The sequence below is a fragment of the Oreochromis niloticus genome, linkage group LG14 (assembly GCF_001858045.2).
Source record: "Oreochromis niloticus isolate F11D_XX linkage group LG14, O_niloticus_UMD_NMBU, whole genome shotgun sequence".
NCBI lineage: Eukaryota > Metazoa > Chordata > Actinopteri > Cichliformes > Cichlidae > Oreochromis > Oreochromis niloticus.
The window spans coordinates 39009272-39081360 of record NC_031979.2 but is presented as its reverse complement, the minus strand read 5'-3'; the positions used below and the strand labels follow the sequence as shown (position 1 = coordinate 39081360).

The 72089-nt window shown below is 42.3% G+C and overlaps 6 protein-coding genes and 1 long non-coding RNA gene across 7 annotated transcripts in view; 2 read left to right on the top strand and 5 right to left on the bottom strand.

The window, feature by feature from the left end:
- LOC100709847 (olfactory receptor 11A1-like) overlaps window positions 1-5861 on the bottom strand; it is a 6408-nt gene extending 547 nt beyond the window's left edge. The window contains exon 1 of the mRNA XM_019367197.1: window positions 4682-5861. Within this exon, the coding sequence (XP_019222742.1) occupies window positions 4682-5587 (906 nt within the window). The 5' untranslated portion in view covers window positions 5588-5861. The remainder of the gene's footprint in view (window positions 1-4681) is intronic.
- A 13667-nt stretch (window positions 5862-19528) lies between these two features.
- Window positions 19529-20455, bottom strand: LOC100710542 (olfactory receptor 52Z1-like). Its single transcript, XM_003457806.4, has one exon. It carries the CDS (start codon window positions 20453-20455, stop codon window positions 19529-19531), a length of 927 nt encoding a protein of 308 aa, XP_003457854.2.
- A 9251-nt stretch (window positions 20456-29706) lies between these two features.
- LOC100709575 (olfactory receptor 140-like) lies at window positions 29707-30884 on the top strand. Its single transcript, XM_003459999.4, has one exon. It carries the CDS (start codon window positions 29946-29948, stop codon window positions 30882-30884), a length of 939 nt encoding a protein of 312 aa, XP_003460047.3. The 5' UTR covers window positions 29707-29945.
- A 6136-nt stretch (window positions 30885-37020) lies between these two features.
- LOC100709309 (olfactory receptor 142-like) lies at window positions 37021-37950 on the bottom strand. Its single transcript, XM_003459998.2, has one exon. It carries the CDS (start codon window positions 37948-37950, stop codon window positions 37021-37023), a length of 930 nt encoding a protein of 309 aa, XP_003460046.2.
- Window positions 37951-44938: 6988 nt separating this feature from the next.
- LOC100709036 (olfactory receptor 142-like) lies at window positions 44939-45865 on the top strand. The gene has a single exon (XM_003459997.2). The coding sequence runs from the start codon at window positions 44939-44941 to the stop codon at window positions 45863-45865; it is 927 nt and encodes a 308-aa protein (XP_003460045.2).
- Window positions 45866-49412: 3547 nt separating this feature from the next.
- Window positions 49413-50342, bottom strand: LOC100708768 (olfactory receptor 10A3-like). Its single transcript, XM_003459996.3, has one exon. It carries the CDS (start codon window positions 50340-50342, stop codon window positions 49413-49415), a length of 930 nt encoding a protein of 309 aa, XP_003460044.3.
- Window positions 50343-61823: 11481 nt separating this feature from the next.
- LOC109204903 (uncharacterized) lies at window positions 61824-64417 on the bottom strand. The gene is made up of 3 exons (XR_002064411.2): window positions 63602-64417; window positions 62207-62448; window positions 61824-62078 (listed from the first exon to the last, which is right to left on the bottom strand). It is a non-coding gene; the product is annotated as an uncharacterized LOC109204903 (long non-coding RNA).
- Window positions 64418-72089: the final 7672 nt, after the last annotated feature.

Here is a 72089-nt window from a genome sequence, read left to right as displayed (position 1 = left end):
TTTATATAGCACTTTTTAAGACAAGAATGGGAATGAAGGGCATGTCAAACAAACAATATAACAATATAAAGGAAGTATAAAAGCATATCAAACAAAGCAATAGGACAGTATAAATATCAAATAAAACAACATATTACACACGAACATTACTCAAAGCTTAAAAAGCACGATCCCCCTTCATTTCCAAACGGGTCCGTGGAATAAACAGAAGACCACTATCAGTGGATCTAAGAATCCGCTTTGGAGAGTAGGCTTGGAGAAGCTCAGTGATATAGGTGGGGGCCTCACCTTGTAAAGACATAAACGTAAAGGTGAGGATTTTAAACTTATATCTGTACCCAACCGGAAGCCAGTGCAAGGATTTTAACATAGGAGTGATATGGGAAAATTTATTACTGTGGGTTAAAAGGCTTGCTGCAGCATTTTGGACTGCTTGGAGGCAATTTAATGAAGCCTTAGACAGACAGGAAAAGAGTGCATTGCAATAGGCTAACCGGGAGGAGATGAAGGCGTGGACAAGCATCTTCAGTTCAGCTTTGGAGACAGTAGTCCGAAGTATGGCAATATTTCTTGGAGGAAAAAGCGGGAGCGGGTCACAGTCAAAAGACAGAGATTGATCAAAAATTATTCCAAGATTCCGAGCAGTAACTTTTATCGAGGATGAAAAGGCACCCCGATGTTGACTAATTTGGGGCTTGATATTCTCTGGAGCTAGAATTAAGCATTCAGTCTTGTCTGTGTTCAGCTGGAAAAAATTTTTGTCATCCAAACATTAATTTCCTTAAGACAGTCAATTAGAGTGGATAACTCGTCCAATACCTAGGGTTTAAAAGAGACTGGATAATTGGATATCGTCTGCATACAGATGGTAGGAAATAATTTTGAAACTGCTAATGATATGGCCTAAAGGAAGAATATATAGTGAAAATAACAGGGGGCTTAAAACCGAACCTTGTGGGACTCCACATGAAAATTTAGCTACAGCTGATCGGAAGTTTCCCATTGAAACTAAAAGTGTTCTATCCGCCAGAAATTAGGTGAACCACTGTAGGAAAGATCCAGATATCCCTACCATATGATTTAAGCGATGTATTAAGATCTGATGATCAATTCTACAGAGGAACCATTGAAAGCATCCTTTCCAGCTGCATCACTGTGTGGGGCGGTAGCTGCACTGACTATAACAGGAAAGCTCTACAACGCATTGTGAGAACAGCTGAGAGGATAGTTGGTGTACCACTCCCCTCCCTGCAAGACATCTACACCACCCGCCTTACCCGCAAAGCCATCACAATTATCAACGATGCAACCCACCCCGCGCACTGTCTGTTCAGCCTCCTGCCCTCCGGAAAAAGATACAGAAGTCTCCGCTCCCGCACTACCAGGCTCACCAACAGCTTCATCCACCAGGCTGTGAGATTGCTGAACTCTCTCCCCTCACGGCTCCCAGCTAGCAGAACCACCAGATTGGCAGAACCATAGGAAGACAGACTGGACTCTACCCCCCCCCACACACACACACACACGCACACACACACTCCACTACCTCTGCATTGAAATTGCACACACCTGCTGCTATATATTTTTAGTATTTTTTTAGCACTATTTATACTATTTATATTACTATTACTGCTGCTACAGTCCTATGCTGCATTTAAATCACTTACCAACCACAACCTGGAACTACCTCAAGTAGACTAGCACACAACTTTGCACACTGTTGGAACACTTTATTATATGTCAGGTCCTGTCTTGTTATATGTTACCTAAATGTTGTGCATCTGCACTTTATTGTTGTCAATGTCTACGCATGGGAAAGCGTGAAACGTAATTTCAATTCCTTTGTATGGCAAGTACATCTGAAGAAATTGACAAATAAAACTGACTTTGACTTTGACTTTGAATGGTATCAAAGGCTGATCTAAGGTCCAGAAGAACAATGACCGAGTAATCACCCCAGTCTGCGGCCATCAAAAGGTCATTTGTGACTTTCAGGAGAGCTGTTTCTGTGGAGTGTAACTTTCTAAAACCTGATTGAAAGTTATCAAGAATGTTATGCTTCTCCAGTGCTTTCTTTACTTGTAACCAAATGACCTTTTCTAAAATTTTAGAGATGAAAGGAAGTTTTTAGGTAGGACTGTAGCTTGACTGAAGTGTCGGATCCAGGTTAGGTTTTTTCAGCAGAGGTTGAATAACCCGCTGTTTAAAGCACCTGGGGACAGAGCCAGACATCAGGGAACAGTTTATCAGCATGACCACAGAGGGCCCGATGGTGTCAAAAACTTTGCAAAATAAAGAAGTAGGTAGGACATCAACTGAACTCGTTGAGGGTTTCATTTGGGTCAGTATTTCCGATAGATCTTTTAAAGAAACTGGGTGGAAAGATTCCATAAATATGGACTGTGGAAGATCATGGTTGAAGGGGTTATCTAAGGGAGTTATGTTACCTCTTAGACCACTAATTGTATCTTGAAAAAAATCTTAAAAAGTCACTACAGTCCTTATCTGAAAAGACAGGTGTAAACGGCGTTTGGGGGGAGATGATGCTACTCACTCTATCGAAGACAACTTTAGGATTTCTTTTTCCTGCTGCAAGTAGTTTAGAGAAAAAAGTGGCTCTCGAGTCTTTCACCATGTCATTAAAGGTAGATAATAGTTCTTTTAACCCTTGTATGGTGTTCGGGTCTGTGAGACCCATGCCATTTAGAGGCCGTTGCCCCTTTAGGCAGTATATACCATCAAAACCTGCAAAATATGGTATAAGGATATGTACACTTGATTAGAACTGATTTTATTTTTTTTATAACATTTTATTGACAAAAAACGAGAAGCACATTAATTCATAAATGTGATCGAACAAAGGTAAAAGGAAAAAATTAACCATGTTTGCTGTTGACATGGCTCGTAATTGGGATAAAGTAAACATCTGTTGAGTAATTTAACATAAAATTGTTTGATAGTGTTAATTGGAAAGCCAAAACTCTAGCGGGTCCACCAGACCCATGAACACTGGCTGAGTAACAAAAATACGAACACCATACAAGGGTTAAGGGGGGTGAAGATGAATTTCATGCTGCACAACTGATCCCTTTACAGCACTCGTGCAATAGAGGCTATGAAGCCAGGTGAAAGGAATTAGAATTTAGAATGTTACCAAAACCACAATTGCTGATAGGGAACAGTTTTTTTTAATTTTTTTTAAAAAAACTCTTGGAGAAACCACACACTAAAAAAGATGATGGGGAGTGGTCAAACTGAGTGGGATGTGGTATGTTGCATTTTTTCAGATGTGTGCTTATGATGCAAAATTTCCCTCTAACAGAACAAATAAAAGACTTGAATCCTGGATTTAAATAGGGCTTAAAACTTACCTCTGTTTCACCCACAAAAGAGTAATACATAGTTTCCACACACTGAGAGAAAATTATGATCTTGAACAGAAGGATTTTTTTAAGGTATCAACAAGTATGGGACTACAATAAATGTAAGGCCCTGTCAACACCAGAATCCAATTTTGAAAATGGCGAAAAGAAGCAGGAATAAGGCTATCATCTGATGATTGTAAGCAAATATGCAATTTTCCGTGGTCTGCAACTAGTTCTATGGAGTGGAAAGCCCAACTTATCCCAGAATTCATTGTGCAGCCCAGCCAATTCCAGTTTCCAACTATGGCAGCAGCTGCTTAGTTTAATATCAGAATCAGAATCGTGTTTATTGGCCAAATATATGTGCAGACACATACAAGGAATTTGGTTCCGGTAGATGGTGGCTCTCAAGCACAGCAATGTAAATCACACACACACACACACACACACACACACACACACACACACACACACACACACGTACATATTTTTCCATATCCAGGATAAATGCTGTGTCCTTTGGGTCTGACAACATAGTAGCACCCCACACCCTATGGCAGCTGTGACAGGTTCCAGCGACCTTCATAAGGATAACCAGAACAGAGCAGATGGATATGTTCTCACTTCCATTTCTGCTGGTTACTGGAAGAAAGTAAATGACTCTTTAATCTGTTGGTTTGCAGAAATTTCAGGCACAAGTAGGCTTTTATAAAATGGAAGAAATCACCTCTGTAAAGGGATAAAGAGAAAAACCTGTTTACTAACTTACATTTATTAAATCTAAAAGGCAAAGAAACTGGCATTAAAACTTTATCTGTGCACCAAATCAGCTGTACCATTAGCCCTAACTAACACCTGACTGCAAAAAATGATCTTGTACCCTTCAGGCTGACCTAAAGCTTTTAAATACAATTATATTAAACAATGAACTAAGTGATGGCACAATGACTTCTCATTTCAGACACATTAAGACCAAAAACAATACCAGTTCAGACAATTCTTTATTATATCATTTCTCATAAGATTTCATTATAATAAGATGCTGCAGCAGTCCTTGTAAACCTGTCAGCTTGAGGCTAAATTCAAATCAGAAAAGAGATGGATCGGGAAAACAAAAAAGAAGGAACGAAAAAGACAAAAAGGATGAATCTTGATTCTGACATGAAGACATATTTAATCTTCTCCAGAATTGAATCTGGAGAAATTCAACTGCCAAATATTTGGTCAATAAAGCACAAACACATAGTTTTAACTGAATACTATATTTTAAAGTTTAATTTGTGACAAAGTGTAAAAACCTTCATTCTACCAATTACATTTTTACATGAGACTCGGATTTTGGTCAGATTTAGCCCATAGATTACAGGACTGAAGAGTGGTTGGCACGTCAGCCAATATATTGATAAAAAAATACGCAACATATTTGGGAGCTGTCTCATATCAAATCTGTTTTGTATAATTTCAAAAAAAGCACCACATGAAAAGTTGAGCAGTGAGGCGAGGTGAGGCGTGCAGGTGCTGATGGCTTTGTGTCTCGTCTGTTTGGATCCAGAAAAACAGACTTTAAGGATCCTCATGTAGGTGTAAAAAATTAAAGTTACCAGAACAACTAAAGTGAGCGTGTAAAGTATTCCATAGATGTTATTGACTTTAGTGTCAGAACAGGCCAGTTTAACAATGGAGTAGTTGTCACAGTACACTTTGTTAATGATGTTCCCACACAATTGCAGAGGAGCACTCAGAGAAATTAAAACACCTACTGCAAGAAAAGTCAACAGCCATGTTAGTGCAATGAGCACGGATACCTTACTAGAACTCATACATGTGTGATATCGCAGAGGACAGCAGATGGCAAGATATCTGTCATAAGAAATAACAGCCAAGTTACTAAACTCGATACTTCCATAAGCATAAAAACAGAAGATCTGCAAGAAACAAAATGAAGCAGAAACAGTGTGAACATCAGAGAGGATCTGAAGCAGGAGGAACGGAAACAGCCCTGTACTACCATACAGCTCATTCACAAACAGGCTGCACAGAAACAGGTACATAGGTTCATGTAAGCTTCTGTTCACACAGATAACCACAATCAGCAGGACGTTGGAACCTACAATGAAAATATACAAAGCAAGAATAACAATGAAGCACAAGTAAGTTACACGTCCTGTGTCAAAATATCCAGCAAGGGTGAAATATGAGACCTGTGTGGTGTTTATCGTCATTGTTCTTTGGATTCACGATAACTGAATGGTTCACCTAAAAATATGTTTGTTTTTTTTATCTTTCAAACATCTCACAGATCTGCTGCCTGTACAATTGGCTCATCAAACCTAATGATGATAAATAAGTTCAGAAGAAACAAGCTCCAAACTTATTTTATATACATTTTCAATGAGAAGCTGGACCTAGATGAAACATAAATCTGTTACACGAGCACAGTTTGGTTTAAAGTGTCATCACTGAGCACATGCGTAGAATGAAGAAAGACAATAAAAGTTAAACATAAGCCAAACTTATCGTTCCCTTATCAAAAGTATTTCTAATGATTACAACAAAGTCTTGGATGAAATCATTACATGAGCTGATCTTCTGCTGTCATTGACCTGAAAATTTGATGCTGCATCTTCTAACCTCGGCTGACACCCACAGCAGGAGGCAGAGCTCATTATCTAACACTCATGTTTAAGACTGCATACTATTACTGTTTTTAAAAGGACAAAGGGGATTCAGGAAATCCCAGGAAGGAGGCCAAGAAAATCTCCCACCAATGTTATGTTCTTGTGTTTACAAAGATGATCCTATTTTTCTAACAACTCCCTGTAAATCCCATTATCTGGTTGTGAGCACTTGCACTGTTCTGAATCCTCCATACTCTTCCTGTTTACTGCTGCTCTTTGCTATCTACACAGTAAATCAGGCACTCCACCAGCCACTCACTGCATAGTGAGACACAAGGGGAAATCTACTAAACAATACTGGAAGAACAACTCAGATATTATAGAATAATCCTTAACATAACCAAGTAGCCTTAAAATATTACAAAAAATGACAAAAAAAAAACAGGAAACTCCCACCACTACCATCACTCAGGTCATCAGCTCAGTCTCTTGTTCAGTCGCCAGCTCAGGGTTCTTTTCAGTTGCTAGTTCTGCCTTTAGCGCAGACTGAAGCTCAGTTACCTGCTCTGTTTTTTGTTGGTTTTTTGCCTGTCCCGTTTGGTTCTTTGGCCATTAAAATCGTTGTCTGAAGGCCAAGAAAGATAACCAACGGATTTACTTTACCAAGTGGATCATCACGGCCTTGCCATATTGGTCCATTTGATCAACCTTTGTTGTTATGATTGTTTTATTTTATTTTATTTTATTTTATTTTATTTTATTTTTAGTTGTTAGAGATGGGACAGACGTGGCTGGGGGACAGGAAAGGGAGAAAAAAGAGAGGAAGGAAAAATGTCAATGGAAAATTGTACTTAGTAGTCAGTATAAGCTTTTAATGATATGAGTCTACATATGATAGAAAACTGCAGCGTCTGTGTGTGTTTCTACCCTTAGACTCTTAGCTGAAGAAGTGTCTTTCAGAATAAATCTCTTGACAAAAAGAAAAAGAGAGGGGAAAAGGGACAGTGAGAAAGGCCACTTAAAAAGAAAAAATCTCCTGGATCACCTGTTGAGAGAGGAATAAAAGAGAAAACAAGCAAAAAAGAGAGCACCATAATAACCACAACACCATCGCGTTTATCTAGCTAAGTGTTGTGGGATGAAAGGAATTATTTTATATAACCATCATCTTTATCATTGCATTAAGTATCATTTCATCAAAGCATTTATTGAAGCTGCTGGCATTATGTTATAATTTGTATTACAGGGGTTATCATAATCACAATCACATATTAACATGTTTATTACAGGTGCAGGTATAACCACTTTAAATCGTTGAGTTAAATCTATAATCTCAAAAGCTTATATGCTGAGTGTATTCAGCAACATGTTGCACTAGAGTTTACTTGACAACAGGTGACAGAAGGAGGACAAGTCCATGGGGACCTCATCACCATATTTGGAAAAGGATGCCAGAAAGGGGAACTTCTGTGTCTGCATTCATCTCTTAAGATTGATCATTGTCTGTAAAGAGGCAAATAATGTTCTTAAGATGCAAATTATGTGCTTGTAAACGCAAGAGGGGGCGTTATAATACCCTGATGTATAAAAGCAGTCTGAAGTGTATTTTTGGGCGGAGATTTACAACTGATGTTCTGCAGTTTACATCTCCCCACGCTGCGTGTATTCATTAAAATCAATAGTTTGAACAAGCTCTTCTGGACCATTGTTGTTTTACTCTCGTCCTCAATTTTGGACCCTTAACAGTGTAAATAACAGTAAATATTAAATATTGAATGTTGTTGTGCAGCATGCAGGACCGACAGCGCACAATGTGCTTTGAGGTAGCAGCCAAGAAAGGTGCAGTTTGTGTCTATGAACAATGAATCAATCAATTTATTTCTAAGCATATTTTAAAACAACACAGGTTGACCAAATATGCTATACATATTAAAAAAAAGTATAAAGTAGAACAAACACAAAGAAGACAACAAAAATACTTGCAATTAAAAGCTAGAGAGTAAAAATATGTTTTCAGATGGGTTTTAAAAATGTCAAGTGTTGGAGAGATCCTATTTCAAGAAGTAGACTGTTCCAAAGTTTGGGTGCAGCAATCGCAAAGGCCCAGTCGCCTCTGTTTTCTATCCTGCGCCTAGGGACAACTAGAAGCAACTTATCTGCTGACCTGAGAGATCGATTTGGAGTATTTCTCCATATAACTATCTGCTAGGGAGTGTGGGGAGCCATAGCCCTGCACCCCAGGGCATGAAGCAGGCACAAAAGAGATCCAGGCCCCAGACATCCAGAGGCCCCAGAGTACGAGAGCCCAAGGAGGACCATTGGAGGGGCATCCATGCCACCCTCCTGGGAAGAGCTGAGGAGAGCCCCAGACAAGGGGTCAACCAGCAGCCACGGAGCAGAAGCCAAAGGGGGTTGCAGTGACGTGCCTGTGGGCTCTGCCGGCAGCTTCCCCCTCGCCCTCAGAGGAGGAAACCGCACCTAGACCCAGGAGATGTTACCTTTTCCCCCGGGGTGGAGACAAGCAGACTGACTCCGACTCGACGGCCAACACCTCCTCCCAGTGTGCTCTATACAGAAAGTTAATGATGCATTCTTCACATGAAACCGTCTGTTCAGCCAGATTTCTATTTTACAGATAGTTTGCATAATTACCTTTTATGCTTAATTATGCAAACTATTTGTAAAATAGAAATCTGGCTGAACAGACGGTTTCATGTGAAGAATGCATCATTAACTTTCTGTATAGAGCACACTGAAGCTGCTGTCTGTGTCAGCCCCTTCGCCTCACCCACCTGCAGAGTGAACTCCTGGAGAGCAGAGAACTCCTGAAGGATGAAACAACCCCCCTGCCAGTTGAAGAGCCCCCAGTTTGGCCGATGCACCAGAGGCCACCAGGCACCAGGGCTGTGGCCCCATGCATCCACCCGCCCACAACCTTGGCGACACACCAACCAGGACACAAGCCCCCAAGGCCCAGCCAGAGCCCCAGCCACAAGGCGGAGCGCCCGCAGAACCCCAAGCCCCCACGCCCGCCCCGGACCCACCCAGGGCAGCCAGGCCAACAGGCCAATAACCTACGTCCGCCACCACAGACCCTCCCCCAGCCCTGCTGCATGCAGCCACGAGGAAAACACCATCTAAGAGCCACCAGTGCCCCTAATCAGGTCATGACCACAACCCCCGGGTTAAGCCCTCCAGGGCCATAGCGAAGGTGGGAACAAACTACCACCCCCCACCCCCACTAGGTGATGGAGCTGATCAAAGGAGCCCAGAGGGATTGATCTAATGTGGTGGCAGAGGCTGTATCAAGACTAATGTGATCTATTAGATGGTTTCTATATTGAATTATAGAATTAAGAATATAGAATTAATCATTTAAGTCTTCAAGCAACTCAAAGAAGTCCAGACGCTTTTCTTTGCAAATTCCTTTGACTACGATGACCTGGATGACTGAGAACCTTCACAGACAAATATAGAATTAAGATTATTTTTATTTTTCCAGTTCATGAGGACCATTTTCTTGGCTATGCATAGGGCAGTGAAAACCACATGGGCTATATTCTTTTCTGTAGTGACATAATCTAAGCTGCCCAGCAAACACACTAAAGGGCAGGTTGGAATTTTACTTTCAGACACTTTGATAAGTCTTCACATATCTCGCGCCAAAACTTCTGAACTGGTGGACAGAACCAAAGAGCGTGGATATAATTGTCTGGTGAATTTGCTTTGACAGTGTGAGCAGTTGCTGGAAGACGTATAGCCCATCTAGAACATCCGATGACCTGTATAGTGCACTCTATGTAGTATTTTGTGTTGTATTCATTGCAGACTGGGATTTCTAATCAATGGAAACGTTTTTATGCATCCCTGAGACCAGAAGTTTTGGTCTAAGCTGATTGATAAATCTGCTTCCCATTTAGCATCTATTTTAGAAAGTGTTCTGTATATTTTAGACAATAATTTGGGGCATTTAAGAGTAAGAAATTGTACCACACTTGGTGGATAGAGATTTCCATCTAGCCAGATCGCCTTCTACTTTCTTTAAAAGTGGGACGTGGTTTAATTTAGTTAAATCTGCAAGCTTAGGAGAAATTTTTAATATTTCCAGATTGTAGTGAGGTAGAAGAAGAATTATGGAAGGAGCAATTAATTTGTCCCCTTTGTCTAGAATTGTAACAAGCTGCGAACACATTAGGAAACTTAGGTGTTTTAAGTTTGTTGTGGTGAGGCGTGGTCGGCGGTGCCGTGCAGATGCACCTGCACGGCATCCGCAATCACGCCAGCCTGGTAAAACACGGGGACTCAGGGGTTGGTGTGTTGTTGTGGTGTGGTGTATTTGAGGCTGGCAGCTTGAGAGCTGCAGCCGCGTGTAATAAAATGGCTCAAAACTGTCACCCGTGGGCTCACCATGTCTCATTCACACCACACTGGTGCCAAAACCCAGGAGGCGGCAGGGCAGGTCCTTACCGGAGCCAGGGAAGGGAGGAGCTGGCCCAGATGGTGGCCGAAATGGCGGCCACCCAGCGGGAGTAGGCGGCAGAGGTGCGCCGCCAACAGGAAGAGCTGCGGAAGGAGAGCAAATGCCACCTGGGGTATCCTGACAGTGGGAAAGCGGTGGAGGAGCTGTGTGGGGTACCTCGGCAGCCGGAGGTGGTGGACAGGGCACGCGGGGTCTGCGCCTGCCGGAGGAAGAACAGTCAGGTGAAGGGCTGCTCCTGCCGGGAGCGATTGAGGAGCTGCTCCAACCGGAGGCGGCGGATGAGGCGGGCGAGGGTCTGCGCCGGCTGGAGGAAGAGGAGCCGCGGGCGGTGACGGAGGAGACGCTCCAGCCGGGAGCGGCAGCGGTGGTGACGGAGGAGCCACGCAAGGGGCTGCTCCAGCTGGGAGGGGTGGTGGTGGTGACAGAGGAGCCGCGTGAGGTGCTGCTCCAGCCGGAAGGGGTGGTGGTGACGGAGGAGCCGCGGGGGAGATGGAGGTCCCCGTGTCAGGGGTCCCGCGCGACCTGGGGCCGAGAGCGAGACGCGAGCTGTCCCGGCACAACAGACGCCAGTCCAGCCCCCAGCGAGCTGGGCCTGCAGGGTCGTGCCGGCTCGCCAGGTGGCCGGCCGTCAGACCAGCAACGTTGCCACCACTGGAGGCGTTGGCGGCCCCCAGAAGGGACACGCCCCTGTCACCGGGTTGGAAGCCGGTTGGGGGAGTAGGTTCGGCCGGATGGCTCCCCGGCCTCAATCGGGCGATGATGTACGCTGCGTGTTTCGTTTAGACGGGTGAAGAGAATGGAAATACACCACTTGTTTATTAGTAGAGAAAAGACAAATATCTGGCAAGAGGCTCCATAAGTCTGACTATGTGTGCCCATATTAACTAATACGAGCAAGCGTGGCTTAAATGTGTGTGTTCTTCTGTCTGTGCGCTGTGAGGCTGTTGTAAATATGCTGCTGCGTGATCGTGATGTGTGAATATGTAGAAACACAGGGTGTTGTTTGTGGATGAGTGGGGAAGCAGGTGATCAACGCAGTGAAAGAAAAGAGAAGGAAAGAAACCAACGAGAATGGTGAGCGACAAAAAGAAAGAAAGAAAAGAAACGGAAACATTCCAACTAATGCAATGACGGAAGGTGACGGTGTTTTATCTGTTATGACACCATACTGATATTGCTACGTTAAAGACATGTTAATGCGAGAAAGTGTGAGTGGATAAGAAAAGAGTGTAGCGGAATCTTATCTGGAGTGAAGTCAATACAACCACGGAGTGATGCCGGGGTCGCGGTACAGCTGTCCGTCCACGTAGAGTCGGTCCACGGCGATGGCAGCGCGGGAGCCTTTCTGGATGAACCTGCTCCGTTGTCGGCAGTTCAGTTACCCGCTCAGGTTGCAGCTCACCTAACCCAACCATCAGCTCAGCCATCAATTCAAATACCTCTACAGCCAGGGGTCCCCACACCTTCTTACCCTGCATCCACTCCCGCTGGAGGCTCAGGTGAGCCAATCCAGCACTCCGCGGCTCCCACACCGCCATCTGCCTCATCAGCTAGGGGTTCTGGAAAGCCCGACCAGCACTTCATCATGTCCGCTAGGGGTTCTGGAGAGCCCGGCCAGCACTTCATCATGTCCGCTAGGGGTTCTGGAGAGCCCGGCCAGCACTTCCTTGTGTCCGCTGGGGGTTCTGGTGAACCGTGCCCGCCGTCTTCTGTTTCCGCTGGAGGGTCATAGGGGGCCGTTCAGCCATCTTTTGTTCCCACTGGAGGGTCCGAGGGGCTCGTTCAGCCGTCTTCTGCCTGCGCTGGAGGGTCCGCCCCCAAGGCCTGCAACAACCACATTGCCATCCGATCCAGCCCCGTCACGTGTGGTTGTTACTGCCTCATCTGGTCCTGCCTCGTCTGAGTCATGTTCAGCACACTGCCACTGGCCGATTTCCAGGCCACTGGTTGGACATTGCCGCTGCCTCCCGTGGGGCTGGCCTCCGGATTTACTGCATCTGCATCGCTGCTGCTGCCTTCCGCACTGCCTTCCGCACTGCCGACCTCTGGATTTGCTTCGCCTGTGTCTCCGCTGCTGTCTTCTGCATGGCCGGCATCCGGACGTGCACGTGGTTGGTGCATTTTTTCTTCCTCGGGCTGCCGATCCTTGTGGGTTGTCCGAAGTAGGAGTCCTGTTAATGTATTATTTTCTGTGTGTAGTGTTGGTTGTGTTCTCTCCTTCTCCCTCCATCTCCATGCCTATGTTCATGTTCGCTTCTGGACGTTTTGGGTTGCCAGGGGGATCGCGACACTGGAAGTGTTCCCCCACTGGAGGTTGCCACACCTGCCACTCGTCAGTCATCACTAGCTGAAGCTGATGGCCTGGTTAGGAGTGCCCTACTCAAGAGTGTGGCTGAGCTCCAGTCGGCGCGGGATTATTACATTGTCTACTCGTCAGTACATCTGTTGACTCATGCGTGATGTTAACCCTCGCTATTATGGATTGTCCTGCCAAGTGGTATGTGTTTGTGTGTTGCCAGGAGCGGAGTGCATTTCTCACGGGAGTGGAGTCATGATGTGAAAGAACAGTTTGGAGTTGCTTTTTCATCTTTTGGGCATTCTGCACTGTGTGGCGATTCTGGGGAAGAAACACAATGGGGATCACAGTGCCTGGGAATTTGCATAGTTGTCCTTTTGTGATTTACTGTAAGTAAAACTCACTGCATTTGGGTCCTACTTTCCCGCAACTCCACAGTCTGCCACAGCAGTCCGTGACAGTTTCTGCGCCAACCAGCATGCAGCCTTTTACAGTTGCTCCTGCTTTTTCTCAGTAGTTTAGCTTATTCCTACTTATTCTTTTTTTTTCCTTGTAATTTCATCTGTTTATTATGGTTGCCTCAATCATGTGGATTGAGAGAGTTTTTGTTCTGCTGGTGGCCGCAGAACTGTTACTTTATCGAGGAATGGGGCCGCGCCACAACTCCTACATATTGCACGGACTGTTTACTCCAGAGATGAGCTGATCGCCCTGATGCTAGCCGGCTCGCTGGCCAGACCTGCAGACATACCAGCTGAAATCTGGAGAAAAACACATCGGGGATGCAGGGGTGGAGGACAGAAAAGGAGAATGAAGGAGACAGTGAGACAGCGGTGGCTCAAAGCGAGGAGGAGGTACAAACCAAATCATTGATGCACCAGGACATTCCCGACGATAAAGCATCCGTGGAAGGCTTCCACACTGTTCGGGCGGACAGGGACAGGATCGCTAGCGGTAAGCAGAAAGGAGGTGGGCTTGCTGTTTTTGTTAACAACCGGTGGTGTAACCCTGCCCACATAACAATCAAAGAACGGAGTTGCTGCCTGGACATTGAACTGTGTGCTGTTGGACTCAGCCCGTATTATTTGCCCAGGGAATTTACCCATGTGATCTTGGTGGCTGTTTATGTTCCTCCCTCTGCTAACCCCACCGCTGCATGTGACACTATCCACTTGGCCATAGCCCGGTTACAGACTTAGCACCTGAGGGCCTTCATTGCGATCTCAGGTGACTTCAACCATGTCACCTTGGACAGTATACTACCAATATTCAAACAAAATGTTGCCTGTCCCACCAGGGGGGAGAGAATCCTGAACCTACTGTATGCAAATGTCAAGGATGCATACAGCTCCTCCTACTTCCCCCCACTTGGAAGGTCAGATCACAACCAGATCCACCTCACCCCCCGCTATGTGCCAATTGTGAGGAGGGAACCTGTGACCACGAGGAGCGTTAGGAGGTAGTCAGAGGAGGTCTTAGCGGAACTACAGGGCTGTTTCGAGGTGACCGACTGGGAAACACTCTGTGAGCCTCACGCCGAGCACATCAATGGGCTTACTGAGTGTATCACGGATTACATAACTTTCTGTACAGACTCCATTGTTCCAGCTCAGACTGTTCATTGTTACCCAAATAACAAACCGTGGACATCAAACCCCTCCTCAACGACAAGAAGAGGGCTTTCAGAGGGGGCAACAAAGAGGAGATGAAGAAGGTCCAGGTGTCACTAAAGGACAAGATAAGAGAGGCTAAAGACAATTACAGAAGGAAGCTGGAGTGGAAACTACAGCAGAACAGCATGCTGAACCTTCACTAAAGCTGTTTCTGTGCTGTGATGAGCTCTGAAACCTGACTGAAACTCTTCAAATAAGCCATTCCTCTGCAGATGATCTGTTAGCTGTTTGACAACTACTCTTTCAAGAATTTTTCATATGAAAGGAAGGTTGGAGATTGGCCTAGGTTGATCATATTTAAGAAGTTGATCATATTTAAGATTGAAGAATTAATTAATGGCAGGACGTCTTTGAGCAGTTTTGTAGGAATGGGGTCTAAAAGACACGTTGATGGTTTGGAGGAAGTAATTATTGAAGTTAACTCAGAAAGATCAATTGGAGAAAAAGAGTCTAACTTAACATCGATGGTACTAAAAGTAGCTGTAGATAATATTACATCTGTGGGATGATTATTGGTAATTTTTTCTCTAATGATAAAAATTTTATTTGTGAAGAAGTTCATGGAGTCATTACTAGTTAACGTTAAAGGGATTGTTGGCTCAGTAGAGCTCTGACTGTTTGTCAGCCTGGCTACAGTGCTGAAGAGAAACCTGGGGTTGTTCTTATTTTCTTCAATCAGTGACAAATAGTAAGATGCTCTGGCTTTGCAGAGGGCTTTCTTATAAAGCAGCAAACTATTTCTCCAGGCTAAATGATGATCCTCTAAATTTGTGACACGCCATTTCCTCTCCAGCTTACGAGTTATCTGCTTTAGGCTACGATGAATTATACCACGGAGTCAGGTACTTCTGATTTGAGGCCTTAGTTTTCACAGGAGCTACAGTATCCAGAGTCGTACGTAGTGAGGAAGTAAAATTATTAACAAGATAATCAACCTCTGTTGGAGTAGCGTTCAGATAGCTGCTCTGCTCTATGTTGGTACAGGGCATTGAAGATGATAACAGTGGGTGGATTATATTCTTAAACTTAGTTACAGCACTTTCAGAAAGACATCTACTGTGATAAAGTCTACTCTCCACTGCTGTGTAATCAATTATTGTAAATGTAAATGTTATCAGGAAATGATCAGACAGCAGAGGGTTTTCAGGAAACACTGTTAAATGTTCACTTTCTATGCCATATGTTAAAACAAGATCTAGAGTGTGATTAAAGTGGTGGGTGGGTTCTTTTACATTCTGAGAGAAGCCAATTGAGTCTAATAACAGATTAAATGCCATGTTGAGGTTGAGGTAGATGGTAACAAGTAAGACTGGTTTCTGAGTCTTACAGCTGGGGTGGACGAGGCTAAGCATCAGGCTTTCAAATGAATTAAAAGTCTGTCTTGGTCTTTGGTTGATTAATAGGCTGGTGTGAAAATTTGCTGCCACACCGCCCCCTCGGCCTGTGCTTCGGGATTTCTGGTAGTTAGAATGACTCGGGGGTGTTGATTCATTTAAACTAACATACTCATCCTGCTGCAACCAGGTTTCTGTAAGGCAGAGTAAATCGATTTGTTGATCAATTATTAAGTCATGTACTAACAGAGACTTGGAGGAGAGAGACCTAATATTTAATAATCCACATTTCACTGTTTTACTCTTTGGTTCAGATGTGGATACTGTATTGTTCTTTCTTTGGGATTTTTTATGTTTAAGTTGTTTATTGCTGGTTTTTAGTTTGTTTTTCGTCTGTTTGGGAGCTGACACAGTGTCATGGTCCTGGGCCACGTTGGCCCAGTATTCTTAGTTTTCATTTTTTTTGTTCCCTATTTAGGCCATGCTTCCTGGGTTGCTTTGTTACGTTGTTCCTTATGTGTTTTTCCCCTTGTGACTCCTACCCCCTGTGTGCCCCTCTGTGTATCTGTGAGCCCTCGTCTCTCCTTGTGTTTTATTCCATGTTTTACCCAGCCCGTTATGTCTGTGCTCTCCCCGTGCTCTCTCTCCTCCTGTCTGAACCTCTGTGTACTTCTTGTTTTACTTTGACAGTCTCCCGTCAGTGTTGCGTTCACTCCTGCTGTGTCTTGTTATGATTATCAGTGTCACCTGTGTTCCCCGTGTGCTCCCACTTCCCTCGTTAACCCTCTGTGTATTTATGTCCCCGTTGTTAGATTTGTATTGTTGATTGTCATTTATGCTTAGAAATATTTACTCATATATGCTTAGAAGTATATAATCATTTGTAGATTGAAAGAATGCCTCATCCTAGGAGGTCTGTAACAACTCTGTGTAGCATGAAGAGGGGAGTGCGTTCACTCCTCTTCAGAGTGTTCTGGCATAGATCACACACCTCCTAGGAGAGGTCGTATCTTCTCCTGCTGATATATGGTATAGCAAACACACGTATATCTGTTTGAGTCTAAGAGCCTTTTGTTCAGATGTACCGCTAGACTCCTGGCACCAGCTTTGGGGAGTCTTCCTGGGGTTACATCTTGACCCCATACACACACAGATACACACACACACACACACACACACACACACACTCAGGGTATTCTTTGTTCACATGTTGTTGACATGTTTAGCCGCATGTTCTCCTTAAATTGCTGGCTGTCTGAGTGGTGTCCCAGAAACGATGTGGGCTTCATAGATAATTGGCAAACCTTCTGGAGGAAACCTGGCCTTGTTAGGAGAGACGGCATCCATCCCACTTTGGATGGAGCAGCTCTCATTTCTAGAAATATGGACCAATTTATTAAACCCCCCAAAATATGACTATCCAGAGTTGGGACCAGGAAGCAGAGTTGCAGTCTTACACGCCTCTCTGCAGCTTCTCTCCTCCTGCTACCCCCCCAAAAACCCATCTCCATTGAGACTGTGTCAGCTCCCAAACAGACAAAAAACAAACCAAAAACCAGCAATAAACAACTTAAACATAAAAAATCACAAAGAAAGAACAATACAGTATCCACATCTGAACCAAAGAGTAAAACAGTGAAATGTGGATTATTAAATATTAGGTCTCTCTCCTCCAATTCTCTGTTAGTACATGACTTAATAATTGATCAACAAATCGATTTACTCTGCCTTACAGAAACCTGCAGCATCCGGTCCCGTACCAGCAGACTGAGAGACAGCTTTTTCCACCAGGCCATCAGACTGCTGAACACGTCATAGACACCTCACCCTCACTACTGGAACTTCAACATTATGCACTCCATACTGTACATTAATGCCACTGTTTTGCACATACCTACCTCTGTATATTTTATATTTTATATATCTTATTTTATTGTTTACTCTATTTCATTTGTAAAACATGTATATACACACTCACACACACACACACACACACACACACACACACGTAGAAAAACATATTTAGTACACACATTCAGTAATGTATATACCTTTATATATGGTACATATATTATTACTTTTTAGATTAACCATTTCTATATTTTGCTTGTTGCACGTTATTGTATTTTGCACAACTCTGTTGCTTGTGAAGCTTGCACACAAGAATTTCACTCGCATGTACTGTACCAGTGTACCTGCACATGTGATGTGACAATAAAGGTGATTTGATTTGATTTTGACCTGGTTGCAGCAGGATGAGTATGTTAGTTTAAATGAATCAACACCCCCGAGTCATTCTAACTACCAGAAACCTCGAAGCACAGGCCGAGGGGGCGGTGTGGCAGCAATTTTTCACACCAGCCTATTAATTAGCCAAAGACCCAGACAGACTTTTAATTCATTTGAAAGCCTGATGCTTAGCCTCGTCCACCCCAGCTGTAAAACTCAGAAACCAGTCTTACTTGTTATCATCTATCGTCCACCTGGGCCTTACACAGAGTTTCTCTCTGATTTCTCAGACTTTTTATCTGATTTAGTGCTCAGCTCAGATAAAATAATTATTGTGGGTGATTTTAACATCCATGTAGATGCTAAAAATGACAGCCTCAACATCGCATTTAATCTGTTATTAGACTCAATTGGCTTCTCTCAAAATGTAAAAGAACCCACCCACCACTTTAATCACACTCTAGATCTTGTTTTAACATATGGCATAGAAACTGAACATTTAACAGTGTTTCCTGAAAACCCTCTGCTGTCTGATCATTTCCTGATAACATTTACATTTACAATAATTGATTACACAGCAGTGGAGAGTAGACTTTATCACAGTAGATGTCTTTCTGAAAGTGCTGTAACTAAGTTTAAGAATATAATCCACCCACTGTTATCATCTTCAATGCCCTGTACCAACATAGAGCAGAGCAGCTATCTGAACGCTACTCCAACAGAGGTCGATTATCTTGTTAATAATTTTACCTCCTCACTACGTACGACTCTGGATACTGTAGCTCCTGTGAAAACTAAGGTCTCAAATCATAAGTACCTGACTCCGTGGTATAATTCTCAAACACGTAGCCTAAAGCAGATAACTCGTAAGCTGGAGAGGAAATGGCGTGTCACAAATTTAGAGGATCATCATTTAACCTGGAGAAATAGTTTGCTGCTTTCTTCCTGTTTCTTCCTGTTAAAAGGGAGTTTTTCCTTCCCACTGTTGCCAAAGTGCTTGCTCATAGGGGGTCATATGATTGTTGGGTTTTTCTCTGTATTTATTATTGTGCGATCTATTGTACAATATAAAGCGCCTTGAGGCGACATTTGTTGTGATTTGGCGCTATATAAATAAAATTGAATTGAATTGAATTGAATAGTCTCATCAAAACCTTAAAGTCTGACAAAAGGAGAAAGATCAGGAAAATGTCTTCTGTTCCAACATGAGCATACATGCAAGGATTTACAGACTTGGACAGAAACAACAATTACCTGAATTATATTAAATTAATAGAATACAGAAATGTAAATAAAATAAGAAATGCACTTTAAAAAGTTCCAAAAGTGTCACATTTTATCAAAAATGACATTTATTTCAGGAAGCTTTCATGTGAGCAAATAAACAAATGATTTAAAACATTAACAAAAAATAGTATAAAAACACAAATAACAATAATAAGGTATGGCTTTGCTGCAGTTGTCTGGGTGTCATTGTCCCTTACTGTCTGCCCATCTCTTCTTTACTACCGTCTAAGTTTCAACATCAAGCATTTAGATGTTACTTAAGATTGGATTTTTACACATGATCCGGATTTTGGTCAGATTCAGTCCATAAAGTAAAGGATTACAGAGTGGTGGGCATATGAGCCAGTATAATGATAAAAAAATACGCACCATATTTGGGACATGTTTCATGTTTAATCTACTTTGTGCAATTTCAAAGAAGGCACCACAGGAAAAGTTGAACAGAGAAGCGAGATGAGGCGTGCAGGTGCTGATGGCTTTCTGTCCAGCCTGTTTGGACCCAGAAAAACAGACTTTAAGGATCCTCATGTAGGTGTAGAGAATCAGAGAGACAGAGGATATGGTGGTGAGAGAAGTGACAATAAGACCATAGATGTTATTGACTGTGGTGTCAGAACAGGCCAGTTTAACAATAGAATAGTTGTCACAGTACACTTTGTTAATGATGTTCCCACACAGCTGTAGAGGAGCACTTAGAGAAATCAAAAGCGTGATTCCAAGAAACGAGTAAAACCACATTAGAACAATGAGCATGGATACCTTACTAGAACTCATTCGTGTGTGATATTGAAGAGGACAACATATTGCAAGATATCTGTCATAAGACATGACGACTAAGTTAGTTAGCTCTGCAGTTCCATATGTGTGCACACAGAAGATCTGCAGGAAGCACAGAGGAGCAGAAACAGTGTGAACATCAGAGAGGATCTGAAGCAGGAGGAACGGAAACAGCCCTGTACTACCATACAGCTCATTCACAAACAGGCTGCACAGAAACATGTACATAGGTTCATGTAAGCTTCTGTTCACACAGATAACCACAATCAGCAGGACGTTGGCAGTAACAATAACAATATATAAAAACACAACAACTGTGAAATATAAATATTTCAAAGCCCCGCTGTCGAGGTAGGCAGTGAGTGTGAAATATGAAACCTGTGAAGAGTTCATCATGATCCTCTTTTTGATTTTACCATACATCACTTAAACTGTGCACAAACTGAGTTACATTTAAGGATGAGAATCACCCAACAGTGGCCTGATTGTAAGTCCCTCCCAACTGCACTGAATCACTTCTTGTTTTATCCTTTTCACTGCAGCAGTATAACGTCATTATCAGGGGACACACTACATGACACTGACTCAGAAAAAAGATTTCAAACTAGTGGTTTCAAAAACCCAAATGTAGAAATAATGCCAAGAGATACAAACCATAGTTATTTTATTAATGGTACACAGTGTAGGTTCAGGCTAATGTTTTTACATAACACAACTGGGGTTTTGTTCTTTTTGATAATTAAAGCATTGAGCATGAGCAGTGTTTTGGAGCTGGACTTTTATGCTCATAACACTGTCCATAATGATTATTCAAGAGATAAGATAAGATAAGATAGGATAAGACAAGATAAAATAAGATAAAATAAGATAACCTTTATTAGTCACACACGGGAAATTTATTGTTTCATAGCAGAAAGTGGACAGTGCAAAGTTACAGCAGCAATAATTAATAAAAACAATGGAATAGGATAAGATAAAACAATAACATACTGTAAACAATAGAGTCAAATACTATGTTGTCAGAAAAATTACTGTTGGGAAGGAAGTATTATTTTTATTATTTCCATTTATTATTTTATTTTTATTAATTCTATTTTTATTATTTTGTTATTACTGTTATTACTGTTATTACTGTCATTACTGTTGCATCATAATCATATAGCAAGCATATGTATACAAGAAGTATTGATACAAGAGGTATTGATATTGCATTCAAATGTTCAAACATATTGGTATCATATCAGCCTTTTTTACAGGTCCAGTAAGAACCACTTTAATAAACTCTTGAGTTGAATCTATAATCTTAAATGTTTATATGTAGACTGCATGGTGAAAGAAAAGGCCTAACGCAGAGTAACTCTGTGCCAAAATAAGACAGGAAGTTACATGTTTTTGAAGTTACATGCTTTGCAGGAAGTGAAACCGAAAACTAGAGTCTGAGTGAAAGTTATTCTGAGGAGCTAGTCGGCGAGGTGAAATGGGGTGCGACTGTGGTTAGCACATAGACACACACGTAACCACACATACACACACATGTATGTGGGTCTTATCACCAACGGTGATGAGACGGCCTACAGGGAGGAGGTCAGCACCCTGACCCACTGGTGTCAAGACAACCATCTCACCCTCAACGTCGCAAAGACAAAGGAGTTGATAGTGGACTTCCGGAGGTGCAGAGAAGTACACACCCCCATCACCATCAACGGCGCTGCTGTGGAGAGAGTGAGCAGCTTCCGCTTCCTTGGTGTACATCTGGCTGAGGATCTTACGTGGTCAGTACACATAAACAAAACAGTGAAGAAGGCGCAGCAGCGCCTCTTCTTTCTCAGGAGACTGAAGAGATTCGGCATGAGCCCCCGCATCCTCAGGACCTTCTATCGCTGTGCCATTGAGAGCATCCTCACTGGATGCATCACCACCTGGTACGGCAACAGCACCGCTTACAACCGCAAAGCTCTCCAGAGAGTAGTGCGGTGTGCTGAACGGATAATTGGAGGTGAGCTTCCCTCCCTCCAGGACATCTACAGGAAGCGGTGCCTGAGGAAAGCGGGGAGGATCATCAAGGACTCCAGTCACCCCAGCCACAAACTGTTCAGACTACTTCCATCAGGAAGGAGGTTCTGCAGCATCTGGTCCCGTACCAGCAGACTGAGAGACAGCTTTTTCCACCAGGCCATCAGACTGCTGAACACGTCATAGACACCTCACCCTCACTACTGGAACTTCAACATTATGCACTCCATACTGTACATTAATGCCACTGTTTTGCACATGTCCAACTACCAACCTCTGTATATTTTATATACAGAGGGGGCGATCGTGGCTCAAGAGTTGGGAGTTCACCTTGTAATCGGAAGGTTGCCGGTTCGAGCCCCGGCTTGGACAGTCTCGGTCGTTGTGTCCTTGGGCAAGACACTTCACCCGTTGCCTACTGGTGGTGGTCAGAGGGCCCGGTGGCGCCAGTGTCCGGCAGCCTCGCCTCTGTCAGTGCGCCCCAGGGTGGCTGTGGCTACAACGTAGCTTGCCATCACCAGTGTGTGAATGTGTGTGTGAATGGGTGAATGACTGGATATGTAAAGCGCTTTGGGGTCCTTAGGGACCATAAAGGCGCTATATAAATACAGACCATTTACCATTTATTTTATTGTTTACTCTATTTCATTTGTAAATATGTATATACACACTCACACACACACACACACACACACACGTAGAAAAACATATTTAGTATACACATCCAGTAATGCATATACTGTTATATATTGTACATATATTTACTACTTTCAGATTAAGCCATTCTTATATTTTGCTTGTTTTACGTTATTGTATTTTTGCACAACTCTGTTGCTTGTGAAGCTCGCACACAAGAATTTCACTCGCATGTACTGTACCAGTGTACCTGCACATGTGACGTGACAATAAAAGTGATTTGATTTGATTTGACACACACACACACTTAGTTAGAGGTTCACTTGTAGGTGAAAGTTTAAGCATGCTTTGCTAGGGTTGCAGTTTTATGTTGGTGTACGTGACTGTTTGATGAAGAAGCAGGTGCACGAGGCGAGAGCTGAGCTGACTTGCGGGAAACCACCGGGGAGAAGATGGAAGCCAGTGTCCTTTTAATTGTGTCACAAGTTGTCAAATAGAACATTCGTGGTTTTGAGTTGACGTATCCATGTAATTTACGCAAGAGGGGGCGTTCTAATACCCCGATGGATAAAAACTGTGTTCTGACGTTTTGGAGATGAGATTTTGATGCTGTTTGTATACAGTGTCCATCTCCCACGCTGCGTGTGCTTCATTAAAAATCATTCGTTGACTCCAACTGACTGGGTCAGTGTGTTATTCCGATCTCCCACATCTCTCTCGTCCTCAAAATGAACCTTAACATTACGCTAACTGTTATTGCACATGTGTGGATTTGTGTGTTTGGTCAGCTGTAAAGTCTTTGTTGTAGAGTCTGACAGCAGTGTCAGGGCTTGAAAGTGCGACCAATTTGGTTGCAAATGCGACATAATTTCTCAATGATGTGAGTAAAAATAATTCTTGGTCGCACCGACCAGCCGTTCGATTAAAAAAAAAAAAGTCTCTGCAACTCTGAGAGTCTCTGCATAGCGAAAAGCAGACAATATTATGCCCATATTGTGGCCTAAACCAATCATGAAGGTGCTGCTTAGAGTAGCTGAACACGCCGCTGAAGCACTGGAGCACTGACTCTGTGCTGCTGCCGTTGGATCGATTTGTGTGTCACATGGGTGTCTCTACACAGACGCGCAGAAAGGTGTAATGACGTAGGGAATTCCCACAACAATCCAATAGCGCACGCCGACACCCGCACATTCTGCCAATGTGCCAATGTTCCGCTAAAAACATCATTCAAGTAAAAGAAAAAAAAAGTCTCCACAACTCTGAAAGTCTGTGTGGTCAATAACAGACACACATTATGCCTATATCGTTGTCTAAACCAATCAGAGATAGTCAAGGGCGGAACCTCTCAGATGCCCATGCCCAAGGTAAGATGTTCAGATATTGAGATGTTCAGTTCAAAGAAGGCGGCGGCTTGTTGAGAAAAACCCAACAATCATATGACCCCCTATGAGCAAGCACTTTGGTGACAGTGGGAAGGAAAAACTCCCTTTTAACAGGAAGAAACCTCCGGCAGAACCAGGCTCAGGGAGGGGCGGGGCCATCTGCTGCGACCTGTTGGGGTGAGAGAAGGAAGACAGGATAAAGACATGCAGTGGAAGAGAGACAGAGATTAATAACAGATATGATTCGATGCAGAGAGGTCTGTTAACACATAGTGAGTGAGAAAGGTGACTGGAAAGGAAAAACTCAATGCATCATGGGAATCCCCACCAGCCTACGTCTATTGCAGCATAACTAAGGGAGGATTCAGGGTCACCTGGTCCAGCCCTAACTATATGCTTTAGCAAAAAGGAAAGTTTGAAGCCTAATCTTGAAAGTAGAGATAGTGTCTGTCTCCCGAATCCAAACTGGAAGCTGGTTCCACAGAAGAGGGGCCTGAAAACTGAAGGCTCTGCCTCCCATTCTACTTTTAAATACTCTAGGAACAACAAGTAGGCCTGCAGTGTGAGAGTGAAGTGCTCACAAGACACGAGACACAGACTTTCAAAGTAAAACAGGAAACTCACAGACTGTTTTGCACACAAACTCAGGGACATGAACAGAGCATAGGGGGGAAGAACACAGGTAGGAATAATAACACACAGAAGACAAGAACCAAACCCTAAGAACTAATAAGTTCTTTGGGTTTGGTCCATGACAGAACAGATTTTATGTGGTACATGGTGCTCAAAAATCTGTCAAAATGTTTTAGTACAATTTTGATAAGCTACGAAGCCACACTGCTCGATGGATTGTTGGAGCATTACAGCTACCATAGTCAGGAGCCTCACAGAGTAATAAGTACTGTGCTTCAACATAATGCATAGTATTTACTCTATGTGTGTTTACTGTTCCACTAGCTGACCTTAGCTCGTGGCCAACTCGTTAGCACCATGGCCTCTTCACCTGTCCCTCCTGCACTTTCCTGCTCATTGTGTCAGATGTTTAATTACTCCTCGGCCTCCTTTAGCAGTAATGATACCTGTAACAAATGTAGCATATTTGCAGCTCTGGAGGCCAGGATTACTGAATTGGAGACTCGGCTTCGCACCCTTCATTCACCCGTAGCTAGCCAGGCCCCTGTAGCAGGTGCAGCCGAAGATAGCGTAGGCCCCGCTAGCTGTTTCCCGGCAGACCCCAAGCAGCTGGGGAAAGAGGGCGGCTGGGTGACGGTGAGGAGGAAGCATAGTCTTAAACAGAAGCCCCAGGTACATCACCAACCTGTTCATGTGTCTAACCGTTTTTCCCCACTCGGCGACACACCCGCCGGGGGTCAAACGTCGGCAGTAATGACACCTGGTTACGCCAATCGGAGGTCACTAAAATCAATATTGAATCGGTGTGTAACTTTGCCAAAACAATGTGGGACTCTGTAGTTTTCTCTGGTCCCCTCCCCAATCAGACCAGGAGTGACATGTTTAGCCGCATGTTCTCCTTAAATTGCTGGCTGTCTGAGTGGTGTCCCAGAAACGATGTGGGCTTCATAGATAATTGGCAAACCTTCTGGAGGAAACCTGGTCTTGTTAGGAGAGACGGCATCCATCCCACTTTGGATGGAGCAGCTCTCATTTCTAGAAATATGGACCAATTTATTAAACCCCCCAAAATATGACTATCCAGAGTTGGGACCAGGAAGCAGAGTTGCAGTCCTACACGCCTCTCTGCAGCTTCTCTCCTCCTGCTACCCCCCCAAAAACCCATCTCCATAGAGACTGTGTCAGCTCCCAAACAGACAAAAAACAAACTAAAAACCAGCAATAAACAACTTAAACATAAAAAATCCCAAAGAAAGAACAATACAGTATCCACATCTGAACCAAAGAGTAAAACAGTGAAATGTGGATTATTAAATATTAGGTCTCTCTCCTCCAAGTCTCTGTTAGTACATGACTTAATAATTGATCAACAAATCGATTTACTCTGCCTTACAGAAACCTGGTTGCAGCAGGATGATTATGTTAGTTTAAATGAATCAACACCCCCGAGTCATTCTAACTACCAGAAATCTCGAAGCACAGGCCGAGGGGGCGGTGTGGCAGCAATTTTTCACACCAGTCTATTAATTAACGAAAGACCAAGACAGACTTTTAATTCATTTGAAAGCCTGATGCTTAGCCTCGTCCACCCCAGCTGTAAAACTCAGAAACCAGTCTTACTTGTTATCATCTATCGTCCACCTGGGCCTTACACAGAGTTTCTCTCTGATTTCTCAGACTTTTTATCTGATTTAGTGCTCAGCTCAGATAAAATAATTATTGTGGGTGATTTTAACATCCATGTAGATGCTAACAATGACAGCATCAACATGGCATTTAATCTGTTATTAGACTCAATTAGACTCTTTTTCTCCAATTGATCTTTCTGAGTTAACTGTCCTGTCATTAATTAATGCTTCAATCTTAAATATGATCAACCTATCTCTAATAATCGGCTATGTACCACAGGCCTTCAAGGTGGCTGTAGTTAAACCTTTACTCAAAAAGCATCTCTAGACCCAGCTGTCTTAGCTAATTATAGGCCAATCTCCAACCTTCCTTTCATATCAAACATCCTTGAAAGAGTAGTTGTCAAACAGCTAACAGATCATCTGCAGAGGAATGGCTTATTTGAAGAGTGTCAGTCAGGTTTCAGAGCTCATCACAGCACAGAAACAGCTTTAGTGAAGGTTACAAATGATCTTCTTATGGCCTCTGACAGTGGACTCATCTCTGTGCTTGTCCTGCTAGACCTCAGTGCTGCGTTCGATACTGTTGACCATAATATCCTATTAGAGCGATTAGAACATGCTGTAGGTATTACAGGTACTGCACTGCAGTGGTTTGTATCATATCTATCTAATAGACTCCAATTTGTACATGTAAATGGAGAGTCCTCTTCACACGCTAAGGTCAATTATGGTGTTCCACAGGGTTCAGTGCTAGGACCAATTCTGTTTACATTATACATGCTTCCCTTAGGCAGCATCATTAGAAGACATAGCATACATTTTCACTGCTATGCAGATGACACGCAGCTCTATCTGTCCATGAAGCCAGGTAACACACACCAATTAGTTAAACTGCAGGAATGTCTTAAAGACATAAAGACCTGGATGGCCGCTGACTTTCTGCTTCTTAATTCAGATAAAACTGAGGTTATTGTACTCGGCCCTGAAAATCTTAGAAATATGGTATCTAAGCAGATTCTTACTCTGGATGGCATTACCTTGGCCTCCAGTAACACTGTGAGGAACCTTGGAGTCATTTTTGACCAGGACATGTCCTTCAACGCACATATTAAACAAATATGTAAGACTGCTTTCTTCCATTTGTGCAACATCTCTAAAATTAGAAATATCCTGTCTCAGAGTGACACTGAAAAACTAGTTCATGCATTTATTACTTCCAGGCTGGACTACTGTAATTCTTTATTATCAGGATGTCCTAAAAACTCACTGAAAAGCCTTCAGTTAATCCAAAATGCTGCAGCAAGGGTACTGACAGGGACTAGAAAGAGAGAGCATATTTCTCCTGTTTTGGCTTCCCTTCATTGGCTTCCTGTTAAATCCAGAATTCAATTTAAAATCCTGCTCCTCACATACAAGGTCTTAAATAATCAGGCCCCATCTTATCTTAATGACCTTGTAGTACCATATCACCCTATTAGACCCCCTATGAGCAAGCACTTTGGCGACAGTGGGAAGGAAAAACTCCCTTTTAACAGGAAGAAACCTCCGGCAGAACCAGACTCAGGGAGGGGCGGGGCCATCTTCTGCGACCGGTTGGGGTGAGAGAAGGAAAACAAGATAAAGACATGCTGTGGAAGAGAGACAGAGATTAATAACAAGTATGATTCAGTGCAGAGAGGTCTGTTAACACTGGCCTCATAGGCCAGGTGTTCTGTTCACATGCTGCATGTGCTGCTTGGGCAATGGGTGGCCACAGTCCTGGAGTTCTTGAAGCTGAAAAAGTGTGAGATCGGACTATATTTGGGGTACCACTTGGTAGGTGGGCAGGTGCGCCTGCAGGTGGATAAAACAATGGCTATCACAGCCTGCCTCCATCTTAAGACTAAAACAGAGGTGTGACAGCTCTTGGCGCTGGCTGGTTTTTATCCATGGTTTGTCCTGAACTTTGTGGAGCTGGCCAGCCCCTTAACTGATCTCATCCAAAAGGAAGTTCCCAGATTGTCCAGATCTGGTCAATTGGACAGAAGAGTGCCAGGCAGCTTGTGCACAGGTGAAGAAGGCTCTCTGTGGGGAACCCCTGCACCATTTCTAACTTTTCCATACCTTTCATCCTGCAGACTGATGCAGACTGACATAGGGCCAGGGGCTGTTTTTTCCCAGCAGTTAAGAAAGGTTGTGTACATCACCAGGAAACCTTTGGAGCGGGAGTCCAGGTACAGCATCGTGAAGACGGAGTGCTTGGCAATCTGGTGGGCGGTCAACTTCCTCCATTATTACCTCCTGGGCCACCCTTTCACCTTCTGTTCGGATAACGCCCCCTGCATTGGCTCCACTGCATGAAAGATCCCAATGCCTGCATCACACGGTGGGATCTGGCTCCTCAGCCTTTTAAGTTCAAAGTGGTCCATTGGCTGGGGGCAAAAAAGGTTGTGGCTGATTTCCTCTCCCACCCAACTGGCGAAGTGTGGTTTGTGGCTCAGCTGCAGGGCAGTGGTGCAGCAGCAGGTTCAGGGTGTCAGGGGAGGCTGGTTGTCACAGCCGGTGAGCATTACCTAATCCACCTTCCCTACTTCAGGAGCCACCAGGGCCAGAGGAGGAGGGCAGTAAGTCAGAGCTGTCAGGAAAACACCTGAATCTGTGCAGAGTGTGTGATGTGGAACAACGGAGGTAGCTGGAAAGCTGCTCTGATAAGAGCGAAAGAAAACACTGCAAATAAATATTGCTTGGCTTGCAACGCTGTGTGCTTTGGCTCCTTTTTGTTACACATGACTTTCCTCTGATAGCAGTACCAAGTGCTGCACAATTCAGAGCTCTCTGTGTTCAGCAGAGTATCTTGAAAAATGTCCTTCATTTTTGGCAAGCAGCAACAAATACCTCTCTCTACGTCTTAAGGCACATACTGGTACCCTACTGTTGTCACTTGTAATTACATTAGGAAATTAACAGTAAAAAGTATGTGGAAAATGGGAAACCAGTAACTTGAGAATGTTAAGTGTTTAACTGGGAAAACACGGGACAATCTGGGCAAAAAAACATTGTGTCCATTAACCAAAAGAAGCCCATAATAGTGTGTAGCTTTCCTTATTACAGACCTTGTTGGTCATAGAATCATAATACAAAAGCAAACATACAAACACATTCCACAAATAAAAAAAACCCCTCTTACTTCTGTGGATTCTTTATTACAGTGCAAAATATGATTATAGTTGTTTGTTTAGATAGCACAAACTTCCAAGGTTACCAAGAGGCCCTTCCTGTGGGATGTTGGGTAATAGGGTCAGTCTCCTGCTGTGGGCTTTCCCTGAGCTGAAACGGTTAAAAGGGAATGCAGAGTGTCCGCTCAGTTAGGAGGGGCTGACTGTGATCAGGTAAGGACAGCAGGTAGACACACTACGATTTACACAGTGGTCTAAAACTAAGCTGATGTTGATTTCACATTGAGTAATTTCATTTGAATATGTAAACTGACCACAGTTTCAGTTTGTTGATGCTCTAATTTGATGTTATGCCAAAGATTTTTTATATTTTTTCATAAAAACTGTTAAACTCACATCATCCGGTGGGCACTGTCAATAAGCTTTATCAACTGACATGGTAATCATGACAAACTCTACACAGTTCTCACATTTCAGACTTGCATTCTTGAATATTGGGATTTTCAAGTATTTATTTTTTATGCTTGTCATCTGTTTCTATATTTCAGTAGTTTGCACCAATGTCCTGCTGATTGTGGTTATCTGTGTGAACAGAAGCTTACATGAACCTATGTACATGTTTCTGTGCAGCCTGTTTGTGAATGCACTGTATGGTAGTACAGGGCTGTTTCCGTCCCTCCTGCTTCACATCATCTGTGATATTAATATCATTTCTGCGTCTTTATGTTACTTGCAGATTTATTGTATTCACTGCTATGGGAGTGCTGAATATCTAAATCTGGCTGTTATGTCTTATGACAGATATCTCGCTATCTGTTTTCCATTGCAATACAACACATACATGACACCCAAGAGGATTGCTATACTAATTGCTATAACATGGTTATATGCTATTCTTGCATGTGCTCTCATGATTTCTTTGAGTTCCACTTTACCGCTATGTGGGAACATTATTAACAAAGTGTACTGTGACAACTACTCTGTCATAAAGCTGGCCTGTTCTGACACTAAAGCACTTAATATATATGGAATTATTATTGTTTTATGCACAGTATGTTGTCCTCTGGTGTTCATGCTTTACACTTACATAAAAATCCTTAGAGTTTGTTCTTCTGGTTCCAAACAGGTGAGGCAGAAAGCTATCAGTACCTGCAGTCCTCATCTTGCCTGTGTGTTAAACTTTTCATGTGGAGCTTGCTTTGAAATATTACAGAGTAGGTTCAATATGAGCGGTGTACCTATTTTGTTACGTATATTTCTGTCATTATATTGGCTAATAAGCCAGCCACTAATAAATCCTTTAGTTTATGGCCTGAACATGACTAAGATCCGCATTTTATGTAAAAATCTGCTGACACTTAGACCTTTAAATTGAAGTAAAGTTTTGCATAAAAGAAATCCTGAATGATTCTAGACATACATTTTCTAACGAGTTTCTTGGCTTTGGTCACACCTTAAGTCAACCTTAAGAAAAAATAGGCATAAAACCTTATTTCCAGGCAGCCATTGGTCTTTTAAATGGCTTAGGATGTTTGAATGTTACTATTTTATTATCGACTTCTAGATTTTGGGTTAGAGTTACATTTTATGTTACATTTTTTATTTACTATGTCTGCTTGACAGTTGTGTAATTTCTGCTGACTACACAATAAAATGCCCAAAATAAAGAAATACTTGATCCATGAATGTTCCATGAAAGTTCCCGTCACTTTAAAGTGCTGTATTTAAAAAATATTTATCAATTCGTCTGCAGTTTTGCGCTGAACATCAATTCGAGTACCCGACCTTCTTGGAGTCCGTGGGTGGTGTTGTGTTCAAAACTTTTCAGAAGGAATTTCAGAAGGAGAAAGGTCTATCATTAAAAAAGATTTAATTTGCTTTGGCAGTTAAAATGTTTGTTTACACAGTTTACACAGCGCTGTGGATCTCTGTGTGAACCAGCAGCATGCTTCACAAAAAGGATGACCCTCAAGCGGGCTGTACAACATCATATAGTGAGACAAAAGCAAAGATTATCGCAGCTATCTTTCCCCCACACGGACGTGGCGATCTTGCTGTCTGCTGAGAATCATCCTCGTACCGCTGTGACCCCGTCTGGTATCTGCTTCCTCCTCTCTAAGAGACACACAAGGAAAACACCTCCCTGCCTAGCTTTGATAATCTAATGTTATTATCCATTGTTCTTCTACTGATTCTAAGTTCTGGTTCAGGATATCATGTTCGGGACTCTCTAACCCAGAGACTTATTCTAACCATTATCTGTGTGTAAGCATGTTTGCAATCAACCCTCTGCACTCTACATCATTCCTACAATATATCCGGACAGTCACACCAAACAAAGCTTTCGACCTTCAAAAGACGGAGTGCCAACTCATATGAGCACATTTGCAGTGTGTATATGAAAATGATTGAAACCAGCTTTCTTTAGTAGGGAAATAAAATATTTTCAACCCTAACAGTCGGTTGCTTGAGGGCGCTCCACCCGGGGACTCTGTCGTCATTCTGGGAGACTTCAACACTAATGTGGGCAACTACAGTGAAACCTGGGGGGAAGGGCCTGACTGACCTAAAACTGAGAAGTGTTCTGTAACTGGACTTCTGTGCAAAAGTAACACCCTAGACCAGATCTATGATCAATCTTATAATCGTATCATCGATCTGTGTTTGGTTAACATACGAGACTTTGGAGACAGCCTATGCGTACCAGCAGTCCAAGCAGAACGTGGCTTGTGTAGTGGCTGAAGCAAAAACTCAGGTCTTGGAGGAGTTCGGAGAGGCCATGGAAAAAGATTTTTGGACTGCCTTGAAGTTAATCTCTCAAATTGGAGGCTGGGCAACGGAATATGCAGGCTGTGGAGCATAAACAGTCCCTGGAAAAGGCTGCTCAGGTGCATGGTTCAGATTCAAACCGATTCAAACAGGACTCATCTTGGAACACAAATAGCCACTGGGCAGGAAACAAGGTTGTCAGGCTCGAAGTTTTCAGGCTGGCAAAGATTAGATTCACTCCTTGATTCAAAGTTCTTACGCCAGCTCCATCCAGCAAATGTTTGGCTGTCCTTTATAATTTTGATTTTACCTATATAGTTCATCTTTGAAAATGTGTTTGGTATCATTTCAGGACAACCTGTTTGATTTACAATTTTTTTTTTTATTTTGACATACTGTATTAATGCAGTTGACAGACAAAAAACACAAAGGAATGTACTGTGAAAACAACGTGTTTAAAGAACCATTTTCATAAGTTCAAATGCAAATTAAAATGAAAAAAAAATGCATACCTTTTGCAAACAACAAAATTATATACAACTATTTACCTAATAGTACAGCCTCGGACGTTTTTTGAACAACCATTGAAAACTACAGAACAATCAGGTGTCACAATAAGATGCCAGATAAGTGATTTGTGCCATTCAAAAAATAATTTCTGTCCACCAGAAGACAGAGTGTATCACTGCTGGCAGGGCTGTTGGCAGCGGTGGAGGTGAGCAGGAAAGAGGAGAGGTGAGGATGGGTGATCGGCAGCAGAGGCAGGACTAGGACAGAAAACATGACTGGAGGAACCGTGAGTCGTTTGGTATCGGGCCGGGAGAGTTGAGGTGTGAAATTTATGGTTTTCAGGGCTTTTATCAGTTTTTAGTGTTATTTTTTAATCATTTTTATTGTTAAAAGAAGAATAAATCTTCTTTTTGGGGTACTGGTTTTATTTTGTTGTATTTACCTGCGACACCTTAAAGGCCGGTCCGTAAAAATATTGTCGGACATAAACTGGTCCGTGGTGCAAAAAAGGTTGGGGACCGCTGACCTAAGATGCACAGCTTGAGTGAGGTTGGGATACATCTACTAAACCATGTGGACAGCTTTTTACATATCCAGAACCTCTGGACAGCCATGCAGGACCATATAGCATGCATATAGTTCTCAGCAGAGTTGTCTGTTCAGTAGATGTATATGTTTGAGTATAACAAACAACAATAACATACATTTTTATCACAATTTGGGGATACTGAATTTTGGAAATTCTGTTCCCCATGTAGGTATTTCTAGATTCAGTTGTGTGATGAATTTGATTATATTCAGTAAATTTACTGTTTCTGATAAAATATTTTGATATAAGCTCTTGAAATGAAATAAAGTTTCCACAGTATTTTCTACATTTTTTTTATCGCTTTCTCATGCCATGACAAAAAGAAATGTAGTATTTTCTTTTTGAAGCAAATTCCTGGATTGTTCCAAATGGGTGTTAGTTGACATGGGATAAATGAAGAAGTGAAGTTCTTTTTAAAAATTCCCACCAGGCTATAATAGGTGTTTATTGTGATGGCTTTGAAAGCAGTCATGGTGCTTAATACTGGAGCTGATGAGCGCGAGATTAGAGATTTTTCTAGGTCCAGCCAAGGGACCTAGAAGGTCAATTTTGAAATATATGACAATCTATTGCATAAGATAAAATGTAGTAATAAAATGATCACCATAGTGTTTGGACATTTGTTGAGTTTTTATATTTATCCATAACAGTTTATTTTTCCTTAAAACTTCCAAAAGTTTCAATCTAGTGATGTAAACCAAGTAATAGAAGGGCTATTTGTGACCAGTTAAAAAACTTGTTTATTTTAGGCTAAATCATTTTATTGGCAACTACAGGGTGGGTCATTTATATGGATACACCGTAATAAAATGGGAATGGTTGGTGATATTAAAGTCCTGTTTGTGGCACATTAGTATATGTGAGGGGGCAAACTCCTCAAGATGGGTGGTGACCATGGTGGCCATTTAGAAGTCGGCCATCTTGGATACAACTTTTGTTTTTTCAATAGGAAGAGGGCCATGTGACACATCAAACTTATTGGTAATGTCACAAGAAAAACAATGGTGTGCTTGGTTTCAACGTAACTTTATTCTTTCATGAGTTATTTACAAGTTTCTCTTTGTTAAGTGGTAAATGGCCTGTATTTGTATAGCGCTTTACTAGTACCTAAGGACCCCAAAGTGCTTTACATAACCAGTCATCCACCCATTCACACACCGGTGATGGCAAGCTACATTGTAGCCACAGCGACCCTGGGGCGCACTGACAGAGGTGAGGCTGCCGGACACTGGCGCCACCGGGCCCTCTGATCACCACCAGTAGGCAACAGGTGAAGTGTCTTGCCCAAGGACACAACGACCGAGACTGTCCAAGCCGGGGCTCGAACCGGCAACCTTCCGATTACAAGGCAAACTCCCAACTCTTGAGCCACGATCGCCCTACGATCGTTCACAGCCATTGACATGTCGAAGAGGTTAACACGTGAGGAGCGGATCGAAATTGTGTTGATATCTGGTGAACGCAGTAACCGGGTCATTGCAGCAGATTCCAATGCAAGACACCCTATGAGACCACCCATCTCCCATGCTACAGTTAGCAAACTGCTTGCTAAGTTTCGTGAAACTGGTTCAGTGTTGGATTTGCCAAAATGTGGACGCAAGAAAACTGTCACTAATGAAGAAACATCAGTGACTGTCCTAGCTTCATTCAGCAAGAGCCCACAGCGTAGCACTCGCCGCATGTCACTGGAGAGTGGCATTAGTCGAACATCCCTTCGGCGGATATTAGCTACTCACAAATGGCACCCTTACAAACTCCAGCTACTGCAGCATCTCAACGAGGATGACCCAGATCGGCGCACAGAATTTGCAGAATGGGCAAAACAAAAATTGGAACAGGACCCTCAGTTCACGCAGAAGATTTTGTTCAGTGATGAGGCAAACTTTTATGTGAATGGTGAAGTTAACAAACAAAACCACTGCTATTGGTCTGACACTAACCCACATTGGATGGATCCCTCCAAGACTGTTGGAACAACAAAAGTGATGGTTTGGTGTGGTATATGGGGAACAACGATAGTGGGTCCATTCTTCATCAATGGAAACCTCAAGGCCACTGGATATTTGAAATTGCTACATGATGATGTGTTTCCCTCTTTATGCACTGAAGCTGGCACGTTCCCTGAGTTTTTCCAGCAAGATGGTGCACCACCACATTATGGGTGCCAGGTCCCAGCATTCCTAGATGAACAGTTTCCTGGAAAGTGGATTGGTCATCGTGGGCCAGTTGAATGGCCCCCAAGGTCTCCCAATCTGACCCCCTTAGACTTTTATCTTTGGGGTCATCTGAAGGCAGTTGTCTATGGTGTGAAGATACGAGATGTGCAGCACCTGAAACTACGGATACTGGATGCCTGTGCTGGCATTTCTCCTGCGGTGTTGCTATCAGTGTGTGAAGAGTGGGAGAAGAGGGTTGCATTGACAATCCAACACAATGGGCAGCACATTGAACACATTTTATAAGTGGTCAGAAACTTGTAAATAACTCATGAAAGAATAAAGTTACGTTGAAACCAAGCACACCATTGTTTTTCTTGTGACATTACCAATAAGTTTGATGTGTCACATGGCCCTCTTCCTATTGAAAAAACAAAAGTTGTATCCAAGATGGCCAACTTCTAAATGGCCACCATGGTCACCACCCATCTTGAGGAGTTTGCCCCCTGTTACGTGCCAAGAGATGTGGCTTTGCTTTTGTGCTCTTTTTATCTTTCAGGTGTCAATCCTCCACCTATTGGCCAGTTCAAAGTTGATTGGCATGTGTCTATTGGCTGGTCTGGGCACAGTTGGCCAATCACTCTTCGAGGATCACTACAAATGAGTAGCCAGCTGGTGGCTGCTGCTTTATGACAAACAGTTGTGAAAAGGCTTCTTTGTATTGTGTGTGGTGGGAGGCTGGACAGGTAAGCTGGGGTACCCTATACACTGGCTGCAGTTTTAAACTGTTAGACACACTAGGTTATGCGGTTGATGCCACTTTTGTATGTTTTCACTGACCTTTGGTCGAGTAGCTAGGTAGGCCTTTTGTTTTGCATTTTTGTTTTAGTTAGGCCCTGGAAGCTATCGACCTTTTTTTGTTTTATTAATTTCTTTGATTTGGCTCAACCACCCAGTCCTCCTCCCCCACCTTTTTCTTTTGTTAAGTTTGACTATCATGGCAATAAATAAGCAACCAATAAATCCTGCCTGATTCTTAACTGTCCTGTTGTCCTCCTCCTTCATTGATTGTGGTTGTCCGGTGTTGCTGTCTCCTTCCTACCTTTGCCTCCACCATGGTGGGGGGGACGTAACACCCCCTCATATATACTAATGTGCCACAAACAGGACTTTAATATCACCAACCTTTCACATTTTATTACGGTGTATCCATATAAAAGGCCCACCCTGTACTCTTCCCATGAGAGATATAGGTAAAACTTTTCCTACGTGTGAGATCGTCGTCTAACATTTTTAGTAGAGGAATGTGATTCAAGTCTGAGACCCTGGTGGAAAATGTATACCTAAATGTACTGTAGTGGAGGGGTGGAGGTTTTCTGAAAATTACAATTCAGAGGCAGAATTTGTAAGAGAAGAAAAGTAATACACCATACACATATAGGCTTAAAAATGGTCAATAACTAAGGGCAATGATGCGCAACTTTATTTCAGAGGTGTGTGTTTGTTATCAGACTTTTACAGATGTTGCGGATTTTGGTCATTTTCAGGCCGTACATCACAGGATTGAAGAGCGGCTGGCATGTAAGAAAATATAATGATAAAAATATGCGCACCATGTTTGGCACATTTTTCATATTGAATCTGCTCTGTAAAATTTCAAAGCTTGCTCCAAAGGAAAAGTTCAATATGGAAGCCAGGTGAGGCGTGCAGGTACTGACAGCTTTCTGTCTCGTCTGATCAGAACCAGAAAAACAAACCAGCAGAATCTTCATGTAGGTGTAAAGAATGAAAAGCAAAGCACCAAAGATTGTGCTAAAAGTAGCAAGGAGGCCATACAAGTTGATCACAGTGGTGTCTGAGCATGCCAACTTCACAACAGAGTGTGTGTCACAGTATACTTTGTAAATTGTGTTTCCACACAACTGCAAAGGTGAAGTTAAAGACAGCAAGACAACCATTGCAAAACAAGGATAGAACCACGTTACAGCTATAAGTATGCCAATTTTTTTTGATGTCATATGTGTGCTGTATTGCAGAGGACAGCAGATAGCAAGGTACCTGTCGTAAGACATGATGGCTAAATTTAAATATTCTACAGCCCCATATGAATGTACACAGAAAACCTGCAGGAAACAAATATCAGCAGAAATAGTATGAACATCAGAGAGGATCTGAACCAGGAGGGACGGAAACAGCCCTGTACTACCATACAGCTCATTCACAAACAGGCTGCACAGAAACATGTACATAGGTTCATGTAAGCTTCTGTTCACACAGATAACCACAATCAGCAGGACATTGGAACCTACAATGAAAATATATAAAGCAAGAATAACAATGAAGCACAAGTTAGTTACATGTCCTGTGTCAAAATATCCAGCAAGGGTGAAATATGAGGCCTGTGTGGTGTTTAACATGATTGTTCTTTGGATTTAGAACAATTGACTGGTTCACATTAATAAATAGTTTACCTTTTCTTAAAACTGGACTGCACTGACGCCACATACACCTTACACATTAAGCTCACCGGAAGATGAGCAAGTGTTATATTACTGAAGCAATTCATTATCAGGGAAAGAACATAACAAAGTCAATTAAAGGTTTAGCTTAGAAATAGGTAACAACATGTCCTGTTGCCTTGTCCCCACTGAGCTGAAACACTGCTTCAACGTCTTATAAAGCTTCCTATAGAGCGAGAGAGAGAGAGAGAGAGAGAGAGTAGTTCTGAAATTTTTTTTACTGTAAATTTGGTAAATATTCAACCTCAAATTAACTGTATTTCATCTATCCCACAGCAGCACAGTTTAGCACTGCCAGGTACCTCTCTGTGAAAATCCAGAGGAAGACAGAGAGGAATGATAAATGCAGGCCTACTGGATTGTTCTGTGCTATTTATTTTCCCGAGAGTATTAAATTAACCAAAACTTACAACATCAAGAAAATGTATGGAGAAGTAAAATGTTCTATTCACATCCCAATCTATCGTATCCTTTCAGAATAAAGTTAAGGCAGAATACCCAGAACTTCACACAGTGGCACTGAAGATAGTGTTGCTATTCCCATTCTCATACTCTTGTGAGGCCGGATTTTCTGCTCTAACAGCCGGTGCCAGGCTTTTCAGGAGGATCTGAGGAATACGGGCCCTGTCCTGCTCATACGGGGATGATCCACCACTGCCAGAGTCAGTTGCCCATTGGCTCTGGTCCTTTGGCTGTGGAGGCTCCACCGTGTGCCTCCCTCTTCCTTCTTCTGGGGATGGCACATAGTTATCTTCAAGGCGTGTGGCCTCTGGTGTTCAGTTCTCTTCAGGGTCGAGGGGTTGTACATGGCCTCGTCATATTCTAACTGTGGTTTCCTTGTGTGCCCAGTTTGTTTTTTCTGGAACGGTACTCAACTCACCTGCACCTCGCTTTGCTGTTTATCTGCCATCATTCATCCCCTCATGGGCTTACCAACTTTTTAAGTATCAAATAAGGGAGACTCTGGCATGCCAGAAGCTCAATGCACACTCAGCTGTGCTGATGGTTGGTATTCAGTTTAATCAATTCCTCATCTAAAACAATACAGTAAATGATAACAGATATCACACGGGCATTTCCTTTTAAAAATAAGCAAAAAGAAAAAATGTACTGTAATAAAATACTGTAAATACAGGCTTCACTTCCCAGTTTATTATGCTATGTAGACCAAATGGCACCTTATTTTTACAAATGACATATTACTCCTCACATCTGGTGTACATGACAGGCCATCACTGACAGTTGTGACTTCACACAAGCACTCGTCTGATACAATTGCAGTCAAGATTGCCTTCTGCTGGTCAGAAAGTGACAGTGCAGGTAACGGTCAATATACGGGACATTTAAGGTAGCTTTATTTCCCCTTCAAAGCGAGACAGTTGGCAACCCTATCCACTCAGACTTTTCTTCCCCTTCGTGAATTGCTACCTTATTGTGTTGGAGGGGTTTGTGTGTCTGGGGGCATTTGCCCCCTGGCAGGGTCTCCCATGGCAAATTGGTCCTGGGTGAGGGACCAGACAAAGAGCAATTCCTGGGTGCCGGTCAGGCACAGCCCGAAAAAGGGGACATGGGCCCATCCTCCTGAAGACCCAACAGCTGCAAGATGTGCCGTATGGGTTGGGTGCAATGTGTGTCAGGCGGTGGCCAGGAACAGAGGCCCTGGAGGACTGATCCCTGGCTACCGAGACTAGCAATTGGTACATGGAATGGGAACTCTCTGGTGGGGCTGGAGTCTGAGTTAGTGCATGAGGTTGAGAGGTTGGGCTCACCTAAACACACAGCATGGTCTCTGGAACCAGTGTCCTGGAGAGGGGCTGGATGTCACGATCCTGGGTCTTTTGACCCAAAGTTTTGAGTTTTAGTTTATATTTACATTTAAGTCCTTTAGGTTCATTTTTTTTTGCCTAGGTTGCCTTGCTATAGTTTATCTTTCAGTTCCCCTTGGGTCTTCAACCCCAGTGTTTAAGTTTCCTTTGCCTTCATGTGTTTCATGTCTGTACATCTTATGCTGTCAAGATCTTGTTGTCATGTCTGCATCTCATTATGTTTCCTGTTTTATTTTGAAGAGGTCTTGTGTTTCTACGATCAATGTGTTTAGGTTTACTCTCCCCGTGTAACGTTGTTATGTTCATTCATATCAGCTGTTTTGCCATATGTTTCGACTTCCCCTGATCACCTCATGTGTGCATTTAGTCTGTTTCCAGTCATTCATCATCAGGTCGTCTGCTAAGTTCACGTCATGTTTCCAGGTCTTTCTATGTATCCATGCCAGGTCTCCATGTTTAAGGATTTTTCATGTTTTAATTTTAGTTCACCAAGTTTAGGTTATTGTTCAGTTTCACCCATGCCCTTTGTGTTTATTTTGTTAGGCTTAATCAACAGCTTGTTTTCTGTTAAGATTAAGTTTTGTTCTTGCGTGTCTGCACTTGGGTCCTCTTCCTCACTCCACACAGTCTGCTTCGTAGCAAGACTGTGACACTGGACTCTGTCTCAGTCTGGAATTGCTCTTGGTGAGCGGGGGCAAGCTGTGGTGGGTATCCTAGTATCCTCTCGGCTAGCTGGGTTTCTCCCTGTGGATGAAAAGGTTTGTTTCCTGTGGGTTGGGGAATGGGTCCTGACTGTTGTCCTTGCATATGCACCGAACGACAGTTCAGAGTACCCAGCCTTCTTGGGGTCCCTGGGGTGCTTAAAGGTACTCCAGCACCCGAGGGACTGTTCTCCTACTGGGAGATTTCAGTGCTCATGTGGGCAATGACAGTGAGACCTGGAGGGGCGTGATTGGAAGGAACAGCATCTTGGATCAAAACCCAAGGGGTGTTTTGTTGGTAGACATCTGTGCAAACCACAGTTTGTCCATAACGAACACCATGTTTGAACATAAGGGTGTCCATAAGTGCACAGGGCACCAGGACACCCTAGGCCGCAGGTCAATGATTGATGTTGTAATCGTATTACCAGACTTGCGGCCATAAGTTCTGGACACTTGAAGAGAGGGGCTGAGCTGTAAACTGATCACCACCTGGTGGTGAGTTGGATCAGATGGCGGGGGAGGATGCTGGAGAGACCTGGCTTACTTAAATGTATAGTGAGGGTGCACCGGGAACACCTAGCACAGGCCCTAGTTCGTGAGATCTTTAACGCACACCTTCGGCAGAGCTTTAACAACATTCCTCATGAAACAGGGGACACTGAGTCAGAATGGACCATGTTCAGCACGTCCATTGCCGAAGTTGCTACACTGAGCTCTGCACCACAAGGCGGTTGGGTCTGTCATGGTTGTAATGAATGGTGGACACCAGAGGTGAAGGGAGCCACCAGGCTGAAGAAGGAGTCCAGTTGGGCTCAGCCTCTGGGACTTCAGATACAGCTGATAGGTACCAACAGGCCAAGCGGAACATGGCTTGGGCAGTGGCTGAAGCAAAAACTCGGATGTAGGAGAAGATCGGAGAGGCTATGGAAAAATACTTTTTGATTGACTTGAAGAGATTCTGGCAAACCATCAGGTGACTCAGGATGGGAAAGCTGAGCTCTACCTGTACTGTCTATAGCGCAGGTGGAGAGCTGCAGACTTGACTGGCCGACCGGGGTGATGGTGGATGTGTTCCAACTATAGGGGGGTGCACACTCCTCAGCCTCTCTGGGAAAGTCTATGCCAGGGTGCTGGAAAGGAAAGTTTGTTTGTTAGTCGCACCTCGGATACAGGAGGAACAATGGCGGGCGGTGGGGGACCAGGACGGAGGGACTGAGTCCAAAACAAAAAATCCACAAGAAACGCAGGAGCTCAGGCAAAAGTTCACAGATAGTTCAGGGGGTCAACCTGGAGGCCAACAGCACAGGAGCCAAGGGAAAAACAGTTCTGGTGCTGGCCACGCGGAAGGCAGCAGCCACAGAGTTCAGGCCCACAACAACGATGATGTCCAGCCAGCAGCCTGAAAAGTGGCCAGCAATGTTGATCGTGGATGAGATGGCTGTGCAATACGTAGACGTACCGTCCGAACGGGACATGGACTTGATGGTGGCATGGCAGCCGCAGGACCAGGTGAGGCAGGACCAGATGAGGCAGGAACAGGTGATGGTGGGGCTGAACAGGCCCCTCAGACCCTCCAGTGGAGGCAGAAGATGGCTGGCTGGGCTCTCCAGGACCCCTGCTCTCTGTTTAGAGTGAGCAGATGCAGATGAACAGCAGTCTTTAACAATCTTAGAGCCAGAGTGAACAGTCTCAACATCCGAAAAAATTGAAAAAGTGCCTCTTTTACTCACCACAGCTGGCTGATCTGAAATCCTGGGGTCCAGCTATGGCAAGGGCGTTGGCAGTGTGAGCACCGCTTCCTTCCCGAAGGCTGGACCGACAGGCCGGGCAAAACATCCTCCGTCGGGGCGGGCAGTGAATCCTCCGCCGGGCTGGGAAGGCAAGCAGCTGTGGCTAGTTGGAGATGTAACTCGTTGAGGAGGAAATCCTGTACGAGGGGATAAGGTGAGCTCAGCAGCCATGGGAGACCGAAAATAAGTCGCTGTAGCCGGGACTGTAGCCTTTAGCCCTCCCGGAGTGATTCAGGCACAGGTTTACCAACTTCTCAACGGAGTAAATAATGTCCTCATAAAGCTCCTCCGACGAGGCGAATTCCAGTGGGTCCATACTGGAATACTGGGCTGGACCATACTGTCATGGCTGCGGCAGCAGACGTGTGGGGTTGTGATAGAGGACCCAAAATGCAGGCACGGCTTGTGATGTGAGTGAGCTCTATTTAAGGTGAGCAGGATACAGCAGGAGCAGAGAATGGCATACACAGAAACTGAAACTTTAGAGGAAACTAAATTGAGAAAACTAACAAAACCGACCTGGACCATTTAAACGTACAGCAGAAACACCGGGAGACTCGGGAAGACAACAGAGATGGACCAGCAACAAGCAGAAGAAAACACAGCGCTTATATACACACTGGAGCAATCAGGGAATGGGAGACAGGAGGGAAACACAGCTGGGAGAAATCAGAGCTGACGAGACAAGGGGAAGCAAAACCAGACACACTACACACAGGACGGGGACTATCAAAGTAAAACAGGAAATACAACAGGTATGCACACACACGAGCTTAACACAAGATATCAGACATGGCAACAGGGAGGGAACACACAGACAGACACAAAACAGACGGAGTACGGAACCAAGACCCCAAGAACTAAAAAGTCTAAACCCAAATACATAGAAAGAATACACTAGAACACAATATCATAATAATAAACACAAAACACTATGGACAGAATCTCTAGGCATAGCCAAGTGGCGAAAGACCTCTACTTGGGTCGTCTCAGATAGTCCCACATCTCTGCTTTTTCCAGCTTCATCAGGTGATGGCCTCCAAGCTCGCACTGGAACTGTTCGCAGGCGAGTGTGAAGTGGTGGGAATGAGAATCAGCATTGCAACTCTGAGGCCATGGTCCTCAGCCAGAAAATGGTGGAGTGCCCACTCCGGGTCACAGACCCACAAGTTCTTGCCCCAAGCGGAAGAGTTTAAGTATTTCTGAGTCTTGTTCACGAGTAACAGGAGAAGGAAGCGGGAGATCGACAGATGGACTGGTTCTCCGGCTGCAGTGATGCAGATGTGCTGGGTCTCCCCTACAGCAGTGTAGTAGTCGGACATGGCAGAAACACTTACCCCAGAAGCCACCCAGGAGGCATCCTTGTCAGATATCCGAACCAGCTTAACCAGCTCCTTTCAATATAGAGAAGTAGGGGTTCTACTCTGAGCCCAGCTCAAATGACTGAACTCCTCATCATTTTGCCAAGGGAGAGGCCAGCTACCCTTTTTCACTTTTTTATATCCATGAGCTCAGTCTTTAGGTCATTACCTGTTCTACCTGTTCTATGCACTCTAAATCTCTCTTTAAATTAACCATTCCTTTCAAGATGATCAGTTAACTATTTGACAAATATTGTTTCAAGATTTTTTTTTAAATTAAAACAAGTTTAGAAATTTGTCTATAATTAGCGAAAGCAGCTAAATCAAGAAAGGGATTCCTAAGTACCCAGGGTGCTGGAAACGAGAGTTCGTTCATTAGGCAGACCTCGGATACAGGAGCAATTTAGACCTTATGTCCAGTTTGCTAGAACACCATTTTCCACCCCCACTACCACCACCACAACACACACACAAATATAACACATGTATATATATATATAATTGTCATTCTTACCAGCAGCTGTCAGACTATAACACAGTTTAACATGGTTATCCTACTCATCAGCTTGTTTGTTCACTGTACATTTCACCAGAATCACCCCCTCACTCGCACACACACACACTGGTGTACATATCTCTGTACATTTTTATCTGTCTATACGAATTTCAGTTGTGTCTTCCTTCTATATTTTATATTCCTCTTGCTATAAGAGCTGTGTAACACCCAAATTTCTCATTCCTGGGATAGTAAAGGTTTATTCTATTCTATTACATGTACACAAGAATGGAAGTTAGTGAGTTGGAAAACCTACCAGGATAAAAGTTTGAAAAAAATTCCAAACATGACAGAGAATATTATTACTGTGTCCCCCCCCTTCCCCCTATATGCAGCTTTATAAGAAGCTGAAGTGGAGTTTAAGCTCAGTTGGGACAGGAGCCACAGCACAGCAGGCTAATCACAAATCACAAATCTTTTGTGACTTATTTCTGAACTAACCTTTATTTACTTTTTCAACTTGCCTGAGAATGAAACTCTTCAGTGTTATTACACTCACTTATCTTCCTTTTTAGTCGATATTTGGGTTGCATGATGGGCCATTTCACTCCAACTATAAACATATTTAATTTTTACACTTCTATAACAAAAGATAGTTTAATAATTTTTTAGATGAACCAGTCAATTGTTCTAAATCCAAAGAACAATCATGTTAAACACCACACAGGCCTCATATTTCACCCTTGCTGGATATTTTGACACAGGACATGTAACTAACTTGTGCTTTATTGTTATTCTTGCTTTATATATTTTCATTGTAGGTTCCAATGTCCTGCTGATTGTGGTTATCTGTGTGAACAGAAGCTTACATGAACCTATGTACATGTTTCTGTGCAGCCTGTTTGTGAATGAGCTGTATGGTAGTACAGGGCTGTTTCCGTCCCTCCTGGTTCAGATCCTCTCTGATGTTCACACTGTTTCTGCTGATATTTGTTTCCTGCAGGTTTTCTGCGTTCATATATATGGGGCTGTAGAATATTTAAATTTAGCCATCATGTCTTACGACAGGTACCTTGCTATCTGCTGTCCTCTGCAATACAGCACACATATGACATCAAAAAAAATCGGCATACTTATAGCTGTAACGTGGTTCTATCCTTGTTTTGCAATGGCTCCCTTGTTATATTTGACCTCACGTTTGCAGTTGTGTGGAAACACAATTTACAAAGTATACTGTGACACACACTCTGTTGTGAAGTTGGCATGCTCAGACACCACTGTGATCAACTTGTATGGCCTCCTTGCTACTTTTAGCACAATCTTTGGTGCTTTGCTTTTCATTCTTTACACCTACATGAAGATTCTGCTGGTTTGCTTTTCTGGTTCTGATCAGACGAGACAGAAAGCTGTCAGTACCTGCACGCCTCACCTGGCTTCCATATTGAACTTTTCCTTTGGAGCAAGCTTTGAAATTTTACAGAGCAGATTCAATATGAAAAATGTGCCAAACATGGTGCGCATATTTTTATCATTATATTTTCTTACATGCCAGCCGCTCTTCAATCCTGTGATGTACGGCCTGAAAATGACCAAAATCCGCAACATCTGTAAAAGTCTGATATCAAACATAAAATAGTTATGTGTACTTTGTCATCCCAGTTTACCCATTAATCTATATTCAGTTGTGTGTAATGCATGTTCCATATCTGTACTTTAGTATGCGAGACTACAATGAAATCAGTATTTTACTTGTCCTGATCATTTTCAGCACACTGAATAAAGTTAGTTTGAACTTTAATCCACAGTCAGTCAAAATTCAAAAAGAGGAAATTCAAGGCTATTATTATCCTCATAGGAGAGACTTAGCAACAAACTCCAAAATACAAACATAAAGTAAATTGCCTTTTGCTCATCATGTTTTGACTGACAGTTAATAGTAGCCATGTGGGGCGTTAGTTGCCTAGGTAACCTTATGTTATGTTTATCAACTTTATCATGTGCTAACCAGCAGTATCTTTTGCTCCCACTGGTAGCTATTTTAAACACTGAACTCACAGCTGCATTTAACTCAGTCTGTGGTTACATCACTGCTAGTCTCATCCTGAATGTTCACTCCTTAATCTCTCAACATCCACTAGTGTCACTTTTAACTATCTGCTTAATAGGTAAAATTTACAAAAGTAAATGATATTACATTTTCAAATGTTAGAAAATTTTCTATTGGGGTGTTTAAAATATGGTCATCAAATTCTCAGATGGGTTTCCAATCACGTGGTGGATGTAAAGACGAACCTTGAGTAATTCCTAAGAAGATAAGGCCTCTCTCTTGCCCACTGTTCATAGATCCAGCTTTAAGAGAGATCTGAACAGCACTGGTGTCCATGGCAGTGGTGTAAGGAGAAAGCAATGTCTCTGGAAAAAGAACACTGTCTGTCCATCTGCAGTGTGCTAAAGATTATGTGCAGGAGCTATTGTGACAATGTTTAATAGATGGATGTGCTCACTCCCAGATAATAATATATATTATATTATTATTATATCATACAATGTCAAATCATCTTCCTCAATAAATGTCTAAGTGTGCATGCTTTCATTCAGTTGTTTTCTTCTTTCTTTCTTAAGAATGTACTTATGATAGAAAGAACATAGAAAAAGGTGCTTGTGTGAATAGGTGTTCATGGGTGAATGAGGCAAGTTGTGTAAAGCCCTTTGTGTGCTTAGTTAGAGTAGAAAGGGGCTGTATAAGAGCCAGTATATTTACCATTTGAAAATCCAAGAGTATTTTTGGTCTTACATGTGAAAAAATACAGCAAGTCTTACAGGGTCATTTTTTTATTGCAGTTAAGCAACTGGCTTTGATATTGCCTAGAGAAAGCAAACTCCTTTGTAAAACATGATTTCATCACACACTGTGGAGGAATAAGCTAATACTTGTAAAAACTCTTTAAAAAAAACTCTGTGAGTGCAAAGTGCACGAGAAGGTGACTGTAAGGGAAGAGCACCAGAAAGGGTCAATCTGGGACACGTGGTACATTCCACGTGTCCCAGATTGAGCCTTTCTGGTGACGGAGTCAGAGACGCAGTCAGTTTGAGACTAAACGCCATAGGACTAAGCACTGATGTTTCATATGAACTGGAGGGCTAATTTCCTAGAAAATACATTTAAAGTGATATGTCTTTCCACCCATTGTTAACGAGAATCAAAGGATTATAAGGAGAGGAGAAAATATAGAAGATATTAACCTCATGATGATTAGCAGGTGAATGGGCTCAACTAGTGAGCTCATGGCTAAACTGGCTAGACATGGTTGTATAGAAAGAGGTTGATCAGGAATGCTTAATTGCTCAGCAAAGCTTATACTACTACTATTAAAACTTCATACTAAAGTTTTTCTCATTTTTGAAAATATGGTTCAAATGTCAAGGTTAGCCGGAAGAAAGGACCCAGGCGCCGAGCTCTCATTGACTGGAGACAGTGCATTTTATTTACAGTGCCCAAAAAACAGTTCCAAATGTGAAGAAGGTGCAAAGTCCCAGTGGTAGTGCAGCTCCGTTCACTCATGAAAATCCAACGTGCTTCTTCTCCCCTGACCGTCCACTCCCATTCATTCTCATTCATTTCCTATGGCGATGGGAACACCACAGATGTAACAAAGTTGATTAAAACACTCTAAATTCAATGAAAGAGGTTCTGATCACTTTTATATCTTCAAGTGCATAGTGTGTAGGCTGTCATAAGGCCTTGGGGCAATCAGGTGTAAAACACAATATTTATGAGTGTTTTAAGTTGTAAATTGGTCAGATTTGACCCGAACACGACAGGAAGGATGAAAGGAGGAAACATACACTTTAATATAGGCTTAAAATATATTTTGATGAACTTGGGAGCAATTTTGTAAAAATGTATCTTTTAAAAATGTGTCACCAGGACTGTGAAAAAAAATGCATATAATTTTTGTTGACCCTATAAACACTTTAAAGTTATAAACAGAAGATTCATACAGCTTTACTTTAGTACAATAAATTCTGAGTTTGTATTAACAAAACTAAATCAGGTTGGAGTTCAGTGTGAGGAAATGTACTTATAGCACTTATATTAGTATATTATATAGTATAATATACTATATAATTGCACAATTAGATAAAATGGTCTAATAACATAAAGAAAAATGTCAAAATGTATTAGTTCATACTAACAAGCAGTGTTGGTCAAGTTACTTGAAAAAAGTAATAAGTTACTAATTACTGATTACTTCCCCCCAAAAGTAATCCCGTTACTTTACTGATTACTTATTTTCAAAAGTAATTAGTTACTTAGTTACTTAGTTACTTTTTAAAAACACGATTTACAACCTGAATAGGTGATAAAGCGATAGATCTTTCAGCCCAATTCTACTTTTTCTGCATAATCCATCATACAAAATGTAATCAAATGGAAATGTCTCTTTTTAAAACTTGTTTTATTAGTTTTAATCTTTTAACTTTATGCATCAAGCAAAAATTTAATTATATGCAACATTCTCTGACTGGAAGAAATTTGTTTAACATTTAAACCTATTTTCTGCACATTCCAGCACATAAAATAAAATATGTTTTTGTGTTTACACTCACTCTTTCAAATAGATGCAAGTAAAACACAGCAGAAAATAAATAAAGTCAAAGGCTAGTTGCTCTATTTTCACCTGTAAAGTAGGACGGGAGTAGGTGGAGGTTTAGCCTGGTGCAGGTGTGCCGCAGCGGTCAGTGGAAGAATCCGCGAGTTTCTCTGTGAGTTTCCCATTACAGTCGTAGCGCACTCGCTGCTTGCTTGGAAGTTTAGGGTTTTTTTCGGTGTAAAAAGAAGTTTTCTTCCCACGCACAACGGACACTAATGTTTTTGTCACTTTTTATGGAATCAAACTCAAAATAAGGTCAGTACTTCCACGCTTTAAACGCTGCACGCTACACTCTGTCGCGCACTCGATATATTACGATCTGCAGACAGCTGTTGTCACGAACGTCGCACTCGCTTACGTCACTGTCATGAGACGTTCTCGCAAAAAATCACGGTTTTAGTAACGCAGCAACGCAGCGTTCCTACGTGAAAGTAACGGTAATCTAATTACCGTTTTTGCAATAGTAATCCCTTACATTACTCGTTACTTTAAAAAAGTAATCAGATTACGCGTTACTGCCCATCTCTGCTAACAAGTTCTATGTGTTATAAGATTTTTACATGTTACACGGATTTTGGAGAGATTCAGTCCATACATTAAAGGGTTAAAGAGTGGTGGGCATGTTAGAAAGTAAAGTGATAGAAATATCCTCAACATATTTGGTGAACTGTTCATGTTAAATCTGCTCTGCAGTATTTCAAAGCAGGCTCCAAAGGAGAAGTTGAGCAGAGAAGCGAGGTGAGGCGTGCAGGTGCTGACGGCTTTCTGTCGGGTCTGTTTGGATCCAGAAAAACAGACTTTAAGGATCCTCATGTATGTGTACAGGATTACAATTAAAGGCTCAAAGACTGACAAGGCACTAACAGTGAGACCATAGATGTTATTCAGTGTGGTGTCAGAGCAGGCCAGCTTCACGATGGAATGGTTGTCACAGTACACTTTGTTTATAATGTTTCCACACCGTTTTAAAGGAACGATCAAAGGCAGTGTCAGGAAATTCACAAGAAGTGGTGGTGACCATATCGCTACAATGAGTTTGGTAACTTTGTTAGCTGTCATCAGTTCGTTGTATTGCAGAGGACAACAGATAGCAAGGTATCTGTCATAAGACATGGCGGCTAAGTTTAAAAACTCTACACTTCCATAAGAGTAGACAGAGAAAACCTGCAGGAAGCACAGAGGAGCAGAAACAGTGTGAACATCAGAGAGGATCTGAATCAGGAGGAACGGAAACAGCCCTGTACTACCATACAGCTCATTCACAAACAGGCTGCACAGAAACATGTACATAGGTTCATGTAAGCTTCTGTTCACACAGATAACCACAATCAGCAGGAGGTTAGATCCAAATATAAACACATACAGAGACATTACTATAGTGAAATATAATGACCTGAAAGGCCCACCGTCAAAGTAGGCACCAAGTATGAAATCTGAAAGCTGTGTGGAATTTTTCATGAGCCTTGTTTTCATTCAGTTTCAATTGTTCACACGAAAAGACAGTTCTTTGCATTTTGGTGTTGACTTGACTGGAAGCTGTAAGGCAGCTGTTTCAAACTTGTTTGTTTTGCATGACGTAGAACTAAAATTTGAAGCCCTATACAGAAGCCTAAATACTGTTAAACAGATCAACAATGATGCATAAAGTTTGAGCAAAATCCCAAAACAACAACCAGTTACAACTTACAACTCAAACCCTGAAACATTCAGTGAGTCTGAGTCAGCTTCAGCCTGCTGGAGTCGCTGAAACTCTGCTTCGGCTTCTTTAAAACATTTATAGACAGAAGACGCCCACAGCAGTGTGACCTCACACTGGTTAATAGTCATGTTTTATTATTGTCACATAAATAAACAAATAAATACTGAATGTTGCATGGTAGTTGTCATACATTTTACTGTGCTTTCCTAAAAATATTTTTTAGTGTTTCATAGCAGCTATCGATTATTTTAGGAATTGACTGATTTAAAAAATAAAATACAGGTCTTTCAAAATAAACTGCTCATTTGTCAAAAAGAAACAAAACAAACCATTTGCATTTACGTCTCACATTAGATTTAATATTTTTAAATAAAACATTTTCTTAAATGCAAAAATATATACTCTCAAGTAGGGTCAAAAAAGATAATATATATGTGGAGGCTAGACTAAGGCAAAACAAATGAATCTTTTCTCTGTGTTATTACATGTGTGCCTGCGTGAATAAGTTTGTGTCCTTTAAAGGAGAATGTGATGGCTGCGATGAAGAGAAGCAAGCGGGTCAGCATTTTGAAGTTTGCCCTGTGCTTTGATGCTGAAAACAGACATTATGATGGTTTATATCTTCATTAATATAAACAATAATTCTGTTTCCAACCTAAAATCCCTCAGGTCACTGACTGAGTTTTACTAGCCGGTGTAAATTTTTATTGGCTTTATTAGATTTTGAAAAAAGCTTTAATTTTTATATTTTTAAATATTACCAAAATTTGATTTAGATAGTATTCTAAATAATTTCACTTTCAATCTAAAAAACTGTTATGAAAACCTTGAAATGAATATGGTCTAGTACACCGCATGCCCCCCTTTAGACACCCCCCTCAGTCTTTTTGTGAAAAACAGACTTTTTTATTCACACACTGCTCCTGAATAAGTTTGTATTGCATGTCTGTTTTTAGTTGCAAATGTGGGTGAAATGCTAGCGTACGAGTTTCCATTTGAGCCGCCGTGTTGCATGTGTGCTTTATGTTTCCATAGACATGTCTCCATGTCTCATTTAGTACTCGTCTCTGTGATTCATGTCCACTCTGTCTTCCCTGTGTGCTGTGTCTCCTTGTTTAAATGGTGTCTCTGTGCCTCTCTTGTATTTCCTGTTTTACTTTGAAGGTCTTGTGTCCTGGGTTTTCAGTTTTGCTTCATCCTCACTTTGTTATATCAGATTAGTCCTAGCTGTGTTTCCTTTCTGTTTCCTGTTCCCTCATTACTGAGTGGTGTATTTAAGCCCTGTGTTCTCCTCTGTCCATTGTAATTTTCCTAGTCGTAGTTCCATGTTTCTAGTTTTCAGATCTTGGGTTAGCACTTTTACATTTGGCTCTTGCATGTACAGCAATAAAGCTGCCTCTTTGAGTTTACTTTTCTGTTTATGACCCTGCATTTGGGTCCTGCATCGTATCTCCCACAGCACAAATCATGACAAGAGGACTCTCCATTTACATGTACAAATTGGAGTCTATTAGATAGACATGATACAAACCACTGCAGTGCAGTACCTGTAATACCTACAGTGTGCTGTAATCGCTCTAATAGGATATTATGATCAACAGTATCGAACGCTGCACTGAGGTCTAGCAGGACAAGCACAGAGATGAGTCCACTGTCAGAGGCCATAAGAAGATCATTTGTAACCTTCACTAAAGCTGTTTACTAAAGCATATAGTTACTTGCTGTTCCTAGGGTATTTAAAAGTGGGGGAGGAAGAAAACTTTCCTTTTTGATTGACTATATAGTTAGGGCTGTTGGGGTGATCGTGGCTCAAGAGTTGGCAGTTCGGCTTGGGGTGACCGTGGCTCAGGGGGATTGGGAAGCTCATCTGTAACCGGAAGGTTGCCGGTTCGATCCCCCTGCTCTCTCTGTCCTGGTCGTTGTGTCCTTGGGCAAGACGCTTTACCCTACCACCTACTGGTGTTGGCCAGAGAGGCCGATGGCGCGATGTGGCAGCCTCGCTTCTGTCAGTCTGCCCCAGGCAGCTGTGGCTACAACTGTAGCTTGCCTCCACCAGTGTATGAATGTGAGCGTGAATGAATAGTGGAATTGTAAAAGCGCTTTGGGTGCCTAGAAAAGCGCTATATAAATGCAATCCATTATTACTTGCAGTTCGTCTTGTAATTGGAAGGTTGCTGGTTCAATCCCCGGCTCCGACAGTCTCGGTCGTTGGGCAAGACATTTCACCCGTTGCCTACTGGTGGTGGTCAGAGGGCCCAGTGTCTGGCAGGCTCGCCTCTGTCAGTGCGCCCCAGGGCAGCTGTGGCTACAATGTAGCTTGCCATCACCAGTGTGTGAATGTGTGTGTGAATGACTGAATGTAGTGTAAAGCGCTTTGGGGTCCTTAGGGACTAAGTAAAGCGCTATACAAATGCAGGCCATTTACCATTTTAGGGCTGGATCAGGTTACCGTGAGGTTATGCTGCAATAGGTGTAGGCTGCTGGGGGAAGTTTTTGCTCATATGATTGTTGGGTTTTTCTCTGTTGTATTATTGCAGGGTCTACCTTAAAACAGTAATCGCCTTGAGGCCACTTTTATTGTGTTTTGGTGCTGGTGCTGTATAAATAAATACATTGAAATTAACTTAAAAATTAAAATAGATTAAAAAAAACAACCTTCCTAAATTCACTTCCAAATTGCTCAATCCCCTTAATGCACAGAGCACGTTCATGTGGACTAGGACAGAAAAAGAAAGACAGTCAGACAGTAAAGTCTCTGCTGTGCCTTCTTAGCCAGCTCTGTGGTGTTTAAACCCCAGCTCAGGTCGCTGAGACAGTGTCTGTGCAGTTCTTTATATATGACAATGCAGTGTTGGTAAAAAAATCATCTGTCACAATCCTGGGTCATTTGACCCAAAGGTTTGAGTTTTCCTGTGTTTTTGTCATTTTGTATCATTTTTTTATGCTTAAGTTCTCTTTGGTAGTCTTAAGTCTCTAGTACCTGTGTTATTCTGTTTAGCTGTTTGATTCACTCACTAGGCCCACGTCCTCATTTGAGGTTTGACAGCGTTTTAGTAGATAAAGGTGAATGAGATAGACATGAATTGTGCTGCTGTTCTGGAAGGCCTCAAAGGGGACTGGCGGCAGCTCTCGGGCCTGGCAGATCCAGAAAGAAGGTATCCCCTAGAGCAGTAATAACTGTGTATTCCAAAGGTTAAAGACCTCTGCGGTAATAATTCAGTGTTCTTCCGGCGCCGCCGTGTGTGACAGCCTGTTACAGCAGCGCCACTCATTCTGAGCTTCTTTCTTATCTCCCCTTTATTTTCTCGTAAATTTTGTAACTAAAGTTTTAGCAATTAGATTCTGCAATCATGGACGTTTTGTGACACAAAAGCATCGACATATATTTTTCCTTCCTATGATAGCCCAACAGGCAGGGCTGAGATAGATTTTGGTAGCCCCGAAGGAGGAGTTGAAAACAGTGCAGAGAGAGCTGAGAGGACTGATAAGGAAAGGGAAAGACAGCTACAGGCAGAAGATGGAAACCAGCTTCAACAAAACAATGTTGGCAAAGTCTGGAGAGGCCCTGGAGAGAACCACAAAAATCAGAACCCTCTGCCCGGGGAGGATGGGCAAATGAACAGAATCATTTCTTTAACAGATTTGATTCATCCATGAGGCAGTCTTCAACATCAGCTGCAGACACACCCACCCCCACTGCTGCTGTTCCACCTCTGACCTCAAACACTTCATACCTCCTCCACACACCCTGCTCACTCCTCCCCATCCCCAACCACAGCATCCAATACACATTCAACACAAGGCTCCAGCCTGTCTCTGTCAACCATCCAGGTTAGGAGGGAACTGAGGAGGATTAAAGCCAGGAAGGCAGCGGGTCCAGATGGCATCAGCTCAAGGGTTGTTAGGTCCTGCGCAGACCAACTGTGTGGGGTGATTGTGCACCTCTTCAACCTGAGCCTCAGGCTGGGGAGAGTCCCACAGCTCTGGAAAACCTCCAGTGTTGTACAAGTGCCAAAGACTCCACGTCCCAAGGTCCTCAACAGCCAGTGGCTCTAACATCCCACCTGATGAAGACCCTGGAGTGGCTGGTCCTGGTTCAGCTTCGGCGCCTGGTGAGCTCATCACTGGACCCACTTCAGTTTGCCTACCAGCCTGGCATTGGAGCGGATGATGCCATCATCCACCTCCTACATCGTTCCTGCTGAGAGCACTGTGAGAATCATGTTCTTTGATTTCTCCAGTCCCTTTAACACCATTCTGCCCACAGTCCTGAAGGACAAGCTGCTGAACCCGACCACAGTATGTGAGAACTCAGGGCTGTGTGTCGGACAGGGTCGTCTGCAGTACGGGGGCCCCACAGGGAACGGTTCTGGCTCCGTTCCTCTTCACCATCTACACTGCAGACTTCTCCCACAACTACACCCAGTGCTTCCTGCAGAAGTTCTCTGATGACTCTGCAATAGTCGGCCTCATCACTGATGGGGACGACAAGGAGTACAGAGGACTGACTCAAGACTTTGTGGACTGGTGCCAGCTGAACTACCTCCAGATCAACACTAGTAAAACCAAGGAGCTGGTGGTAGACTTCCACAGGCACAAACATCCTCCACTGCAGCCACTGAACATCCAAGGTGTGGACATTGAGGCTGTGGACAGCTACAGGTACCTTGGTGTTCATCTGAACAACAAACTGGACTGGACTCATAATTCACACGGCCTTTACAGGGCAGAGCAGGCTGTACCTGCTGCGGAGACTCCGGTCTTTTGGAGTGAAGGGCCCACTCCTGAAGACCTTCTATGACTCTGTGGTGGCCTCAGCCATCTTTTACGGTGTTGTCTGCTGGGGTGGCAGCATCTCTGCTGGGGACAGGAAGAGACTGAACAGGCTGATCCGAAGGGCCAGCTCTGTTCTAGGATGCCCTCTGGACCCAGTCGAGGTGGTGAGTGACAGGAGACTCTGACAGCACTGAGCAGCTCCTTCAGTGGCTGCGGCAGCCACAATGTGGGACGGAGAGATTTCGCAGGTCTTTCCTCCCCACTGCTGTCAGACTCCACAAAAAAGACTTCAACAGATCAAACACACACATCCACACGTGTAATAGCAATAACACTAAGTTCAATACTCTTTTCTGGCATTGTTGTATTTTACTCAGTTGTATATCGTATTTGTATTTGTATTTTATTCTATTCTATTCTATCGTGTACAGTATTTTATTCTTATTCTTATCCAATTCTAGTGTTTTTTTAGTTTTTGTTCAGTTACTTTGTACTGCTACACTTTCTTTGTACAGCACTTTCTGCTCTAACAAAACAAATTTCCCATGTGTGGGACTAATAAAGGTTATCTTATCTTATCTTCAGTTCAACTTAGCACTTTAGCAACAGTGAGAAGGAAAAACTCCCTTATAACAGGAAGAAACCGCCGGCAGAACTAAAGGCAAAGTCATGTTAAAGTAAGCTTTATTGTCAAAGACCATTTCTACAGTGTTGAGATGAAATTATTTGTAGTGCCTCAATAATGCTATGCTTTATATTAATATTAATAAGTGCCATATAATTATATTTATATTGTAGTAATAATTGGACTACGTGTCCTTGGGGGGTAGAATGCTGTAGACTCTCGCCCACGCTTGCCTGGGAAAAAGTAGATAACAGGGGACCATCTTCTAGTGGAAAGTTACTGAAACACTGTTGTTTTGACTAGAATGAAAGAGCTGGTAATAAAACTGTTAGGGGTGCACCACCATTTTCAGATCCGCGGAACCGTGTAATGCAGAACGTATCTCCCTTCTAGAAGTATTGTGTAAGAGAATAAAAGTGTGAAATGGTCTACTGAGCAGTGTGTTGTCTTCCATCGGATGCCTGTGAGGGATCAAAAGAACTCGGTGAAGTGTTGATATTTAACAACAGTCATACACAGGAATTTGAAATTGCAGTACTCCCATGGCCCTCAGTGTAGACTAAAACAATATGAAGATAAAAAGATACAAATAAATAAATAAAAGTGTTATGTGTTTACAAATGACCGATATGGAGACGAAGACTGGCAATGCTGCACTGTTACATATGTGAAAGATGGATAGATGCAGGGAAACTGGCATTCCAGCTCCAGAAAATTTGGCTTCGATAAATTGCAAAGGAGGGGTAGTGGAGCAATAATTTGGCAAACCGGTGCTGCTAAGTTTTTTTTTGTTTTGGTTTGTTTTGGGTTTTTTAGCAAATGATTGATGGCAGAAGCTGCCAATCCAGTGCTAGAAGAGTGAGCTGCTGTATTTGTGTAGGAACGTTGGGGAACACAACCTGGCATCTCGGTGCAAAGAGCTTTTTTCTGCATTTGCAAACGAAGAATAGACATCGTGGCGCCTTGGTGCCGAAAGGTACACCTGCTACTTAGCATATGAGGGCTAGATGTGGAGAAATTGGCATCCCAGAGGTAGGAGGATTTGCTGCTGCTTTTTGTCATGATAAATGCAGAGAAACTGGCAACTCGATAGTAAAAAGGCCACTGCTGCGTTTGTGAATGGGGGATAGAGAAAGAACCTGGCATCCCAGTGCCAATGCTGCTGCATTTTGTAAATGACAGAAATAGTTAACCTAGCATCCCAGAGCTAGAAGGATTGGCTGCTGTTTTGTGATGGTAAATGCAGAGAGACTGGCAACTCGTTGATAGAAGCTTGCTCCTGCTTTGCGAATGAGGGATAAAGAAAGAACCTGGCATCCCACTGCTAGTAGGATTCATTCCTGCTTTTTGCCATGATAAATGCATAGAAACTTGAAACTCAGTGTAGAACATCTGAATAGCATTGTCCAATAATGGGGGGTTTCCTATGCCTGTTCAGAATAGTGCACTGCGCATGCATGCAGTAAGAAAAATGTCTAACGCTAGACCTTACCCCGCTGCTTGCATGTAATGTCTGCTCAGTAAACAAAGCTTGCAAGAAATCACGAATCCAGCATCTTTACTAAACACCAAACACTCAGGGTAGGAGCTTGCTGCTGCATTTTGTGAATGATGAATATAGAAGAACCTGGCATCGCAATGCCAGAGGGGTTTGCTACTGTTTTTGTGATCATAAATGAAGAGAAACTGGCAACTCAATGAAAAGAAGCCTGCTGCTGCATTTGCGAATCGGGGATAAAGAAAGAATCGGGCATCACACTGCCGGAAGGTCTGCTTTGCAATAATGGATCCAGAAAAACTGGAACACGGTGGTAGAAGCTTGCTGCTGCGTTTTGCGAATGACGGATATGGAAGGTACCTGCTAGAAGGATTTGCTGCTTTTGCCATGATAGATGCACAGGAACTGGCAACTCAGTGGTAATTAGCTTGCTGCTGCATTTTGCAAGTGACGGATATAGCAAGAACCTGGCACCGCAGTGCTAGAATAGATGCGATAGATGCGGAGAAAGTTCCAACTCGGTGCCAAAAGCATGCTGCATTTTGCCATGGAGGGATGGAGGGGAAAGGAACTGGCAACCCAGTGTCTTTTTTTTTTTTTGCCTACCCCAGTCTATGCAGAGAAACTGGCTGTTTGATAGTAGGAAGCTTACTGCTTCATTTGCGAGTGACAGATAGGGAAGAACCTGGCATCCCCATGCCAACTTGCTTCTCCACTTAGCAAAAGGAAGGATGGAAAAAATCAAAACTGGCATCCCATGGCTAGCAGAGATAAACAGCGATGGAGGAGCAGTAGAGCGTTGAACTAGTGACAGATTTCCAGCTTGCATTAAGTGATGCTAGGAGGCCCGTGCACGGAGCTGAGCTTGTCCCTGCTACCTGGTGCTGACAGGTGGATGGAGCTATGAAATAAGCTGTAGCTTTTGCTGTTGGAGCTGCAATTTGCTTCTGCACGGAAAAAGACTTTGGATTGACATTTGGACATTTGACAGCTTAACGAGTGAACCGTCAGCTCGTTCAAACACTCGTTAAAGTCCGTTTGGCTCGACACCACCGAACAGAGGCAGCAATATAACATAGCTAACATTAACAGTGCAGTGAATCCTGCTTGTGCCGTCATATTCAGGACTGCAAACCGAGCAGCATCACTGACTTTCAGCTTGTTGTGTTTGTGGATATATGACTGACTTTAATTATCCATAAAATCATCACATTCTCTGTAAGATTAATGTCAACTATTGAACGGCGTATATTTTACAGTAAAGGCTTTCAAACCAAGTTAACGCTGAAGGTACAAACATCACTAATGTCACATAACTTTGCCGACATGTGGCCAACAGTAATGTTTTAATGTTCTTAATTATTAAACATTCACACATAAATAAATGACATAATATTCAGTATTTACTTTTAAAAGGTTACTCTTCGGCCGCTCCACTTCAGCCATCTGCCGATTTTTTCTAAAAGATCCACAGGAAGAAACCTCCAGCAGAACCAGGCTCAGGGAGGGGCGGGGCCATCTGCTGTGACCTGTTGGGGTGAGAGAAGGAAGACAGGATAAAGACATGCTGTGGAAGAGAGACAGAGATTAATAAAAGGTACGATTCAGCAGAGAGGTCTATTAACACTTGTTGAGTGAGAAAGGTGACTGGAAAGGAAAAACTCAATGCATCATGGGAATCCCCGGCAGCCTACGTCTATTGCAGCATAACTAAGGGAGGATTCAGGATCACCTGGTCCAGCCCTAACTATATGCTTTAGCAAAAAGGAAAGTTTGAAGCCTAATCTTGAAAGTAGAGATAGTGTCTGTCTCCCGAATCCAAACTGGAAGCTGGTTCCACAGAAGAGGGGCCTGAAAACTGAAGGCGCTGCCTCCCATTCTACTTTTAAATACTCTAGGAACAACAAGTAGGCCTGCAGTGTGAGAGCGAAGTGCTCTAATAGGGTGATATGGTACTACAAGGTCATTAAGATAAGATGGGGCCTGATTATTTAAGACCTTGTATGTGAGGAGCAGGATTTTGAATTCTGGATTTAACAGGAAGCCAATGAAGGGAAGCCAAAACAGGAGAAATCTGCTCTCTCTTTCTAGTCCCTGTCAGGACTCTTGCTGCAGCATTTTGGATCAGCTGAAGACTTTTCAGGGAGGTTTTAGGACATCCTGATAATAATGAATTACAGTAGTCCAGCCTGGAAGTAATAAATGCATGAACTAGTTTTTCAGCATCACTCTGAGACAGGATATTTCTAACTTTAGAGATGTTGCACAAATGGAAGAAAGCAGTCTTACATATTTGTTTAATATGTGCGTTGAAGGACATGTCCTGGTCAAAAATGACTCCAAGGTTCCTCACAGCATTACTGGAGGCCAAGGTAATGTCATCCAGAGTAAGAATCTGCTTAGATACCATATTTCTAAGATTTTCAGGGCCGAGTACAATAACCTCAGTTTGATCTGAATTAAGAAGCAGAAAGTTAGCGGCCATCCAGGTCTTTATGTCTTTAAGACATTCCTGCAGTTTAACTCATTGGTGTGTGTTACCTGGCTTCATGGACAGATAGAGCTGGGTGTCATCTGCATAGCAGTGAAAATGTATGCTATGTCTTCTAATGATGCTGCCTAAGGGAAGCATGTGTAATGTAAACAGAATTGGTCCTAGCACTGAACCCTGTGGAACACCATAATTGACCTTAGTGTGTGAAGAGGACTCTCCATTTATATGCACAAATTGGAGTCTATGTCAGGGTCCTGGGTCTCCTGACCCAGCATTTTTAGTTCTTTGTGATTTTTGTATTATTGTACTTGTGTGATTTATTCTATGGTTTCTAGTTTTGATCCCTTGCCCTTCATGTCTCTCTGTGTCCCCTCTGTTCTGTGTAAGTCTGTGTCTGCATGTTTGAGTTTCCCTCTGTCTTTTGGTTCGTCGAGTCCTCTGCCTTACTGGTTATGTCTCTGTGTTTCTTAGTTGCTGTCTCCACCGTGTCAAGTTCGCATCTCTGTGTCATACTTCCTGTTTTACTTTGAAGGTCCGTGTCTTATGTGAATGTGTTCAGTTTACACTTCCTTGTCTCGTCAGTTCTGATTTCCCCCAGCTGTGCTCTCCTTCTGTGTCTCATTCCCCTCGTTACTTCCCAGTGTATTTAAACCCTGTGTTTCTCTGAGTCAGTGTCGTGTCGTACCCTCAACAAGCTGTGTGTTCTGCTTCCGTGTTTCTAGTGTTTAGTCACCTGCTCAGGTTTAGTATTTATTTTCCAGTGTTTCAGTCCTCAGTTCCTCTGTTCAGACTTTTGTTTGTCTTTTGGTGAGTTTAGTTAGTACAAAGTAGTGATGGGTAGATGAGGCCTCGTGAAGCGTTTCAGCACATTCCCCAAACTGTATCGACACTGTGTCGACACAGTTTTGCTGTTTTGCTCCATACTGACACCTGCTGGACCTTAAATATCATTGCAGGCAACTTACTTGAGACTCACAACAGACACTGATTCAATGACCTAGTCATACTTGTACACTGTAAGGCAGGGGTGCCCAATCCTAGTCCTCGAGAGCTACTGTCCTGCAGCTTTTAGATGCATCCCTACTCCAACACAGCTGAATCAAATGGTTTGATCACCTCTTCAGCATGCCATCAAGTTTGGCAAAGGCCTGATAACAAGACATTCATTTGATTCAGGTGAGTCGGAACAAGGATGAATCTAAAAGCTGCAGGACGGTAGCTCTCGAGGACTAGGATTGGGCTCCCCTGCTGTAAGGTATTGTACTTTCCATGGTGTCAAGAGTTTATTTTTAATAAGACATTCTTCAGGTTGAATAAAGACACTCAGACAGCTAGAATATAATAACAGCGGCGTGCATGGGTGAGGCCTCTGGGGAGACCCAGCGCACGGGTGAGGCCTCTGGCGAGACCCACCCTGAGTGCCGGCAACAGTTCTTTATTTATAGGTTACATCACGTATGCAAGCACATCACATTTCCTCTTTTACAAGTTCCTCTAAACCAACGGTTGTGTGTGTGGGTGTGTGTGTGTCACATGTGTGTCTGGCTGCTTCCTCTAGGAAACGTGGTGCACTTTTGAACTCTTGTGGTTTGGGTGCTGCATCTGTTTTCTGTTTAACTTATTTGTGTTGCATGGTTAAATGTCAGCTTGCGAAACAGTGGAAAAGTTCAGCAAACCTTATGAAATATATGAACACTTCATGATATGCTTGTTAATGAAAGATAATAAAACAATGAATAAAAACACATAAAACATAAAATCTTTCAACATTCCCTCCTGTTGTTAATATATTTCACACATACTCTATAGACTTCAGTAACAATCACTTGCTTGCGCATTTCAATTGCTACATCATGTTAAGTGTCTGAAATTTTTAAACACAGTCTTCTTCTTCCTCAGTTGCTATCGGGCTATAAGCTTGTGCCAGGAAGACTCCGGTTGCAGTGTCTTTAGCAACTTTCTTAATCAAAGCTTTGAAACATGGTACAATACAACAAACAATAATGGCCAACATCACTAAAATACTGCATAAGATAGTTGCTAATACTTTGATTGTGTCTGCCCATTACATGGGTCTGAGTCATTTGTTGTGGGCGAGTAACCTTTTGGAGCACATGCACGCAGACTTGTATTTATTACTGTTTCTAGAGTTTGTAGTAGGTTTACAAAGAATGCCATTTCAGTTTTGTTATGGGGTACATAATTATGCATTAGTTGGCATTCCTCTGACCAGCATCGTCGTCGAGTCCTGTTGGGGACTGGGTCCTCTCCATCTGAAATGTCTGAATGTTCATTTTGCACGTCTATGTCAGGCATTGTTTATGAGTGTCTGAGTAGTTACTTGAGTGATGGGTTGCTCTTCTGGTTTTGCAGGTTGGACTGATCTTCCTTTACTCTACCGGGCAGATGGGGCTAGGTCGGTGCTCGGGCTACAATGGGGTTTCTTCAGGTTGACCAAGTTCACCAGATCACCTAGTGCAGGGGTCTGCAACCTTTTACACCCAAAGAGCCATTTGGACCCGGTTTCCACGCAAAAGAAAACTCTGGGAGCCGCAAATACTTTTTGACATCTAAAATGAAGATACCACTGTATATATTGTGTTTTATCTTTATGCTTTGTGTGAACAACTAAGGCGTGCTGCTTATGAAATCCATGAAGTGCTACAGAGAAAATTAAATTATATTTATGTAATCAACACATTTTGAACTCTTAAAGAAATATAACAAAAGGAAAGACACCCAGCTGAACTAAAATGATCCATGTAGCAAACAAAAACTGTTGTCAGCCGCCACCCTTATATCGCCTTTGCGCTGTTGGAGCCTTGACCTGACTCTTAAAAAATAATTGGAAAAAAGCACTATGCTGCTGAAAAATGAAAAATAGATATTTGCAAAATTCTGCCTAAATATGTATTTTACCTGGTTAATGCGTGCGGCGGGGCGTGGTTTGCAGCGCCGCTGCAGGGGAGGCGGACGCACCTGAGCGACACCCGCAATCACGCCTCGCCGCCTTTACGTCTGCGCTATCTGTGCTGTTGTGTTGTTGGTGGTGTATGTCGGGCTGTGAGCTGAAAAGCTACAGCCGGCTGTATGCGTACAGCAACCGTGTGTGAAAAGTGCTCAATAAAGAGATGCTGAAAAGCGTGTTCATGGAAACATCGTCGGGTCCGCCGGGATTTGTTTACAATGGGACTTTGCTCCTGAACCTCTGCGCACAGAGTCCGCAAATCAGGGCTATACGAAGTCAGTTTACTCACGGTGTTTGTCTTTAACATAGTTCACGGTGGAGAACAGCTGCTGACATAATGTGGATCCGAAGATCCATAATTGGCCTACCTGGGGTTGAAAGTCTCGATAAATGCACGGCGTTTCGGCGGGTACACCGGCTTCTGCGAGTGTGACTCTTATTTTGAGCGATGAATAAATAATAGAATATAATTTTATTTTTATATTTCAATATCACAATAATCTTCCAATTTAGAACTACAAGTTAAAAAGAACTAACATAAATAAAATACACTTCAGCTAAATACTTCTAATTTATTTGCCCAAACCAGGCGGAGCCGCACTATAAGGACTAAAGAGCCGCATGCGGCTCCGGAGCTGCAGGTTGCCGACCCCTGACCTAGTGTGTCGACTGAAAGCGAGAAGTCAAGAGGGCGGGGTATACCCAATCTGCCCTCTCCTTCACTTACAGATCACTAGATGATAGGTGGACTGGTGTCTGGGCTTGTGTCCCCTTGTACTTTTTTGGCGTGGCTCTGGTGGATCCACGAAGGTCTTTCAGCGATTTTGCACGCTGTCGGTGTTGTGAGCAGGACCTGATAAGGGCCCTCCCACCTCGGAGAGCTCCAGTTTTTCCTCTGGAGTACCTTGATCAGGATCCAGTCGCCTGGTTTCAACCTGGAAGAGACTGGAGAAGAATCATTCGGCAGTTGGTTGCTCAGAACTATTTCTTTGTTCTCTAGCAGTTTTGTCATCCATTCTGCTAGGGTTGTTTCTCTAACTGATTTGTCTATTGGTTCACTGGTGATAGGCAGAGGAAAAGGTCTACCATGTACAATTTCAAATGGTGTCAGTTTCTGCAAGCATTGGGTTAATCTCATCCACATTTTACTAGGCCTATACACTCTGGCCAGCATTTTGCTGAAGTTTCGAAATTTAGAGTGTGTTTTGGAGATTATATCTCTTATCCCTCCTGTTGACACATGGAGAGTAACTCCATGTGTCACTAAGGCTGCTGTTTTGTGTAGAGATTTTGGAAGTATTGGTTTTCCTTCACAAACCATCAAGTCATCTTTTAGTTTCGCTCCACATTTCAGCCATTTCTTTTGCTCAGCTGTGGGAGCTGCTTTTTGTTCATCCTTTGTCAGTAAAATTGTTTCCCTTTGTAATTTCATAGTCATTCTTCTGATGTGCTGCACACTTGCAAATTGCTAAATGTCGCATCACATGAGGAGTTTCCTCCCATGTAAACAGATGTGTGCCATGATAAAACCTTCTCCACACACTAGAAACAAAAAACTAATTTCAACCGTTGTTACATCTTATTCACTTATTTTATAATACAGTTATTTTTCAAATCTAATATCAATCAACTAATTTGCATATCAGCTTATAATGCACTAAATTGACAGGTCAACAGAAATGCACGTTCAAAAGATTATCACAAAAGAGAATTTCCTCCATACAGTAAATTACTTGTGTTGCATCAATCAAGCAGAAAGCATCTCACAATTTATTGTATTACCAACTAAATTTATTGTCTGGTCACTGCTTGGTCATACCAGACTCTCTGTGTCTTTATTTTTCCTTCTCTGTTTTCACAAACGTTTCACCTATTGTCCTGCAAGCTGGAGAGTTAAATGTCAGTAGTGGGTAAATTCAGCAGTTGATAACAAAACTATTAAGTTTTCCCTGTTTTAACACCAATGTGAGATATAGAGGCGCACATATAGTGTGTGCTCTAGTGTAAGCTGCTCTTTATTGCATGTATGTGTGTTAGTACGCTTGCATGCAGGGCCTCTGGGCCTGTCTCACCCAAAAGGGCATTTTCTTAACAGTTGCCTTTCACTCGCGTGTGTTAAGAAAGGCAAATGTGCTTGTAGCAGTTGTGAGATTATTATGCTGTCATATATTACATTATACCTGTAATCAAAATGAGTGAATCATGATACTGCTGTAGGCCACATCATACTTCTTGTATAATCATGATGTAGTTTTAGTTTGCATCACACTTCTGAGTTAAAAGAATGTGAAAATCATTAGATTTATAAAATAGGTTTGTATTATCCTATACTGCTGATTCACTGCTGATTTACTGTGAGTGAGTTACATTGTTTCATGACATTTCATACTGCCGAGTTATGAAGAGAATATTGTATTCAGAGAGTAGGGGCCTCTCTCTTTTTTTTTTCTTTGTGATAGTAAAGAGAACAGAGCACATGCCACGGGAGCGTCACCCCCACCCTTGGTGGAAGCAGAAAAACAGGGAGCCAAGGTCATAACTCAGGCTCACAAAGAGTCAGAAAGATTGTGAATACTTAGTTTTGTGGCTGTGGCGCATTTTGTATGGCTTCTTTTCTTTGTTTAGTAGCTTTCTGCCTTCACCTGAGGGTGTGCCCTAAGCATGTGACTTCAGGTCTCCATAATTGGAGTTTATTTAAAGATAAATAAGATGATTTCATATATTGCTCGCAGATCATGCACTAGACGGTATGTTGCAGTATTAGCCTGCTTCAACACTTAAACAAAACATCACTCTTTGTTTTATTATTATTATTATTATCCTGTCTCAAAACAGAAAATGAAATTGTAGTTGTTCTTGGCTGAGAAACACAAAACCTCTCCTTTTTTTCTTCTTTTTTTTCAAAACAAGAAACTAAGTTTTAATTTCTCAGCCTTGTCACATAAAACAAAACAGATAACCCAGCTCTCAGCTGGCTCTGGACTTATCATCATCAAGGACACAAAAAGAAAAAGCTGCTGCCAGAAACAGAGCAGAAGTGTGAGGAAAAAACTGAGCTCACAGACAGCTGCATGTGTGACCTTTAATATGCAGCTTCTGCTCTAAAAAACAAATAAAAATAAAAAAATGTGTAACTTGCTCATCAGCTTGGTAGTGTCCACATATTTAATTCATTTTATTCAGCTTCTCAAACCTGTAGCTTTAGCTGTTGTATACAGGGTTTGGCTTATTAGTTGTTAGTATAGGTTTGCTCTTCATCTTAACAAAGTCTCATCTAAGATGACAGGTTTACAAGCAGGTCAAGTGTCTCTATGCACCTGATTAGTGTAGTTATTTCCTTATTTTCTTCATCTCATATATCATTGTACTGAGTTTGAGCAAACCTTAAGCTTGAATCAGACTACTTTTAACAATCTTCCACCTCGCATCATAACTGACTGAGGTGCCTCTTCCTATTAATAGTATGTCATTATTAATGTTATCATTGTATTGTTTTTCCTTTTTTATAACAGCAATAGTATATTACAATACACTACTTTACTACTAATATACAATAGTTTATTATTTTATATTTTATTATGTATCCATCACGGGTCTGTGTGAACCTGCAGCTTCACACCTTCCCAAGCTGGAGACATTTTCCTTGGCTGAACAATGACGCAGCCGTAATTTACCTTATGCATCTCTCTTTCTTATTTGATATATTTTGTGTGAATTATCTGGTTTCATGCATCCTATTCATTCAGCTTGGTTGTCTTCCCAATTTTGTTTCATTGCTTTAATTTAAGTTAACCTTAATTTAACCTTTTGTTTATTCCACTTCATTCCTCTTTCCATGCTTTAAAATATTACAACTCTTGTGTATGCTTTGATTTCTTTTTAGCTTCCTTTTCAGTATTTATTTCTGCTTGGAGGGTTTCTTATAATTTAGTCAATGAGGAGGGGCTACATTTTCCCTCTCACGTGGGACATTTAGTTTTCTTTGGATTTCTCCATCTATATGCACTAATTTGTCCGGCGCCTGGACATTTCTTTTCTAACCACTGCTCATCAGCAGTGAGTTTTGTTGTTTTATTTCCCATTTTGATTTTGTGTTATTAATACTACAAACAGAACTGTGTGACCTTCTCTGGTATTAGAGTTAGGGGAGGTTATTAAGGCAGCCTTCTACCCTTGTCCTAATGTCAAGGGCGGCCTTAATTTTATGCGATGAAGCGCAACCTTTTCCCTTCCTCACCAGTATTTCAGTCGACACAGGAAAACAATAGAAGTGGTGTAGGGTCCTACTGTCCCTCTTCAAATGACACTCACTTCCTCTTTTTAAATACAAACAATTCACATACGCGGCAGTGTAATCCTATTTTAATTGACACTTTCCTTTTCCCATTTACTCCCGGAGTAAACTTTGTCGACTACCAGGTTTTTTTTATTGCGAAACGAGTCTCTTCTGGACTGCCAGTTTCGTCTTACAAGCGAGTCTTTTTTTAAACTGCCAGTCCCTACAGGACGAGTTTTTCCCTTAGAAAAGTGTCAATCTAAAAGACGATTATTCGCGATGTGTCTTTGAGTGTTAATATTCACCTGGTTATGATGATATAAGTGCCGGTCAGAGATTCCTCCTCGTTCCCCAGGATCATGGACCTCTTACTAAGAACGCTGGCCAACCCCGAATTCACGTAGTTGGTCTTTTCTCCTTCATAGGAAAGAGGCTGTCGACAGACTTCAGCGCGGGCTCTCCACGATGTCAGGAAACGACGAGGTCACTCCGTTGGGGCATAAAATTAGTTATAATTCGATGTCCTACATCCGGCTCGGAGGACCAATTAAATGTCAAGAGTTTATTTTTAATAAGACATTCTTCAGGTTGAATAAAGACACTCAGACAGCTAGAATATAATAACAGCGGCGTGCATGGGTGAGGCCTCTGGCGAGACCCCGCACACGGGTGAGGCCTCTGGCGAGACCCACCCTGAGTGCCGGCAACAGTTCTTTATTTATAGGTTACATCACGTATGCAAGCACATCACATTTCCTCTTTTACAAGTTCCTCTAAACCAACGGTTGTGTGTGTGGGTGTGTGTGTGTCACATGTGTGTCTGGCTGCTTCCTCTAGGAAACGTGGTGCACTTTTGAACTCTTGTGGTTTGGGTGCTGCATCTGTTTCCTGTTTAACTTATTTGTGTTGCATGGTTAAATGTCAGCTTGCGAAACAGTGGAAAAGTTCAGCAAACCTTATGAAATATATGAACACTTCATGATATGCTTGTTAATGAAAGATAATAAAACAATGAATAAAAACACATAAAACATAAAATCTTTCAACACATGGAATCATTTTATATCTTTTATATTGCAAATATTGTAGACATCTTTAAAATATATTGTGAATGACATTAAGTGAAAATTAAAATGAAAGTATTGTGAATGTAATATTACCCATTTGACTCAGTTTATTATAAATTTCTATTCAGAAAAATAGGTTTATCCAATGTTTTTGCATTCAGTCTATTGCGTTTTTTTGTTTTTTTTTTGACACCATTTCCCCAGCTTTGGAAAACTCACAGGCACAGATGAAGGTGGGGTACACAAAAGCTGTAAAGCCTGGTGGAAAAGGTTCTGATAAGATGTCTTCCTGTTCCCCCAGTACGTTAAAGGATCCTCTGATCTTGGAATGTTCCTCTCCGACACTCTCCACAATACTAAGGGGTTGGCAGTTGTGAAGAGGAGAAATATTTTACTGCTATTATTTGCTGCTATTTTTATAATCATCATTACCATTTCATTATTAATAGTGATGTTGCATCCAGATGCATCTAGATGTTCAAACATATTGGTATTATATTAGTCTTTATTACAGGTCCAAGAAGAACCACTTTAAACTGTGGAGTTGAATCTATAATTTTAAATGTTTTTCAATGCTCCTATATAATAATCTTAAATGTTTCTGTGTAGACTGCAGGGACAGGAAATACACTCTGTGCCAAAATAAGACAGGAAGTTACATGTTTTTGAAGTTGCATGCTTTGCAAAAGTGAAACCGAAAGCAGAGTCTCAGTGCAAGTAATTCTGAGGAGCAGTTTGGATGATGCTATTATCATCTTTGATGCATTTATATTTCTGATTAAGCATTGATTAAGCTTTAAGTAGTTGTATTAGATTGAAACATTTGTTTTATATATTTTACATGTAAGTCAAGATTATTACACACATACACACACATAGTTTCAGTTGTGTACATGCTGGCCTTCTGTCTAGTGGAAAGGTTACAAGGTTTAGCCGATGAAGTGAAGGGTGAAATAAAGGACAGCACACACACCCACACACACACATATTAGATAGACTCATTTATATAGGTAAGAGTTTAATTATGTTTTGCTATAACTGCGAAGTTGGGGTGCGTACGTGTTAGTCTGTTCCAGGAAGTACACCAGATGTCCCAGAGATAAGCGACAGCGAAGACGAGCTGGGGGAAGCACCTGGGGTTCGAGCCGAAGACAATGTTCTTTTTTAAAAACTGTGTTCAAAGTTAACTGAACATTTGTGGTTTTGGTGTGACGTATGCTGTACTGGATCTGCCTAGCAACAGAAGAGGGGGCTGTACTATTTTCACTCCAACCCTATAAAGTCTTTGTTCTGACTATTGTAAGGTAGTTCAACACTGAACTGTTGGACTCACACATGTGTATCCATTAAAATGTCGTCTAATTGCACCAGGCCGGATCAGTGGTTATTTTGGATTCCACCTCAATATTTGAACCTTAACACAGTCCTTTATAATAAAATTCAGGACTGCCTGGTCCAGAGCAGTCTTCCTAGATGCTTGATTTGAAAATAATAAAACACATATTAATAAAAAAAATGATGATAAAGCTGTTCAGTGTCTATATAGGCCTACCAGTGATCATTCTCGGTGAGTTTGTCTCCTCATTTTCATGTTTGGCTCTGTAATGCCTTAACACGGAGGAGGTGCTTTTGTTTGTGTAAGAAAGCAGAACAGATGCGACATTTGACCTGCATAAAATGAAATAAACATTTACACTTCAAGTCACATTGCTGTTTTTCCTATTCTGATAGATTAGACTGAAACAAAGACAGACAAACTATTACCTTATTTGCAGTTAAAAGATCAAAATGATCCCACACAGCAGAAACATTTCTTTTTCTTTCAGGCTCCATTTTATTATAGAGAGATGTGTATTTTTTATTTTTATTTTTTAATCTTTGCGAGAGTAATTTTGTGGGGGGTTTTGGTGGCGACTCATTCCGTTGGCAGATGTGGATGCGGTACCTTTTAAACACAGTTTGGTGTGTTGGCAATGAGCGATACAGCAGCTGTATCGATCACGTGACTTTTTCTTAAAGCGACGCACGCACCGATACAGGCATCGCTAGGTGAGCTTGATACATGCGTCGGTGCGTCAGTGTTGCAGGACCCATCACTAGTACAAAGTTTTTCCCAGCAATAAAGCTGTGCTTTAAGTTGTACTTCCGCGTCTGAGTCCTGCATTTTGAATCCACCACTCCTGCTTGCCTGCCTACCACACAGCCAACCCTGACAGTCTATTAGATAGATATGATACAAACCACTGCAGTGCAGTACCTGTAATACCTACAGTGTGTTCTAATTGCTCTAATAGGATATTATGGTCGACAGTATCGAACGCTGCACTGAGGTCTAGCAGGACAAGCACAGAGATGAGTCCACTGTCAGAGGCCATAAGAAGATCATTTGTAACCTTCACTAAAGCTGTTTCTGTGCTGTGCTGAGCTCTGAAACCTGACTGAAACGCTTCAAATAAGCCATTCCTCTGCAGATGATCTGTTAGCTGTTTGACAACTACTCTTTCAAGGATGTTTGATATGAAAGGAAGGTTGGAGATTGGCCTATAATTAGCTAAGACAGCTGGGTCTAGAGATGCTTTTTAAGTAAAGGTTTAACTACAGCCACCTTGAAGGCCTGTGGTACATAGCCGATTATTAGAGATAGGTTGATCATATTTAAGATCGAAGCATTAATTAATGGCAGGACTTCTTTGAGCAGTTTTGTAGGAATGGGGTCTAAAAGACACGTTGATGGTTTGGAGGAAGTAATTATTGAAGTTAACTCAGAAAGATCAATTGGAGAAAAAGAGTCTAACTTAACATCAATGGTACTAAAAGTAGCTGTAGATAATATTACATCTGTGGGATGATTATTGGTAATTTTTTCTCTAATGATAAAAATTTTATTTGTGAAGAAGTTCATGAAGTCATTACTAGTTAACGTTAAAGGGATTGTTGGCTCAGTAGAGCTCTGACTGTTTGTCAGCCTGGCTACAGTGCTGAAGAGAAACCTGGGGTTGTTCTTATTTTCTTCAATCAGTGACGAATAGTAAGATGTTCTGGCTTTGCGGAGGGCTTTCTTATAAAGCAGCAAACTATTTCTCCAGGCTAAATGATGATCCTCTAAATTTGTGACACGCCATTTCCTCTCCAGCTTACAAGTTATCTGCTTTAGGCTACGTGTTTGAGAATTATACCACGGAGTCAGGGACTTCTGATTTGAGGCCTTAGTTTTCACAGGAGCTACAGTATCCAGAGTCGTACGTAGTGAGGAGGTAAAATTATTAACAAGATGATCGACCTCTGTTGGAGTAGCGTTCAGATAGCTGCTCTGCTCTATGTTGGTACAGGGCATTGAAGATGATAACAGTGGGTGGATTATATTCTTAAACTTAGTTACAGCACTTTCTACATACAGATCTACAGACATCTAATGGGATAAAGTCTACTCTCCACTGCTGTGTAATCAATTATTGTAAATGTAAATGTTATCAGGAAATGATCAGACAGCAGAGGGTTTTCAGGAAACACTGTTAAATGTTCAATTTCTATGCCATGTGTTAAAACAAGATCTAGAGTGTGATTAAAGTGGTGGGTGGGTTCTTTTACAACCCTAAACATTGAGAGAAGCCAATTGAGTCTAATAACAGATTAAATGCCATGTTGAGGCTGTCATTTTTAGCATCTACATGGATGTTAAAATCACCCACAATAATTATTTTATCTGAGCTGAGCACTAAATCAGATAAAAAGTCTGAGAAATCAGAGAGAAACTCTGTGTAAGGCCCAGGTGGACGATAGATGATAACAAGTAAGACTGGTT

Bases quoted from the DNA above. Each gene is read 5' to 3' on its own strand.
- LOC100709575 (XM_003459999.4), top strand. From the start codon at position 29,946: ATGGTAATCATGACAAACTCTACACAGTTCTCACATTTCAGACTTGCA.
- LOC100710542 (XM_003457806.4), bottom strand. From the start codon at position 20,455: ATGATGAACTCTTCACAGGTTTCATATTTCACACTCACTGCCTACCTC.
- LOC100709309 (XM_003459998.2), bottom strand. From the start codon at position 37,950: ATGTTAAACACCACACAGGCCTCATATTTCACCCTTGCTGGATATTTT.
- LOC100709036 (XM_003459997.2), top strand. From the start codon at position 44,939: ATGTTAAACACCACACAGGCCTCATATTTCACCCTTGCTGGATATTTT.
- LOC100708768 (XM_003459996.3), bottom strand. From the start codon at position 50,342: ATGAAAAATTCCACACAGCTTTCAGATTTCATACTTGGTGCCTACTTT.